Consider the following 64,523-nt stretch of genomic DNA (forward strand, 5'->3'; position numbering starts at 1 on the left):
TTAAACGGCTAGCACGCTAATGCTATCGACGATCTAAGAGACGAGCAGACATTTATAAAACACATATTTTATATATAGGTTGTATAAAAACTAATAGTCTTTACAGAAGGACATCTGCTAATTAGACAGATTAGATTTCTTATATTTAGGTATATTACATACATATAATCACACCTGCATCCCATAAAGGGGTAAACAAAGCACATCAATTACTAGAGTTTCAATGCCACTCTTGGCAAAAAGGGGTTGATATAAATCGAAATTGTGCCATTGCAGTAACAGGTTGCCAGGCTCTCGAATACGCTACAATTTAACCCATATCCCACAGTCAACTTCTACGACACCCACGGGAAGAAAGGGGGTGGTGAAATTCTTAACCCGTCACCACACGGCAGATATATTACGGGACAAATATCTTGAAATACTTCAAAGTTACTCATAACATTAGGGCAAAGATTAAAATATAAGAAGATTATACTATCCCATATTGAATTGCGACCGCATAAAGACGTGCAAAAAGTAGATGGCGCCACTAAAAACGCCTAGTTGCCATCGATTACATAAATCTATGTCGAAAGTGACACTTACGCCATCTACAAGTATAATCGATGGCAACAAGGCATTTTAGTGGCGCCATCTACTTTTTGCACGTCTTTAAGAGGACGCATTTAAATGTATGGGGTGGTATAATCTTCTAACTAATATGAGTATGTGCATACCTAATAGGATAGTTTCCTAATAATATGCAGTGCATGAAATAAAGCACCACATAATTAGAAGAAATATATGAACAGTAGTTATATTTAAACATAATTTCTATTTAATAAGTCAAAGAGAAAGATATAAAGTAAATGAATTGACCGTGACGTTCTCCTCAGTATTTCATAGTAATTCCATATTAGCAAATCGTTTTGACAGTTCTTAAAAAGAAACTGATTTGACTAGTCGGGAACTAGCCTATTTAATTCTTCACGATATCCGTACTATTGACGACAATTTTTATAATTTAGTCTTGGTCTGGGATCGGTTACATAATAAATGAAACAAGTATCAAGTCACTATAAATTTTCAGTACAAAGTCAATATTCACTGAAATATTTCCATCGCAGAACTGTCTAAGTACTTAAAATTAACTAAGTAATACACTAATACACCTTATCGCAATAACATACGATCTAAACCATCGCCATTCGTTCCAACTATATTGGCGTTTACTATAATCAAAGACGATCGAGTATTATAGAGAATGACTGTCAAAGTAAAATGTGTAATCACAAATATCACAATGCATAGACTGCCATTTCTCGACACAAGCTTAAAACTTTTGAACCTCAGTTTTGTCAATTTGGCCCATATCCTTAGCTTGATATGTTTTAAAATGTCAAATATTAATATTAGCGCCATCTAGCCGAGCGTACCCCAGAGGTGTATCGCCATCTAGCTCACCGTACCTTTTTCTGTATGGTTTTGGGGTACGTTTTTTTCTTAGACTTTATCGGTCTTTACGAAGTTATATAGGTCTTTGCTATAATCGATAATGATATGTCGCTGTAATTACACTGACGCTGACGGCGAGTTCCGTGCCGGAACATACCTCGTGTAGACGTAGGCTGTTAAGGAAGTTGATTTATACTCGTAGCTATTAAACTAGACAATAGTGGGTATTAATAGAACATTACGATACACGTGTGGAAAAGAGGAAGTTCGGCACGATTGGAGATAAAACCTCCGCCACACATAAAGCGGTTTCATAGCGGAGCGGAATTAGGGCTCCCGGTCGCGTCCGTGTTTCGTGTACCCGTTGCCGGGTATCCGTTCCCGTGTTACACGAATCCGGATTTCTGGCCCGTTTGGAACGGGTAATTAGGGACCGTGTAATTAAGGTCCGGGTACCCGTGTAGTCCGTGCGTCCGGATCGACGGACTCTAAAAACCCGCGGGTCCGATCCGTTCTCGACGTATAGTGATGCTTGATGATCGTTCGCGTTCTTGGTTCAAGCGAATATGAAAATCAGTTTAAAGAACCAAAAATGATAAAACCTTAATAACTAAAACGAGAAAGGGACAGCGGAGCAATTGTGAATGGGGGACAAATTTTAATTACTCGATTTTTTTCCATGTTTTACATTTTAGGTATTATTATATAGGGCACGCGTTTTCAGTGGCCTAAATTATTATGATGTCAGAAAGCATGAAACGTGGTGTGCACATAGCTTTGACGTTCATAAGAATAAATAGAAGTAGAAACACGCCGAGGAGTCAATCTCTTCCCTCCACTATTATATCCCATTTTTAGCGTTTTAAAATTTTCACGAAAACTATTAAAGGTTTTGATAAGTAAGTATTACGAGTAGGTACCAGAAATATGTCTAGGAGAAGTACCATGAAATTCTCTACAATATTTCCATTTTAAGTATATTACTAACAGTCGGTAGTGCTACCCCTACTCATCCCACTAGTAGTTAAACACAATTATTATGCGGGGGACTTAAGCATAATTTAAAAATGATGAGTTAAAGCTATATACCTTAAAAGACAGTATTGTAGAAATTTTTTATGGAGAATATACTTTTCCTAAATATCGTGATTATAGCTTTCACGGTTTTCATGACAATATAAAAAAAACTGAAGATAATGATATAATGAGGGAAAAGAGGGGAAACATTGACATTTCGGCGTCTGCGTACTTTTGTTTTTTTCTGTTAAGTGTTTGTAAGTTATCTATATACATGTCAAATCTCATGCTTTTTGTCACACCCTATCCGACTAGCTCAAGTTAAGAACCAGGACTATGGATACATATTCACTTCAAAGTGGTTCCCTCCAAAATAACAAAAAAAATACCATTCTTATCTAGGTATTTGTAAAACAGCGCGGCTACATCTAGAACTTTTCAAACAAAAGGTTTGTCCATGTCAAAGGGAAGCCGAGTGTGAGGTTTGAGTGTCATTATTATCAGTAAAAATCACCACGGGTATTGGTTATTGTGCCGCCCACAAGTCATTATTATTATACCTTTGTCTTCTCATGCGACGTTAATTCTACTAACTTCTTAGATAAAAACTAATAACTCGACAGTTCAAATACATTTCCTTAATTTGAAAGATATTTATGAAATAAAACTGTGGAAACTGAGTGTCACCCGTTGACCACGGACGCTGTAAAGTGTTCGAAACGTCGGGATGAATAGTAAATTCAGGATACGCAATTTAATCCGTTTCCATAGTTATGTATTTATCTATTTAAGTATGTATATCGTCGCTTAGCACCCATAGTACAAGCTTTGCTTAGTTTGGGGCTAAGTCGATCTGTGTAATGTCCCCAATATTTATTTATTTATTTTACAACTATGAGACATAGATATAACTAGGTGGTATGGTCCCTATAGTAAGGCACCATGAACATTATAAAACAATCAAGTAATAGAACTAATATAGTATTTTTCACACAAACCAATACCCTGTTTAGACTTTTATTAGTTAACCTAGAGACAAATAAAGTCCATTAAACTCTACTTTTCGCAATTGTCTTAAGCAACTTTATTGAAAAAAAAAACCAGTAGACTAGTGTGCCTGGCGAATAATGGACCTATAGGAATAGGAATACGTTAGTAATATTTGTATTGAATATCACTCCATATTATCTAATCTGTACGAGTAGCCTACAACGTAACGGGAACAAGTACAAAAAATATAGTTAAGTAACACGTTATTGATCAAAATAAAACGAGTATGTATAAAACCAATTCGTATTCGTTCGCTAAATTAATATAAATTTTAAATTTCACCTAAGTATTTTTTTAAATACAAACCGGCACGGCAATAAGTCGATCGGTCCGCCGGCCGCCTCGTGTGTTCAATACCCGAACGGTGCCGAAGTCCGTGCGTCCGGCCGTCCGGCCCCGAACGCCGATTCGGCACTACACGCGCGAACGGCACTACACGGGAACGGACTTCGGCGGGTTCGGGTAGTTCGGACGCTTAGCACCGCCGGGGCTAAGGGGCCGGGCGCACGGATCGGCGGGTAGTAACGAATATCCAGAGCCCTAAGCGGAATGCGCGCTCGCAATCCGCGCTCGTTAGTTCCCGTCAGCGGCCGTCCGGCGCACCGCTATCATTGCGCTCCGCTAACGCTCCGCCTACGCTCTCAAAACGCGCATGTGTGGCCGAGCTTTAAATTAAAACACGACCGAAGGCAGTCTGCTCATTTGCTGACTGCCACATAAAGAAAAGTTATTCAGTACCTACAGATGGTGCGTTTTGCCCGCACCAGTGCGCAGTGGTTAATTTCTTGTCAGGACGAAACTTCGAGGGTCATCTGTAGTGAAAAACGTCGTACGATACACGCGCGAAAATGAAATTCTTAACTCGTGTCGATTTATAAGTTTTTTTCAATTCGGTCATGTTTTATATTATCGCGACTCGTATGTATATAGTATATACCTACCAAATATATTTACCTTACTTATGACAACACATGGTAATCATGGCACCACATATGCCATTTAGGTTATACTTACTGTCTCCAGGGTGCGTAGCCGAATGGCACAAACGCTCACGAAACGAAGCGCTAGTAGATATCTATCTCTATTGCTCTTGCGTATTGGCGCGACAGAGCCAGGCCCCGTAGCCGAATGGCATTTCTCCGACGCCAAACGAAAACGAAACGTAGTCCGGCTCTGTCGCGCCAATACGCAAGAGCGATAGGGATAGATATCTACTAGCGTTTCGTTTCGTGAGCGTTTGTGCCATTCGGCTACGCACCCAGATTAGGTACCTATCGCGGCGTTTCGTTTTCGTTTCGCGTCGGAGAAATGCCATTCGGCTGCGGGGCCTGCGTGCGTAGCCGAACGGCATTTCTCCGACGCCAAACGAAAACGAAACGCCGCGCCAGTTAGTCCGGCTTTGTCGCGCCAATACGCACGAGCGATAGAGATAGATATCTACTAGCGTTTCGTTTCGTGAGCGTTTCGTGAGCGTTAGTGCCATTCGGCTACGCACCCTGGCATGTTGTCAACTAACCTTCAAAGGGTCATTGACTCGTAAATCGTAAAGGGAAGAGAGTCATTAGCGATGTCATCCCGCTGCTGCAAGGAATGCTGAATCACGGTATAACCTCATTTTTGACGAGGATTTCATGTACTTAGCCATATCTGTGTGTGTAATTCATAAGAATTATAACTTATTTTGCGAATTTTCAATGAGAAATTATTTAAAATAACTTTACGTTTAGGTAAGTAGGGTGCATTGGGGTAATTTTGAAAGTCACATAAAAATCACCATTATTTCCATCATATCAAGATTGCCCTTTTGAAATTACCCGAGCATTTCTGTGATCCGAAATAACCCCCATGCACCTTACATTATTTTGATACCTCGGAACTTATTATTCTTTTTAATATATTTTATTTTATTCTACGTGAATTAATGATTATTTTACTGACATTTATTTTAGTTCTATTTGATTTAATTTCGCTTCCATGGTTTTCAATTAATTTATTTATACTAATTTTGTAATTACATTATTAGTAAATTTAGATTTGTAGAATACTAACTATGGTTAGTAGATTTAAGTTGTTTATTATTATGTAATTGCGTACTAACAAGAATGATCTCAGTTGGTCCTTTAAATAATAGTTATTTGTTATACAAGGGGGCAAAGTTGTATTTTAACGCCGAGTGTGGAATTGAAAAACGAGCAAGTGAAAGGATTCTATAGTTGAACCACGAGCGAAGCGAGTGTTTCGAGAATAGAATCCTGAACTTGCGAGTTTTTTAACACACGAGAAGTAAAATACATTTGCACCCGAGTGCAACACAAAACTTTTCCCCTCACTATAGCGAGGAAACTACAACGAAAAAAATGCGTTTATCACTGCTTCCAGTAGTTCCACAGGTGGTAAATCATCTTTATTACTAGATTCACCTACTTTTATCAATTTTAAAGCAGTTAATTTGACTTTATTCAAGGTCAAATTACTTTACCCACTAGTGGATAAAATGCGTTTTTACCCGCTGGTATTAAATGACAAAACACGTGTTTCCGAGCTAGTGAGGGGAAAATGAATTGAATTATTATTACCTACTGTAGGTACGGACGGAGTAATACTCGTAGTTATAACATTTCACAGTGACAGCAAATGTAAAGTGGCGCCGCCTAGCGTGATCAAATATCGAATATCAGTTTGCTTCCTTATTGTTACATGTCAAAATCAAACGTGAAATCTTACCGGCATTCAACAATAGTGAATATCAAGTTTCAGCGTCAAGCGAACATATGTCACGTTCTTAACCAAAGGTACCTACCAAATTCTCGCATACCATTAACAAGAACGGTTTAATACGGGACTGGCAAAGTCCATACAAAAAAGCGTACCCCTGAAATGTGCCTTTTAGGCTTAAAACTAGGTGGCGCTGTTTCGCAGCATGGAAGTGGCCAAAATCATATTTTCCCCAAATATTTTCACTCGTTTTTATGAGAACAAATGACATATTTCTTTATTTTAAAATCATGACATCAATTTCAATACACATTTAAAAAAATTTAGGTAGGCATCATCAGTGTAGTTATGATAGTATTTAATAGGTGGCGCTAAAAATGAAGATTGTAAATCCTATATAAATAATCCTTGACATTAAGACGAAATCTTATCGTATGTATACGAATAATCGGTAAGTGTCCTTATGCTTAGGCGACAATGTTGTACCTTTTTCTTGAAAAAGTCACAAATTCTTGACAACGCTGACATCGACATTCTTAAATTACGAGAGGAACTCGGTTTCATATCGAAAGATTCGAAAGTGAAAGTCTGTATTAACCCTCTTACTTGTTCCGGGTTGACGCAAATACTGGCTGATTCATTAATTAAACGTATTGACTTACAAAGCTGATTCAGGTAAGCTAGGCTGGTACCTAATGGAATGAACGAAACATTTTTGTAGGAGGTAGGGCACAGCGAATGATAGGTATTCCGCTTTGTGTGGTAGGGCACAGCGCAGCGGATATCGTCGTAATCAATCAAAAACGAATGTTTCCGGATAAGACGAAGGAAAGAGTGCCCGCCTGAATATTAGTAAAAAAAAACTCAACAAATTAATTTCATCACTAAACAATTTCTCAAAGAAAAAAATTCAATACTCGAATACTACAAAAAATCAGCTACGTCCCTACGTCATATGGGTGAATCAATTTTTTCTTGCCTATTATTGCCATGGTTATTACGGTCCCCTGAGTCACGTTCGTTTTATGCAAAATTATGCTACTGAAATTATGCAAGCATGCATGTAGTCCATGTTTGTAGATGGCAAATTAAGGAAAGGGCTTGTTAACACCAGAAAAATGCATGTTTGCATAGTTTAAGTAGCATAATTGTGTCGCTTAACTTCAAACTTCAAATCCATTCTGCTTTAAGGTTGAATATATAAAAAACATAATATGATCTGAAAGATAATCAACCTTATAGCAAAATGGATTTACCCAGTTTTGAAGTTAAGGGACACAATTTTGCATAAATCCAGCGTGACTCAGGAGGCCGTAACCATGGCAATAACTGGCAAGAAAAAGTTGATTCACCCATTATACATGGGACATGGGGTGTATTCTGATAGCCCATGACACAGTACGAGTATATCCATGATGTGAGGAATCTTAAAAGAATGCCCCTTACATATTTCCACAATTAAATACACTATACAAATATTAATGTACCTACCTGAAATTGTATCGTATCGTATAATCATTTTAGGCAACATGGTTAAATAGATAACATAATTATTATAGGTATTATCAAAGACTTATATAACTCCGTATAGACAGATAAAATCTAAGAAAAAAACGTACCTCTACCATACAGAAAAAGGTACAGCGGCCTAGATGGCATTACACCTATGGGGTACGCTCAGCTAGATGACGCTAATATTAATATTTGACATTTTAACACATATCAAGCTAAGAATATGAACCAAATTGTCAAAACTGAGGTTCTAAAGTTCTAAGCCTGTGTCAAGAGATGGCAGTCTGTGCGCTGTGATACACATTTTACTTCGACAGTAACTCTCTATCTATATATCTGTTATTATTCATATTATGTTACACTTAACAACCTTTGCGTAAATATAATATTATTATGCAACCATTACGCTATAACAATATAGTTTTATTATTGTCATGCTACTGCAATGCGATATTGCGTTGAGTAGGCAGATTCTATGGGCCTAGGGTCCGATTCTATATTAACAACTTGTTACGTTGTTAATCGGGTTTTGATATGACATTGAGATAAGTTTTTCTGATTGGTTGATGCGTGATAAAGGGAAAACTAAAGATGTGTGTTACGCGCTAGTCTCCGATTTTATTTTATTTTATTGATTTGGGAAACATACAGCATTAATAATACATGTCTTACAAATTAAAGGTCGTTCACAAGCCTAAGTTTCCACTTTAAGGTTAAACATGAGAAAGCTCTGAAATATACATGCATGAGATAAGTTCTTAAAAACAGAAACAACAGGTAATTACTACAAATATGCAAACAAGACAACTAAGTCAACTAAGTTTATCTGTGATGGAAGCGAAGTGAAAATTATGATAATTTGGATAGAGTGAGCTCGCCCAGAAGATGCCTGTTCATTCTTTATTTGATGGTTACACAATATACTATGTTGCTTCTTCTACGATTGGTCGTATCGTATCAAAACCATATCAAGTAGTGAGATCGGAATCTGTCTCAATATAGTTTTAATATTTTTGTCCTCGCAATAGCTATGCGATATTGCAATGAGTAGGCAGATCCTATGGGCCTAGTGGTAGACGTTATGTGCTAGATATTTAGTATTTATTGCTACGTTTCGATTTTAATAACTGAGCTACTGTATTTGCTAGTTCGACGATGACGAGATATTATTATACATACAGTGAGCTCCAAAAGAGCATGGCGAATTTATCAATGAATTCAATCATAATTTTTCAATGCGATTTCGCAGCTCACTGCGAAAGCACTTTCACAGCTCACAAATCCAAGAACTGGTAATATTTTACACAGCACTTTATCTATAACTACAGAATACAATCACATATTATAAATTATAACATATTTGACATAGTTGTCATAATAATTTCCGCTTTTTAATTGTTTTCCATTTATCTCAGTACTTTCACATAGTTATATAACTAGGTATTAATTAGTCTTTTACTGCGAGTAGACTAGAATGCAGAATGCAGGTAATTTATAAGGCCATTTTATTTTATAGTGTGTTATGATACAATAGGCTAGTTTCCTATATTTAAAATATTGTATGCAGTGCACGACATGAGGCACCATGTGGTGTATTATGTAATAAGAAGAAAAATATGGACAGTATTTATTTTTAAACATAATTTCTTTTTACATACATACCTACATACAATCACGCCTGTGTCCCATGAAGGGATAGGCAGAGCACATGAAACTACTCAGGTTTCAGTGCCACTCTTGGCAAATAAGGGGTTGAAAGAAAACGAAACTGTGACATTGCAGTGACAGGTGGCCAGCCTCTCGCCTACGCCACAATTTAACCCATATCCCACAGTCACCTTCTACGACACCCACGGGAAGAAAGGGGGTGGTGAAATTCTTAACCCGTCACCACACGGGCACGGGTAATTTCTTTTTAATAAATCAAAGAGAAAGATATAAAGTAAATGAATTGACGTGACTATTTCATAGTAATTCCATATTAGCAAATCGTTCTGACAGTTCGTAAAGACTGATGACAGTTGTGCCTATTACTGGTTGATAAGTAACATTGTTACTCAGCGTCAATGTTTCCTTGTTGAACAGCCAATGAACGGCGAAGTGACACTATCAGGCGACAATTCGTCACTACTTTTAAAAAATCTCGTATCTCACGCTGCTTCTCAAAGTTAAAACGCAGTAAGTCTATATGCATTCCATACATACTTACTAAGAAAATTGTCTTTTCATTGACAGACGAAGATACAAGTTTTTTTCAAAGTAGTGACGAATTGTAACTATTATTAAATAGGCCACTGGTGTTTCCTGTCGAACATCTTTACCTTCCTACCTTGAATAAGTTTATACAACAATGTTGCTTTTAAAAGACATCAACGAGTTTTTACTCCCAAATCTATTAGGAAATATTTTTTAGCTGGAGGGTACATAATTATATACGTAGCCAAATACACAAAAGCTTAGGTATCTAAGATCTACGATTAGATCTACGATAATATCGTTATTGTAGGTATTTCTATCGCTCTTCCGTATTTGCGCTACAGAGTCGTCAAGGACTGTCATTTCGGCTAGGCCGCAAGTCTCGGAACCGGTTTATTTTTTACCGATTAAAACCGGTTTATTTCGATTTTACTCCGAACTTTGTAAAGAACGCGAACGTTATGAGAACTTTATTTTAACCGAAATAAACCGGTTTATTCGACGAGCGGCGAGACGCAGAGGCGCTACATAATACGTACGTTCACGCTGCGACTTTTTTGTTTGGTTAGAACAGTATATTACCCATCATGCTGCGGAATAAACCAGTTTATTTCGTTCTATACCGGTTAATCAAACGAAACCTTTATGAAAGCGTTCCCTTAAAAACCGGTTTTAAAATAACGGTTTTTCGAGCGAAAACGAAATTTAAAGGTTTTGCCGCAAGTAGGTACATGATAAGGGTTTGAAAATTTAACCGGTATCCGAGCCCTGCTAGGCCGGCTGATGATAGTGATGATATTAATTGAACGAATAATAAAAAAAAATCAAAACAGTTTTTTAGGGTTCCGTAGTCAACTAGGAACCCTTATAGTTTCGCCATGTCTGTCTGTCCGTCCGTCCGTCCGCGGATAATCTCAGTAACCGTTAGCACTAGAAATTGAGCTGAGCTGAAATTTGGTACCAATGTGTATATCAATCACGCCAACAAAGTGCAAAAATAAAAAATGGAAAAAAATGTTTTATTAGGGTACTCCCCCTACATGTAAAGTGGGGGCTGATTTTTTTTTTCATTCCAACCCCAACGTGTGATATATTGTTGGATAGGTATTAAAAATGAATAAGGGTTTACTATGACCGTTTTTTGATAATATTAATATTTTCGGATATAATCGCTCCTAAAGGAAAAAAAAGTGCGTCCCCCCCCTCTAACTTTTGAACCATATGTTTAAAAAATATGAAAAAAATCACAAAAGTAGATCTTTATAAAGACTTTCTAGGAAAATTGTTTTGAACTTGATAAGTTCAGTAGTTTTTGAGAAAAATACGGAAAACTATGGAACCCTACAGTGAGCGTGGCCCGACACGCTCTTAGCCGGTTTTTTTTTTGGCATAGATGACTACATATTTTTTTTATTTTTTTGTGTGTGACTTTAAATATATATTTTTTTTGCCTAAGAAATGCGTGGTTAAATTTGTCGGATTACTCAGGGCCACGGTGTATATTCAGGGAGGAAAATGGACTTCGTTTATACGCAAATGCCATATTTCGCACGATTTCCTCATAACTAGCAGATAAGGTGACAACACTGTTGCAATGGTCGCGTAGGCGTCCTCTTTATCGGAAATCAGAGACTTGCTATCTTAACGAGTGCTCTTTATAAGGAGGTATTTAGTTATATTTACATATAAATAGGTACTTCAAACTATGCTGGTCACCTTGTTCTGAAATACAGGATGTTTTTTCAAAAGTGTGTTGTATAGTATAGTACTTGTTTAAGAAGCAATTGAAAACTTATTTAATAAGTAAAATATATTATTCGATTAACGACTTTTTAGTAACATATAAATAAATTGTTAATCGTATTATTTTAAGTATTTTAATTGATCTGAATTGTATCTTGTTTCTTGAATTATTGTTATATCTTCTGTTATTTCTTCTCTCTTATTTAGTGTCGTGACTTCATCTGTTTATATTTGTAAAGAATTTAATATGTACCTTATCTAGTTATAAGTTAGCTTAGGATATTCATATTTTGTACGCCCATAGGCAGAACACAGAGGCTCTCTATGCATGTACTTATATTAAGACCGTTTTAACACCTGTGTTATACAAATAAATATTATTCTATTCTATTCTATTCTGTTCTGTTCTGTTCTGTTCTGTTCTGTTCTGTTCTGTTCTGTTCTGTTCTGTTCTGTTCTGTTCTGTTCTGTTCTGTTCTGTTCTATTCTGTTCTATTCTATTCTATTCTATTCTATTCTATTCTATTCTATTCTGTTCTATTCTATTCTATTCTATTCTATTCTATTCTATAGGTATATTATCTGCTTAAAGTCAGGGTACGTAGCTGAATGGCACAAACGCTCAAAAACGGAACTCTCGTAGATATCTGTCTCTATCGCTCGTACGTATTGGCACGACAGAGCCAGACTACCTTTCGTTTCACGTCGCGGAAATGCCATTCGGCTACGGCACCACCAGAGATATATCATTATTGTCAAGAGGGCGCTGTTATTATGATGTATGGAGTGACAATTCAGTTCGTATAGTATGAAGAATAACCTAACCACAAAATTAAAATTTTGAAAAACCCCCGACCGCGACATAGTAGACCGATTTTCATAAAACATGGCTAAGAACACTCCCGACTAACTCAGCTTTCAAACAAAAAAAACTAAATCGAAATCGGTTCATCCGTTCGGGAGCTACGATGCCACAGATAGACACACACACAGACAGACAGACAAACAGACAGACAGACAGACAGACAGTCAGTTAAAAATAGTTCTAATGAAATACCGCAACATGGCCGTAGCCATATATTTTCAGTCAGGGGCCCATTTCTCGTAAGTTAATATGTCTGATATTAGTGTGCTGCCATGGCAGACCATTATCTACGATGTGACAGATCGTGGACTAATAATATTAGCCTAATATACCAGAAATACTGGTAACCTAGCGGTAAGTGCGTGTGACTTTCGTTCCGGAGGTCGCGGGTTCGAATCCAGGCTCACACCAATGAGTTTTTCGGAACTTACGTGCGAAATGTCGTTTGATATTTGCAAGTCGCTTTTCGGTGAAGGAAAAGATCGTGAGGAAACTGGACTCATTCCAATAAGGTCTAGTTACCCTTTGGGCGGAGGCGGGTCCATGTGCAAGTGATAATTTGCGACCGGTCGCTTCTTGCGGTGGGTCTGTCTCTATGTCAGCTACCTGTCCGGTAGCTGGCATGGTGGATGGTCTCGGGAGTAGCACAGGTTGCAGAGATCCCCGAGGCAAAACTGGTTGTGCTCCTTCCCGAGGTTACTGCCTGTTAACTGCCTGGTTCTACCGTAGAAACAGGTAAGAACGGAAACAACCAGTTGAACCATCGTAGGGCGAGTTTTGCAAGGGAGCGGACACAAGGACCGGAAGTAGGTGTTGTCATCCGGATGACTGCATCTCCAACTGGGCCAAGTGAGTGAACCATTGTAAAACACCCTTAGTGTAATCCCAACCTATCCATATCCCTCAGATGGGTCGCAATGTTTGCCAGCATGGCGACATCGCTATAGGCTTGACTTCTTCATGAGGACGAGTCTGTAGGGGTGGGGTGATGATGGCAAACAACGATCCATATCCCGTATAATCAGCCGTAGGCGATGACGTGGCATGTCGCAGCGGGCTTCCCATCCACAAAGAAGGATGGGAGGCGGTAGAATGCCACCCGCGTGTTTGTGCCGTGCGCGGGGACCCGTACGGGTGGAGAAGGAGATCCTGGGAGTCTAGGCGAAGCAGGGGTCTGCGGTCGTTATCCCTGTTAGGCGAAGCTCCTTTGGCTCCATATTCATCTCACACGGGCGGTCTTAGTCTAGCCAGCTAGGATCAATCGGCTGCCGTGTCCAGTCAGATGGCCACAAGGTTAGTTCTCTGGGGTGTAGGGGTCTGTAATCGGCGGAGCACGATTCACTGCGTCGGCTGAGGAGCTGACCAGGGTTTTGGCACCGTGCGGATTCACAGACAACGCATCCTGGATTACTATAGCAGACTTGGTAGCCCTAATGCTTCAATGCATTCCAAATGTGTGGCTCCGTGGTGGGTGGGGAGCCAGTTTGCTGAAATTTTTCAATGTTTGTATGGATACTAATGTACCTATAACGACGGGGGGAGGGGACGCCGTACCCGTACGGGATGAGGCGAAGGCGCATAGCGCAAAGGTTGCTGCACCAGCGAATAGTGGGGCTGTCTGTGACAGATCCACGAGCGTTGGCAGCGGCAACACGTGGACGTCCGCAAGGACGGGGGCGAAGCGTAGGGGCCACGGCGGAGCTGGCCATCCCAACAGCACCAACCCGTCTCTTCCCTTAGGGTTGAAGAGTGGGGGCGCAAAGCAAGCACCCCTCGGGGAGCCGACTAGCGCTGGTGCTGGGGGGATTGGCCGCGGAGCAACGGCCAACTGCGGGAGGGACGCACCGCTTCCAAATTCTGGTGGGGCGGCTCCGGGCGCCATAGACGACGCTACTGCACCCCAGGGTGCGGATGCGCAGTCGGGTGGAGGAGTAGCCCCAACCAGGAGGCAGAAGAGGCGTGCGAAGGCGCGGGAGAATAGGGACGCGCAAGTGGGGGCCGGACCCTCCACTAGTGGGGCGGGGAGGCAGCCTAACAAGAGGTCACTGGGGGCCAGTGGCGACTCTTCTCTGCTCGCTGGCGACCACAAGCGAACGAGGGTGGGGGGGACGTTTGCTGAGGTAGCGGCGAGCGAGAAGATGGCTATCGTCCCAGTGGCCTTTCCTGGGGAAAAGGTGATGTTGGAGCATAGGTCGGCCATAGTGAGCGTCCTGCTCGTAGCTTTGGACGAGGCGGCCGATCCTATGCCCGACATCACACTAGGTGCTGTCACGGGGGTGCGCTTCACATCACCTGCGGAGGAAGCGACGCAGTGGGATGGCTCCGCTCGGTGATCGGAAGAGGAGAGATCGGCGGGCGGCGCCTGAAAGTCGTGGCTGCTAAAGATCTGCCGAAGCCGGTCAAGATGGCCTGGCGTACGGCGATCGATGGCAGCCAGGACGTGTCGCTGGCTCTGCGGGTGATGCAGAGGCGCAACCCTAAACTCCGCACCGACGAGTGGAAGGTGGTCGACACCGTGATGTCGGAGCTGAACACCAGGCGCATCGTTCTGATGGACCAGGTGTCAGCTGACGTCATCAGGGAGGCCGGCTACGTTCTTCACTCGGGGCTCGACACCAGCCACTTCAAGCTCCTGGAGACGGGGAAGGAGCGTGAGCATGAAGAGGCTGGGGTGGAGCCCGGCGCGGACGGGGGGAGGGGGACTCGGTGGCCGATGAGGCTGCGGGCGCCGCGGGGGCGGCGACGGGGAGGCCCCGGAGCGGGACGCGCCGCCTGGCGCTCCTGCGGAGGTGGCTCGGGACCGGTCAGAGGCGGGGAAGTGGTGCTAGTCGGGGAGAGTTTCGCCGGGCTGCGCTGGACCCGAGAGTCGTCACCGATCCTATCGGTGGCGGGCTCGGAGGACCTGCGCGGTCTGGAGGAACTCTACCTGGAGGGCACCACTTCGCCCATGTCCTGCGACAACACGGTCCAGGAGGCGGCCGCTGATCTCAGCACCGCCAAACACTAACCGCCGTAATGGAGGGGCTAAGGTGTGTACAAATAAACTTACAACACAATAAGGCCGCCACTGCCCTTCTGGCTAGGCAGCTAAAAAGCGACAAGTTCGACATTGCTCTTATTCAAGAACCATACATTTACAAGGGAGAGATAAGAGGCTTAAATGGTACTGGCGGGACGATACTGTATATCTGCCCCGAGAGTAATATGAGGACATGTATTTATGTTAAAACCGGCATTGATGCTATGCTTCTAAATGCTTTCTGTTCCAGGGATCTGACCACGGTCAAGATCCTGAATAAAGGGGGGGGTAAGGCACTAGTCATCTCATCAGCCTACCTTCCCTACGAGGCGGCGGATCCCATCACCACACAACTGCGGGATCTTGCTGACTACGGCAGCCGGGCGAACACTGAACTGATCATCGGCTGCGATGCGAACGCACACCACGTCATCTGGGGAAGCTCGGATGTCAACAGAAGAGGAGAGAAGGTACTGGAATTCCTGGTAAGCTCTTCACTACAACTCTTAAATAAAGGCAATGAGCCGACATTCGTCAATGCTAGGCGAGGTGAGGTCATTGATATAACGCTAGCGTCCAACAACGCAAGTAATAAAGTTAGTTCATGGCATGTCTCTGGGGAGATTTCTTTATCGGACCATAGATATATATGCTTTAGGTATACCACTAAAATCAAAGTAGAAGTTATACTAAAACGGAATCCCAGGAATACCAACTGGTTATCGTTCAAGGATGACCTTAAGGCGGACCTGGGAAACCCCAATGGTAAGCTAAACTCTATTATTGACATAGAACTTGAAGCTGACAAAATAGGGCAAGCCGTCCATACGGCTTGGACAAATAACTGCCCGGAAAAGAAAATCCTGGCGAAGAAGGTACCCTGGTGGAATCCGGAGATAGCAAAACTCAGGAAAGAAACTAGGGCTGTCTTCAACGATGCCAAAAGAAGTAATGATTTTGAGCTCTACGCGCGAAAACTCACAGAATATAGCAAGGCAGTGAGGAAAGCGAAAAGGAAAGCGTGGAAAAACCACTGCGATCAAATCGGTTCCATTCCGGAAGGCATGAGACTCACGAAGGCACTAGCCACAACGAAGTCAGTCCCACTCACCTCTATTAGAAGGAGTGATGGTGGAATGACTGAAACGGGGCTAGAGACCCTCAAGGTGATGTGTGCCACACATTTTCCAGGCTCGATAATAAATCAGAGTGTACCAGACGATGAACCAATTAGTGTTACGGAACAGTGCACTCGCACGGCCAGGCATAATTGGGACACGTCGAAAAAGGTAGTAGACCACAACAAAATACAATGGGCATTATCGACATTTCAGCCATATAAAGCCCCGGGGCCAGATGGAATCTACCCCATACTACTACGAGAAGGCGCTAACGTACTTATACCCCACTTGAGTAGACTGTACAAAGCGTGTATTGCCTTCGGACATGTACCACGTGCATGGAGGTTAGTAAAGGTAACATACTTGCCCAAACCAGGCAAAGAGGATTACACAGAAGCCAAATCATATAGGCCCATAAGTCTATCATCATTTCTCCTTAAAACTTTGGAGAAACTGGTGGACAGACACATCAGGGATGGTCCGCTCAAGAGACATCCACTACACCGCTTGCAATGTGCATACCAGCCGGGCAAGTCCACGGAGACAGCACTACACCTGGTGACAACTAGAGCGGAGCAGGCCATAGAAAACAAAGAACTATGTCTTGCTGCATTTCTGGATGTCGAAGGTGCCTTTGATCGCACCACATATGGTGCAATCAATAATGCTGCACTCAAACATGGCATAGAACCTACCATCTGCCGCTGGATAGGTAATATGTTGAACAGCCGGCTAATTAAGTCCTCCCTCATGGGGGAAGAATTACTAGCCACAGCAACAAAAGGTTGTCCACAAGGTGGGGTTCTCTCTCCGACTCTATGGAGCCTGGTAGTGAACTCACTTTTGGAAGAACTAAATAAGGGCCCAGTATATACAGTGGGTTATGCAGATGATTTAGTGATACTCATAAACGGGAAATTCCCGGGAACGGTGTCAGAAATCATGAATACAGCACTGAGGCAAGTGGTGGTGTAACCACCAACAACTCTCCATCAATCCAGGCAAAACAGTGGTAGTACCGTTTACCAGGAAAAGGGCCCTTACTGGCATGGAGCAACTAAGGCTCTATGGAAGGGTACTTGAACTTTCCAATGAAGTGAAATATCTAGGGGTAACACTAGACAAAGAACTGAACTGGAAAAGACACGTCGAACTGACCACAGCCAAGGCACTTAGAGTGTTTGGAATGTGTAGGTCAGCTTACGGCAAAACATGGGGTTTAAACCCAAAGGTACTAAGGTGGATCTACACCATGATGGTGAGACCTATAATCCTGTACGGAAGCCTGGCCTGGTGGCCAAGGACATTACTGAGCACATGCAAGGATGTCCTCATGAAGGTACAAAGGACAGCATGCATGGCTATAACGGGTGCGTTCAGAACGACGCCAACAGCAGCATTGGAGGTACTATTGGATCTCCCGCCGCTACATCTAGTGATACAGTCTGAGGCACTGAAATCGCTACACCGGCTGGCTTTAACAGGCCTCTGGAGCGATAGCATGCCGAAGACTAAACACACAAGCATGGAATACAACAATTCTATGGGAAGGCTGATGAGTATGGGCTGCGACAAAATGCAACCGAAATTCATCTTCCACAAAAACTTCAAAACCAAAGTCCATACTAGAGCCGAATGGAAGGAGGGTCTGGAGACACCCACCCCTGATGACAACACCATCATCTGGTATACAGACGGGTCCAAGATGGCATCTGGTACGGGCGCAGGCATTTATGCAAATGACTACAGTGGTAGTATCAGCATGGGCAATTATGCCACGGTCTTCCAAGCCGAGACATATGCAATAATTGCCTGTGTACATGAGAATATAGTTAGACAAATCCAAGGTAAGACTATCTATATACTCAGCGACAGTCAAGCGGCACTCAAAGCCTTCACATCGCCCAGAGTTACCTCTAGACTGGTATTAAACGGCATCCAAGCTCTTAACAAGCTTGGAAGGCAAAACAAGGTGCAACTGGTATGGATACCGGGGCACGAAGGCTTCATTGGCAATGAAAACGCTGATGAACTTGCCAAGGCCGGATCTGAAGACAACTTCATAGGTCCGGAACCTTATGTGGGCCTTTCACAAGGAACCATCAGAATGGCTATGAAAGACCAAACAAAGGCTAGTCACCAAAAAGAGTGGGATGCCCTGGTTGGTCTGAAGCATTCAAAGCTCTTTATGCAGAGGGTAGACTCTGGATGGAGCAAAAAGCTAGGGAAGCTAGGCAAAAGACAACTCCAAATTATAACGGGGGTGTTCACAGGCCATTACGGGGTCAAAGGAATTTTGGCCAAGATGGGACACGCCGACAACACTGATTGTCGCATGTGTGGCGAAGAGGAAGAGACCGTCAGACATTTAATGTGTGAATGTCACGCCCTCGCCAGACAAAGAATGAAGAACTTTGGAGCAGGCTACCTGGCACCGAAGGACTTCAGAGAGCTACCCATGAGCCTCATCATCCGATACGTGGAGATGGTCGAGAAGCTCCTGAATAGCTGAAGGATCTTAGGATCGTAGGGGGTAATTGCACAAAAGATCCCGATGGGTCGAAGTGTATCCGTAAGGGCCCCCGCAGATTTAAGATAAGATAAGATAAGATACCCTTCGGGTTGGAAGGTCAGATGGCAGTCGCTTTCGTAAAAACTAGTGCCTACGCCAAATCTTGGGATTAGTTGTCAAAGCGGACCCCAGGCTCCCATAAGCCGTGGCAAATGCCGGGATAACGCAAGGAGGATGATGATACCAGAAATGGTGGGACCCAGGCTTTGCCTGTGCTATAAAAGTACCTAGCTTATTTTATTAAGAATTGATAACATAAATATTTAATACTACCTACGTAAAAACTAAAACAATGCAATTCTATAAAATATTACCAATTGTTTAATGTATCCAGTGGTGTCTGTTATGCAGTAATTTTCTCTTTCATGTTTTTTTTAGACGCGCCTAAATCAAGTTTTCTCCCGGTAAATAAATATTAATTACTTATTCAATAAACTACAAGTATGCTAATAGACGAACAATTTGTCATACCACTTTTTATATTGGTATTTACATTTTATACGTCATGTCGTAAAATCAAGAACTATCATTAACACAACTGTATATTTCAAGTCAATACAAAATCAAGTTTATTTGAATCGAACATAGTTCAAAATGGATTGTTGCTCTTTAGTGTTGTACAGTCAGTATTAAATATAGGTACAAAGTGCCAAAAATATGTATCCCCAACCTTAAAGTGTAAGCAAGTGTAAGCAATAAAAACATTTTTGAAAAAACCCCCGACTGCGACATAGTAGACCGATTTTCATGAAACATGGCTAAGAACACTCCAGACTAACTCAGCTTTCAGACAAAAAAACTAAACCTAAATCGGTTCATCCGTTCGGGAGCTACGATGCCACAGACAGACATACAGACAGACAAACAGACAGACAGAGATACGTCAAACTTATAACACCCCTTCGTTTTTGCGTCGGGAGTTAATAAAGTCGTATATAAACATTTTTGATACTTTGTCGTCATACAGGATGAAATAAAAAAGACCGTTCAAACTTTGCATAGTAACTTTTGGGGACATAATGAACAACTTTTATTATGGGAGCAATGCTGAAATCGCGAAAAAAAAATTGGCTGTCCCATAGAAATGAGCGGCATTATGGCAGTCGAAATGTAGGTATCCGGAATAGCAAATTTTTTTTGTGAGTTCAGCATTGGTCCCATAATAAATCTTGTTCATTATGACCTCAAAAGTCAGAAGCGCTGGTAGCCGTGTGGTAAGTACGTGCGATTTTCGTTCCGGAGGTCGCGGGTTCGAACCCCGGCTCGCACCAATGAGTTTTTCATTGTGAAATGTCATTAGATATTTGCCAGTCGCCTTTTCGATGAAGGACAACATCGTGAGGAAACCGGACTAATTCCAATAAGGTTTAGTTACTTCTTCGGGTGGAAGGTCAGATGGCAGTCGCTCTCGTAAAACTAGTGCCTACGCCAAATCTTGGGATTAGTTGTCAAAGCGGACCCCAGGCCCTAGCCGTGGCAAATGCCGGGATAACGCAAGGAGGATGATGATGACCTCAAAAGTCAGAATGCAAAGTTTTAACGGTCCTTTTTCATTTCAGCCTGTATTGCCTTGACTGTACAGTCAAGTTAAAAAAAAAATCTGTACATTTCTTGACCTTAACTCGTAGCAATAAGGTGAAAAAATGTACGCATATGAACTCAACTGTACTGCTAGTAGTACTCGATATATACACGTGAAAATCAATTAGAACCAACAATGCGATCACTTTAGTCACATTATTTTTAAGCGTGACAAATCCTTGCCAACCAATATACAATCTTAAATTTTTAACTTTAAGGTTGTTAACTCGGGTGATAATGGCCAGACGAAACGGACCATTGACATGGTTTTTGTGCTAAAATTTACCGTTACTGCCTACTCATTCTGTAGTACGTATTAAAATGGTATTAGTTATACAGTGTGTAAATCTTTAACGGGCGATAAATTAAACCAGACGTAGAATTAATTTGTGTTAACTTAAATTAAAAGGTGTTTTCAGTTAATCTTAATTTTCACCTCATAATTAATTTTTAGAATTAGCCTCGCCGTAAGTACGTGCGACTTTCATTCCGGAGGTCGCGGGTTCGAACCCCGGCTTGCACCAATGAGTTTATCGGAATTTATGTGCGAAATGTCAATGTCATTCTTTTCGGTGAAGGAAAACATCGTGAGGAAACCGGAATAATTCCAATAAGATCTAGTTTACCCTTTGGGTTGGAAGGTCAGATGGCAGTCGCTTTCGTAAAAACTAGTGCCTAAGCCAAATCTTGGGATTAGTTGTCAAAGCGGACCCCAGGCTCCCATGAGCCGTGGAAAATGCCGGAATAACGCAAGTAGGATGATGAATTATTTTTTTGAATGTTTTTTTAACTAGCAATGTACCTTTCTACTGTCAACATAGTTGCAATGACAATTGATGACATTAAATTAAATAGGTACGTGATATGAGCTTTCAAAAGTAACTGTCAATGATTGTTTGCATCACATTACGGGCCAAATTATTTTGTATGGTTAAAATTTTATTTTTAATTCTTAACTTAAAGTTATCTAATAAATTGCATAAAAAGTAGATGTCTCAATACAATACAATTATATTTCCTTATAAAAACCAATCATAAGTAATATTTACCTGCTACTTAAAATATTTAAACTTAAACTAAAATCTATGTACAAAACTCGTCCTGCTGGGCCCTTCCAGATACAAAGATTATCTTTTAGTACATATTTTATATCCTATACTGACCACCGTTTAGAGATTCGCCCGTATTCGATTTCCACTCTGTATAGAAACATTATATGTAGGTACTTAAAAATATACCTAAAAAGTTCCTCTATAAAGTGTATATTTGATGGTAGAGTTGAGATAGGTACTTATTTTGGAAGAAAATCTCGTTAGTTGGACCTGGTTTAGATTTGATAGTAATTTTGTTATGGTGGATCGAAGTGAGAATGCAAAATGGTTTTGTATTACTTACCTATACCTACTGTACATACCTAAGATAGGTACTAGGTACTGTTATCTTATAGCAAGAATAACTGTAGTGTAAGGTTAGATGGGCAAAAAACATCTAGGCAAAAAGAACATTAGCAAGGAATGCCTATAAGGTTGGCACTGTAAACTATATTTCTCTTGACCCTACAATTTCTTGATCATCATCATTAGTAGTAGGACAATCATAAGTATCATCATCATAAGTAGGATCATTAGTCATATTACACTCGTCATCACATATAAATAAATAAATATTATAGGACGTTCTTACACAGATTGACCGAGTCCCACGGTACGCTCAAGAAGGTTTGTGTTGTGGGTTCTCAGACAACGATATATATAATATACATATACTTATATAGAGGTACATAGAAAACATCCATGACTCAGGATCAACTGTGCTCATCACACAAATAAATGCCCTTACCGGGATTCGAACCCGGGACCGCGGCTTAGCAGGCAGGGTCACTACACGCTAGGCCAGTCCGGTCGTCATATATGTGCGTTTTCACATTATCCGATCCGATATCGGATATACGAAGGATTTTAAAGGCAAAAATCAAAGTTGTAGCTTAGCTATAAATATGGGATATCGATCTTACATCCAATATCGGATCGGATAATGTAAAAACGCGCTATCAGAGTAAAAATATCTGAACAACCTCTATTGGCATGTTTAATTTTCATGTTTATTGTGTGTGTGTTCAGAAATTTTGAGCAGCTTGGTCGCTCCGATATATTTGATGGACTGACTGATCGATATATTTGACTGTGCTTAGTACTTACCTTAGATTTAAGAGAGACTAGCGTTTGCCGGCGGCTTCGTTCGCGTTAGAAAGAGACAAAAATTAGCCTCTGTCACTCGCCATCCCTTCAACTAAAATCACGTCAATTCGTCGCTCCGTTTTGCCGTGAAAGACGGACAAACAAACAGACACACACTTTCCTATTTATAATATTAAATAGTAGACTATGTTGTATTTCTATGATTGGCTGTTTTGGACTATCGACCATCTCCACCAGTTAACATAGTCGGCAATTCTGCGTCCACTCTTCGAGTGGCAAGGGGATTTTCGCGAAAAAAGATTCAAAAACTTTTTTTTTTCTAATCATCATCCTCCTTGCGTTATCCCGGCATTTGCCACTGCTCATGGGAGCCTGGGGTCCGCTTTGACAACTAATCCCAAGATTTGGCGTAGGCACTAGTTTTACGAAAGCGACTGCCGTCTGACCTTCCAACCCGAAGGGTAACTAGGCCTTATTGGGATTAGTCCGGTTTCCTCACGATGTTTCCCTTCACCGAAAAGCGACTGGCAAATATCAAATGACATTTCGCACATAAGTCCTGAAAAACTCATTGGTACGAGCCGGGGATCGAACCCGCGACCTCCGGATTGAAAGTCGCACGCTCTTACCGCTAGGCCACCAGCGCTTTTTTTTTCTAATATAGTTTTTAATGTTTTTCCTACTCAGAATCACGAGCCCTTTCCATCCTACAGGCGGAAAAAAGCGTCCTAAATTTGATTTTTCCACTTTGTTACTATTTTTAACCGTCGCCTCATATCTCAAGAAGGACGGTTATCAAGTCGTCTGTATGTTTTTTTTATTATTTTTTTTTTTTTTTTTTATGTTTGTTCCTCGATATCTCCGTCGTTACTGGACCGATTTTGAAATTTTTTTTTGATTGAATGTATATGCATACAGATTGGTCCCATTTTTCTCAGAACCCAGTTCTGATGATGGGATCCTGGAGAAATCGAGGGAACTCCTCAAATCTGAAAGGCATACATATGGTTATTTTTGTGTTTTTAAAGGAACAGCATGCATTTAGGTACGGAACAGTGACATTTGGTGCAGTGGAACTGCTGATGATGGCCAGAACGGAACTCTTCAAATCTGAACGGCACGCTTATAGTGACTTTGGTATTTTTATACGAACAGCATGCACTTTCGTCCAGAACAGTGACATTTGGTGCAGTGGAATTTCTGATGATGGTCAGAACCGAACTCCTCAAATCTGAACGGCACGCTTATAGTGACTTTGGTATTTTTATAAGAACAGCATGCACTTTCATCCAGAACAGTGACATTTGGTGCAGTGGAACTGCTGATGATGGCCAGAACCAAACTCCTCAAATCTGAACGGCACGCTTATAGTGACTTTGCCATTTTTATAAGAACAGCATGCACTTTCGTCCAGAACAGTGACATTTGGTGCAGTGGAATTTCTGATGATGGTCAGAACCGAACTCCTCAAATCTGAACGGCACGCTTATAGTGACTGTGGTATTTTTATAAGAACAGCATGCACTTTCGTCCAGAACAGTGACATTTGGTGCAGTGGAACTGCTGATGATGGCCAGAACCAAACTCCTCAAACCTGAACGGCACACTCATAGTGACTTTGGTATTTTTGTAAGAAAAGCATGCATTTAAGTTCAGAACAGTGACATTTATTTAGTTATGTTTGTTAAGCATAAGTTTTGAAGTCAAAGTTTGTCAAGCTTCGATTTCTTATAATATAATAGGATTCATGAGGAATTGAGGAAACTCCTCAAACCTTAACGTTATACTTATATTCATTTGTGTTGCCATCTAATAATTAAAGCATTAAAAGCAGTTTAAAAAAATACTTACACATTTCTACATAATCCAACATTCGCAAGTAGCTTTCACCAGAACCCGAAAGGCGACGGTTTTTTTTTCTTAAAAATTATTTCAAACAGTTTGGCCATTCTGGCCAAAGGAGGCAAAATAATTGAACATTTTGGGACCATTTTTTTGTATCTTGTTTTTTGTCCTAGATCGAAAGGGCTCGTGATTCTGAGCAGGAAATACATAAAATTTACCTACCTTAAAACATTTTTGGTGATTCCTCTCGCGAAAATGCCCGCAAACGAATTTTCGAGTATTATGAAATTGATTTTATATTTGGACATTTGATATGCTACTGCAACAGTAAGTAACGCTGTTATTAATGCCTCTGGGCTGGGAGAAGGTTGCAGAACAACGCACGGAGTGGCGCCATTGCGTTGTGGAGGGTCGCAAAATTTACGATGAGTTGGTTTGCTGCACTCGCTGATAAGAGACAGAAGCGACGCCAAGTTGTTTCAGCGCTGATTTCCGCAAACTTCTCTTGTCAGTCCTGCGGTAGACTATGTCGGTCTCGCATCGGTCTAATAAGTCATCAGAAAAGGTGCTCCTCGAATATTACACCATAAATCGTCTGCAACAGACGCTAAGGCCAAAGTGCAAAAGATGCTTAATCAAGAGTGACCTTCAAATCAAGAGTGAACAGGCATCTTCTGGGCGAGCTCACTCCATCGTAGGCCACGTCTTTGTCTTTGGCTAGTCTGTGGTCAAGAGTAAGCCCATTTATAATAATAATAAAAAAAAACATTTAATTGATTAAATCAATGATTACTTTTGAAGGTGTGCGCATGTATAACAATCTACCCTCAAATATTAAGCATCTCGACTCGTTTAACTCGTTTAAAAAGCGTCTTCACACACATGTAATTGTGAAGACATACCTATACACCGTGTTTTATTTGTTTTCCGTTAAATTCGACACGCAGTTAGGTTCATCATCAGGAACCATCCTGTATATCGCTTTTTGTTCAATTCTAAAGAAATATTTTTTTCGTTTCCATATATGTAAATTGGTTAATTAGTGTGAGAGGACCTTAATCATAACATTAAAGTCTTTGTCAAGTGTTTAACGGCACACGTCAAAACAATTGACATTAGGAAGTGATAAGGGATGCCACACACGTGTTCAGTGTTTTTTTTTAATAATTCGATAACCGTAAGGGTTAAGAGGCTAGTTTCTTAGAGAAATTGATTATATTTGAACTAAAGAATCTTCCCTTAAAGTTAACGGAATTCAATAAAAACAGGGTGTATTATAAAGATGCAAAACTAGTTGAACGTTTAGTCGAGATGATTAACCTAACAAGTACTTATCTAAATATCTTGTTACCTCTATTTTGTTGCGACGATGAAATTAGTTACCAATCGCCTTAATGCCCTCCTTCTTCTATGTCTTCCTATGTTCTCCTTCAATTGGTCCGTAACTAAAATCAACTTCAACTAATGTAGACCTACGCAGGAATGTGACCCTTTAACAACCTGTGACACAGTTCACAAAAACAATGCGTTTCAATGTCAAGTTTAAACTGTACCCGTTGGGTATTCGGTACAGTTCACTGCAATAGTCCGTGAAATCTGTAAAGAGTGGAACCAATCGATAGGCCATGGTTGTTTCGGTTATTCTGTATTTTTAGAGGATAACTGCAAACAAACTGTAACTTGGCGAAGTGCGAATGTGTTTGCATGAGCACTGTTTTTATTCAATGAAGGATTTTTTTAATATTAAGCAATTACTTTTATGACAATAAATAAATAAATATTACAGGACATTCTTATACAGATTGACCGAGTCCCACGGTAAGCTCAAGAAAGTTCAATGATTATTCAAATTACCTACTTGACATACTATTACCTAAATTACTTATTTATGTTTACCTTAGATAATTTTATAGCATTTTATTTCTAATTTTAATTTTGTCGTGTAAATATGCTGTAAATAGTTTTGTAAATATGAATGTTTTAATTTAGGTAGGTATATTTATGGTTTGCATGCCATATGGGTCAATGCACTGATACTATGTGTACGCGCATTTTAGCAAATAAAAGTTTGAACTTTTGAATTTTTTAAGATGACGGGCAATAGAGGGGTATGGAAGTATAAGACATTTTTTTTTTATTTAAATTATTTATTATAAATGGGCTTACTCTTGGCCACAGACTAGCCAAAGGCAAAGACGTGGCCTACGATGGAGGGAGCTTGCCCAGAACACCCAGAAGAAAAAAAAAGATGCCGCTTGTTCACTCTTAATTTGAAAATTTAATATGCATATATGCTGCGCCGACCCAGAATAAATTGGATAAGGGCAAGCGAATGATGATTTAAGCCATGAAGATTAGAAATGTCATTATTTTCTCAGTGAAAACTGTGTAGTCAAAAAAGGTGTCCTGTTTTGTGACGGACTGTACTCACACCATGAACGCCCATTGTTCCACTAGACAGGTCGAAAGTACCGACGGAAGCTATTACGTACATTTCATTCACGCATATCATTACTAGGCGTTTTTATACCCAGTACAGTATACACATTCTCTTAACTAGGTACAAGAATCCGACACTGGCTGCTGTAAATGTTATACACGGTGTAACATTCCTCATCATATTAGAAGAGTAAATTTTCATATAAACTTTTCCGAATTTCGCCTACTTTCAGAGTTATAAGCATTTAAAAAAATAACAATTACTTATTATTTGTCAGAACAAAACGCTATTTTAATGGCGATGCCGTTATAGGACATAATTGATAAAATAAAATAACTAGAAACTCGTAACTAGTATTTTTTTTAGAAATAATTGGAAATTTTTATTTTAGTGCCAATTTTACAAATAACATTTACTATTTATGTGAAAATACATTAAAAAAAACTAAAAAACATTACAAAAAAAATTTTTTTTCGTGAAATTGGCTTGACGTCATATAACATTTTATCTAAATTTTGCCCTCTGAAATGCGTAGTTAAAATCTTTCGGTTCCCTTATGTTACACCGTGTCTAACTTTAGAGGTTCACTGGGACTGTTGTCTTAACTTTATTTATGTCTGAATAAATGCTTTAAAAATGTACAAATTGAACGACATGCACGTTACTAGCATGCTATTAAAATTATATATCAGTTCCTATTTTAAATTTTATTGTAAATGTGATGAAACATTCAAGAATCGAGTCATACTAAGTTGACATCCCAGCCATCGCAAGGGCAGCCAGTGTGTATTTATTTATTTATTTAAACCTCATTGTACAAAACCAAAAAATGTACAAATTGCGGACTTCATGCCCATTAGCATTATCAACCACCGGGCCAAACAGAGACATGAAAAATGCAAGGAGAATTAGAAATAATTGAAAACAACAAAATCATAGTTTTTATGAATAAATAAAAATAAATTAATGGGTAATTATTAATTAATATAATATCGTATATCTACCTTATTTTTAAATGACTGATTTGTGATAAGTTGGTAAAAGTACCTCAACATTTTTATGGTAAGTAATATGAAAATATTATTATTTACATAAATACCTACTGAGGTTATAAAATCTTTATTGTGCATTATACGACCAGACATAACGGCAGGTCGGATTGGCAATTATTGCAATTATTGTTTAACACTTCAATAACGTTATATGAAATCCTTGGACAGAAGACAATGGTCGATTATGACATTCTCCTGGTTATAGAGCTGTTGTAACTTATAAATGGGGATAATTACAGAGATTGAACTAAGCAAAGTAATGCAAAAGCGTATTTTAGCAGTTCTCATTAAGTTTGTACATTAAAATTTTGAAAAAACCCCCGACCGTGACATAGTAGACCGATTTTCATGAAACATGGCTAAGAACACTCCCGACTAACTCAGCTTTCAGACAAAAAAAAGTAAATCCAAATCGGTTCATCCGTTCGGGAGCTACGATGCCACAGACAGACACACACACAAACAGACAGACAAACAGACAGACAGGCAGACACACACACAGACAAACATGTCAAACTTATAACACCCCATCGTTTTTGCGTCGGGGGTTAAAAAATTAAGGAAAAAATTAAATTTGTTTTTACTATTCTTATTTTGTTATCAAGATTTTTTTGATGAATTGAGATTTTAGTAAGTTTTATTTCGTCATTAAGGTTCTCTAGTATCTATATTTTCTTAATTATAGCAATTATTCTGTATATATTTTACGGAAGGACTTATATTACTAAATGTTGGTAACAAAATAGGATCAATTAAAATTTGCTGACGTGGCTATGTACAAACTTTTTGAAAACTGCTGATTTTTAAACTACCTAATTAAGTTTTTTTCACCACACCAACTGATAAAGATCAATTTTGCTATTAGAAAACGGAAAACAAAATTGCATTTTATCCACAAGAGCAAAGTAATTTCATACAAAGTTTAACTTGATGCCTTGAGCTGGCTGGTAGAATTTACCTACAAATCATTCTTTTGAATCATAAATATTGAATAGTTTGCTGGATTTGATTTAGTTTGATGTTTTATAGTCAGTATTTTGTTCGTGTTTGTATGGTAAAAAATGTTGTGTTTCACTCGGTGGCAAAGTTTGTTTAACCTTCGTGCCTTGAAACCCTCGCAACGCTCAAGATTCCACTTTTTGAACCACTTTCTACGCTCCACATAGGGGTATTTCACTAAAAAAGCTGGCCATTACTCGATACAAATAAGAAAATATAAAAATAAATTAAAATAGTATATTTGGATTGACACAATGGAACTACTCATAAAAATGTATTAAATAATTTTGGTCAGATTTTTTAGTCAAATACCCCTATGTGCGCTCGCGGTTCAATATTGGAATCTTTCGCTTGCTCGGGTATCAATATCAATGCACGTTTGGTTAAACAACAACTTTGCCCTGTAAAACAAATAACTATTACGATGAGCATGAAAGCTACGTGAAAACACAATTTTTCATCATGTTTATTAAAACTTGATTTCTTTTCTTGCTTATTTCTTTCATGTCATTCTAGTTACATGTTTTTTGGAGTCACAAAAAAAAAATTCCTGAACTTCAATTTATGAACTCCGATGTTCACAGTAATCCTTCTGAAAGCGACGTGCAAAGTTTTGTGAAACCATAGATTAAATATTTAAGAAGATCATACCATCCCATACATTAAAATGCGACCGCCGTCTAAGAACGCGATACACTACGCCACACATAGATGGCGCCACAACAAATGTCTTGTAGCTTTCGATTACTTATACTTGTAGATGGCGTTAAGTGTTACTTTTGACATCGATTTATGACTTGAAGTGGACACTTAACGCCAATCTACAAATAATCGATGGCAACAAGGCATTTTTTTTGTGGCGCCATCTATGTGTGGTGTAGTATATGCGCATGCGCGTTCTTAGGCGGTCGCATTTGGTATGATATTCTTTTATTAAATCTATGGTGAAACCAGTAAAAAACGCTTAAAGGTTTAAAAAGACATAATTTTCAAATGATATTCGCACATGCTTGATAATAACATGAGCATGGCGAGCATTAGATCACCTTGCGAAAACAATCGAGGTTAAGGGTCGGGAACAATGGCGACGGTCACATTGCAAGTTACTTTTAAGGGCGTCAGAATATGAGCAGAATTATTAAAAGGCTTGATGTTTTAAAACATAATAATACGCCATTTTGACTACCTACTGTACGGCGACCTTAAAAATACAAACTGATAATTTTAGAACTAAACGGGACTTAATCGCGTAAACACTTACTTACATTTATATGTATTTGGCCCGACGTTTCGAACATCACATTATGTTCGTGGTCCCGGGTCCCGGAGATTAGATAAGTCCCGTTTAGTTTTAAAATTATGAGTCCAAATCGTGTTACTTTACATCAATATAAACACAAGCTGCTCTTAAAACAATTCATAAAACCACAGTTTAGGTATACACGGACGTCGGAGAGTCTTCGTATTATACCTACTTACACCTAAAAAAAAGGTTTTGTGAACGCTTCTAAAAACTCAAGTGGTACTTACCTAATCGCTAATCCCTTTGCGGTTGCAAATAATGCGGCTGAATAAAATATCGAAATATCCTGGACTTGGGGAAAAAGTAATGTGTAGTAATCCTAGACCCTACCCTAGCCATAGCTTGTATTCACAATTATTAGAGCGTTCACAATAGTTCCAAAGTCTGTCAAAAAATAAAAATCAATATAAAAGAAAATAGGTCGATCCTAATAAGTAATAAAACAGTCAGCGCTTTTCACAATGTATTTATTTCAAAAACTTAAATATTTATAAATTAACAATTAAACTACTATGCACAATATAAATAAGTAGTTCATTTCATTTGTAAACGGTCGGAACGGTATTTTACAAAACGGTATATAATATAAAGTTAACAATATTAAGGCAATTTATTATCACATTTTTTCGGAACGTTAAGGAATCCATTGTGGACCTATTTGTAATACAATTCAAGATATTCAAATAGTATAAATAAATGCAAAGAACAGATAAAACTACACGTTTAAAACACTACGTGATACCGGCAAAAATGTAACCTTCCAATGATTTTTGCCGTCAAAGGCAGAGAAGGGAAAATTTCCTAACGAAGCACCACGCCCGAAAATACTACTTCACGCATTTCTGGTATGTATATGTATATACATAGACTACTGGGCCATTGCACCGACGAAAAAGAAGAGTTAACCCCAGAGTTAACCCACCATTTTAAATGGAATTTGACAGATGTCAGCCCACTAACCCTGAGTTAAGAGGTTGCCGTGGTTGGTGCAAGTGGGCCTTTAGGGTCACTTGCACCACCGAAAATGGAGGGTTAACCCGCGAGGTTAACCCACTTAGAATTGAGTGCACGGATTTCCATACAATTTCGCAACTGTCCACATAGTCTTATTTTTTAAGATTATGATTTTTTTCAGATTGATCTGACAGATTGCAAATAATCTGAATTTTAAGAATGTGTGTGGCAAGGCACTCGATCTGATTTCATAAGATACATTTCATAAAAATTTGCCGGTTGCCGGCCATAAGCGGGCGGCGCAAGTGGCCATAAGTTAATAGTTTTCAGCGGAACTATAAACGTCATTGTCATAATGTCAGAACAGAAAACAAATGACTCGCTTCGCGAAGAATAAAGTCAAGAGGAACAATAAATGTCTATCACCATTTTTTCCGGCCCCTGGCGTAGTGTTCTAAACTGTACAAGATCTAAAACTTTTGTGTTTTCAGTTATTTATCCGATAAACATTCAGGATGGCTTTTAAAAGCTGTCGCAAATATCTCGACAGACATTTTGTATCAATTACAATAAATATTTCAACAAGATCTTGGCAACATCGCGCCTTATTGCAACAATTAATACTATCAATCTCAATTATTATTATTTTGCTCTATTAACTAATACAATTAAATTAATTTGACTAATTTATTATTATGCTAAAATAGTCCAGCAGAATACGTTTAAAACTTTGAGGAAGCAGTAGTCAAAACGCCACCATACTACCAAAATTGTCACATAACAACTTAGTAGTAGAATTCTGGCTAGCAAAATGTAACAGTCATTGCTGACAAAATACATTTTTCTTGCGCATGACATTTTCACTTGAATTTAAAATAGAGTTAAGTCAATATTTATTCCGACATAGTATTGCGTAATATTTTAGCTAGCTAAATTCTTAATAGACAATCATGGTAATACGATATCGTGTGACAACTCTTTCACCAATGAAGAATATTAATAACAAACAATTTCAAAAGATAGCGAGTAACTTGATGCCTTTTAAAGTAATCTGCCAACAATTCGGGAAATGTCATACCTCGATTTCAAATTTATGGTACCAATAAAGACAAAATGTACCCCAAATTCAAATCCCATTTATAAAAAAACATAATGTATAGGTAGAATGCAGACATTGCAGACATAGAACCCGAAATATATTTTTTCTGTTGTACGTGCGGAAAACATAACGGTACTAAACGAAGTTGCCGCTTTCCAGCAACATCGAACAGAAAAATAGTTTACATACTTCCACCAGTAAATAGGACAGACTCATCATGTTTGTCAATCTCACCTTTGCTTCGGTCGACAATTACTATGTGATCCGAGACACTTCTTACTTTACTGCCCTTGGTATGTAAAATCTTATGCACGCTGTCATTCAATGACATAATAACCCGTGTTATGACACTGCCCCATTATACACACACGTTTTATGGCTACATCCAAGGCTAGTGACATGGTTGTTTTGCCTATGCACTAGAATATAAAAATACGCAACAAAATTGCATAAGAAATTAAAAAGAAACATCAAGAAACTACAGTCAAGGTTTATGCCTTTCGGCCTTCATAACGCACCTAATAATCATAATAATTAATCAGTTACTGCCTCAAATTAACATTATTGTTTGCACTGTTTCCTTAAAGTACATCGTTAGAATGGAATGTAAAAAAAGATTAGATTAAGATAAAATATAAAATTGAAATTAAAATATAGAATTGTTCCCCTTCCTTCCCGTGGGTGTCGTAGAAGGCGACTGTGGGATATGGGTTAAATTGTGGCGTAGGCGAGAGGCTGGCAACCTGTCACTGCAATGTCACAGTTTCGATTTCTTTCAACCCCTTTTTGCCAAGAGTGGCACTGAAACTTGAGTAGTTTCATGTGCTCTGCTTACCCCTTCATGGGATACAGGCGTGATAGTATGTATGTATGTATGTATAAAATTGAAAAGAATAAAGAGCAATCTCTGTGCACTAGAACTACGTAGATAGTAAATAAGGCACGCTATTTGACACTACTGACTTTCAAAGGCACTCGTTAAAGTGAAGAGTTAAGTACATTAATACTAGAAATTGAAAGGAACACTAGTGACCTAATTGACGGGCCGACCGAATGCTCATTAGAGTTATGAATGATAGTGAAATATGAACACGAATGGAAATGCTCGGCCCATCAAAACATTCGGAGGCCAGCTCCGGACGAACTCTCATTTGTTGCCCATCCATAAATCTCCTACTGTGTGGAAGTAGAAAGTTCCCTAATCTTTCGACCGATGAATAACGATTATTGGCGTACGCAATGACCACACGTATGTACAGTGACACGCGGGAAACAGAAAACAATCAGCGTCATGCTGAATAGCGTTATTAATCGCTTTATTGTGGCACTGGGAGCGAATTCCCGGCTAATCATCGGTTTTTACGATCATATAAGTTTTCTCACAGCGCCAAGAAAGCCGGCACAATGGCGCCGACGCGTCCCGCGGACTGGGAAAGCGACGCAAAACACCCAGGTTTTTCAGTATTTAGCTACCAAACAATAGGAAGAAACTTACTCACACTTCGAGGAGTTCGGATCATGTATCGGCCGCTTTCCAACAGCGCATGCACGAGATAATTGCTGTTACGGATAACCATCATTTGCATTGTTCGCGATCGGGAGAAAATTAATTGCGCGCCGCGACTGATCGATGAAAGAAATCGATCAGCTGAAGACTGCGACAAAAACCGCTGTAATTTCTTCACCAGGCGTTCACTCGCACTCGCGACCTGCTCATTAGACTGTCCGCTGTACCGTATCGTGTTTCGCACTAGATAAAGTTACCAAAACCCACACACATTTCGGCGCCGCGTCCGAGCGACGATCACATTGAACTTATCATACGATATCTCGTGACATCGGTTAGGCCGCACCGGTTTCATGTTTCTGCTGTATGATGGACTCCCACTGCGCGATGAGTCTTGTCGAACTGGGCGCAAGGAATTCCTGTCCCGGTCCCAGTTCACACAGCTCGGCTAATGATTTTGCCGGCTTCAAACTTCCTATAGACTCATGGCCTGAGCTGTTCCTCGGTGACGGCGACCGTAGCTCATCATTTAAAGCCTCGTACAATTCTCCTATAGATTTAGTCGCCTTTAATTTCCCTGGCATCGGGATTTCTTCGTCTTCAGACTCGGAGCTGGTCTCGTTGTCGCTCAGTTCTAAATCGAACGGCCTCTGCTTCTTCCTCATGCGTTTCAGTTCGTGTTCTCTATCCTTCATCTCTTGAAGTTCTTTCTGGATTTTCTCCTCAACAGGTACGTATCCTTTTCGCACGGGTTTTCCTTCGGGCGTGCGTGTGATGATAGGCGTCGCAGGGCTGATAGGGGCGACTACAGGGGAAGGTGTGAAGATTAGAGGAGGCGCGAACGCGACAGGCGATGTGGGCGTCATGGGTGAGTTGGCAGGGAGTTTCCCTTTGTTGGCTATGAACCTCTGCATGATGCCTTTGGTTCCGTTCTGAGGTGTGAAGCGTCTCGTGTAGCCGTTTGTGTTGAGTAAGGATGGCGGCGTGGGCGGGGAGGGGGCGATGGGCCCGAGGAGCTGCGACGTGGACACGGCGCGGTTCAGCGTGCGCGGCGTTTTCTCCACGTCGCCATTCATGTGACCATTCTGGTGGTTCACCTCGATCGTTGACTCCGACAGCAATCTGTTCACCCTGAAGTGCCCTTCCTTGAATTCTCTTTCTCTTTCTGTGACCTCAATTATCTCCCTCTGGATCCTGGACAGAGGATCCTCCTTCAGCAGCGACTGGAAAAAAGAAAACATAAAATTAGTGAAGGTATAGCTACTGTTTTAACCAAAAATAGTTTCGCTACTTTCATCAGATATAAATCTTGTTTATGTGCATGCTTGATTTTTTTAATTACAAAGTACAAGACCGATGCTTTAATTGCAGGTAGTCATTTGTTTTACAAAAGAAAACGACTTGATATAAATAATAGCTGGTCTCTCCGGTGGCGTCTAGGTCGCATGACCTTAAAAGATACGTGTTATCGATCGAGAAAACGAGTTATTGATACAATTCAGCTCAAGCTAATCGTGTTGCCTAGTTCGGTGGAACCAGATACTAGTAAATAAAGGTGCGGCAGATCTGGCGAATGCGAGTGAGAGCCCGTGAATATTTGTTGTACATTGCGCGTTTAATAACGAGGCTTGCATGAGTTGCACTAATAAGGAGTGCAATAGTAAGCAAACACGCAACTTATAGACGCAACGCATTAGCTACCCATAAAAAGACTCAACTACAGATTCTTAATATAAGTACCTAAGTTAAGTTCCATTTGCCATTTCAACACACTCAAGTATTTCAGTAGTCTAGAAGTAATGTAAGAATTTGAAAAAGACAGAATATTGACAAATTATGCCACAATAGTAAAAAAAGCGACTTATCATCATCATTCCTTGCCTTTATCGTCATAATAATTTAAAATTGATTTATCAACCCGTTATTGCCCACTGCTGATGTGCCGTTCCCGGCAAAATTCACACAGTACAGCATATTCCCTATGGAGAAAATTTTTCAATGAGAATATTCTCCACTCAGGGATTTTTCTGGAAACGGTGCATGATATTCCCTATCATCTAAACATCTATTAGTAGTCCGACAATGCTTGTGCGATGTGGTGGCGGTATCAAGAATAGCACCCCATTTCGTCATTTTCGTCCCATGGGTGTCGTATAAGGCGACTAAGGGAAAACGGGAAAACGACAGATATGAACATGAGAATGGCTCATCAGTATCCTTAGCGGGGTTCTTGCTTACGAGACCTGTACCCGCAGCCACCAGAAAAAACAACTCTTTTTAACAAACAAGAGTAGGAACGTGACTAATATCGAGTGTGTCCGTCATGTCGATACGTTATCGGCGATTACTAAAATTGCTGTTTAATATCGTAATCCGATGCGGGTGATAAAGCGTTTCCGTTTCTAAATTGATTTCGAAGACATTTTGTTTCGAGAAACATCAATTGTATCTTTTTCCCAAGAAAATTAAGACAATTGAAAAAGTCTATGTCCATGTTGTCGCTCTTGCATTGATATATAAAGTGCGGCAAAAGTAACAGTTTATTTTACTCGGAACAAGAGTCACAGTATACTTAAGGAAAACTAGACTACTAGTGTTTGTCTTAATAGTCTTATCCTCATCCCAATGTTTAAAAGCCGGGCTTCCCAACACAGGTAACTCCTTGATTACCCGGCGGCTTCCTCTAAAATATGGCCATGTGCTTAGAGAAATAAATAATTTTTGTATTTTGTATTTGTATGTTTAACTTGTCCTATCTAATCCTATTTGAGTAATAAAAGGATGCGCGATAATCTAATCTGGATTCGTAAGTTTATAATTTTTTTTTTTAATAATAGCCCCCACTCAACTCCTTTGAGTTGATTCTGTGAAGATTGTATTAATACTAGCATCGTTTGTCAAACGTTTCTGCTTGACTTGGCACAAAATTAACACAAAAAAATTTAGAAGGCAAATTATTCGTGTTATACTGTAACTATTACATTACAGACTTTTTCCGAATGTACATCTCTTGACTATTTCAATCAGAAGTTATTTACAAACATGAACGCACATTTCCACTCAAGCTTAAATATAATAAAACTCGTATGCGAGTTCTCGTATCGTCTAAATGGGCCCTTATGGACTATATCTCTCAAGGATTACTCAAAAACACCTGTGTGTAATCGTTCCTCTATATTTAGCGTTTATTTACGTAATTAGAGTCAGAACGGGGCGAGATGAAACATCAGGAAGTGAGGAATTGGGGCAACTTTCACTGATGTATGCGCACGCGGCGAAGCACAGGACGGTATCTTATCTTGTGTGTTTGTATATGTGTGTGTGTGTGTGATACAGGACAGTGAAAGTAAAGCTTCAGATCGGAATTTTGGCTGGTTTCTTATCTTATGTAGGTGAGAAATTAAAACCGGAGTACCGAAAATGAAAAATCATGATTTGATTCGGTTATATAAATATGTAATACAATAACTACTTTTTCTACTCCCGTACTGTTATTCGTGAGTTACAAGGTCGTGCATAGAACTTTAAAACCCTACATAAAAGATGTCAGGACAAGTCTATCTAGTCTATACCCTGAAAACATTTAGTAGCAGTCGCACGATATAGCTGTTTTACAGTTCAGTAAATACATTGCTACCAACTTAACAAACCAATTCGCAGAGTCGAGACTCCTTCGTTTTCTGCTGCGTTCATTGGCGACGCGTCGAATCGCATTCAAATGTATAGAACTCGATTCAACTCGGCTCGATTCGTCTTAGTGGCCAGGCTTCAAAGAACCATACCATAGACAGTTTTATTTTCATGTTTGCACTCAAACTGCATATTCAAAATGGTAGGCGGTCCACCTAGATAACTAAGATGACTGAAAGTAGGTATTTGTTGAATTTATAATTTTCTTTCAAAATAAGTGCTTGGTCGTAGAAAAAGTATTGTATGCAACGGTGTTTAACTGAGTCAAAAAATGCTCGTGGCGTCTTTATTAACAATTTTCGGCTTCGCCTCAAATTGTTACCCACGCCACTCACCTTTTTTGACCTCTTTTAACCACCAGTTGCATAAAATACTATATTAGAATATCAATTAATAATTTAAAAAAAGAACGAATATTAGGGGCTTGTAATATTTGAAATGAAAAGCAAAAACGACGATTATTTTTACCGTAGGCACAGAATGTATAATAGTACAACTACAATCTAACTTATTAGCAATATCTACCATCATAATTATCTTACATCGATATTAAGATATGCATCGTATCAAAGATGGGCAAAAAGATGTAGATATCACATGGAATTGTTTGGTAATAGCCATCATTAGCTATTCTATTCCATTCGAGTGCTCTTCGTATGTCCAATAGCACAGAGTAATAACACAGAGTGTATCATTGTCCTATTACACAGAGTGTATCGTGTTTCCAGTTCTTTATTATTAGACAGGTTTGACTCTGTGGTGGAGCCCGATAGTAGAAGCTATCCACAACCTGAAGAGTAGCACCATCGAGAACGATACTCGGCATCACGTCTACGCCCTGAACCATAACAACGGTCTTCTTGGTGTTAACACTAATTGAGAATAGGTCACACGGTCCAGGTGTCGGGCTGCCATCGGACTACTAAGACGATATACCGGCACCACACAATAAAATCACTGCAACCACGGAATAAAAAAAACAGTGGAAATGGCATAAGCCTCGACTACTATCAGAACCGGTGTCGTCAACACGCACACTGTCGTAACGTTAACTACATAGACATACCGCACGTGATTGGTCGTAATATTTCATTATAATTTTAATAAGAACCAATGCCAGTTAGTACACTTTGAACCTTATGTGTACAACGTACTGTTTAGATTTGATTACATCAATTGTCAGTTATGATGTATTAAAACGAAAAATGATAATCGCATAGATAGTTCTGCCATCTAGCGTCGAGTAACCAAAGTAAAAAGCTCCGATAACAGAAAGTAGTTCGGCCACTCGACACTAGGTTGTAGCACTGTCTATGCGCGATTAGCGTAGAAAATAGTGATGTGTGTCGCGTGCAGAGCGGGTTATCGATAAAAAGGTAGATGATGAAGCAGCGTAGGGCAAATAAAATTAATTTTGATGGAATAGAATAGAATACAATAGAATATATTTATTTGTAATAATTGTACATGGCGGATAATTACTTTATAATACGTTATTTTATGCATCATAAATGAATAATAAATATTAGGGTACCTAGGCTGCGTCAGGGACGCAGCCGCGATTGTTAACGTGAAAAGTTTGTGTTGTGGACCACCGCTATTAAGAAGGGGACAGTAACTATATTGCGAAGGCCGAAGGCCGAACTCCGCGTAGGGCCGAAGGTCCGGAGCGTCTCTGAGAGGTTCGCAAGTACCGGAGCGGCAGGCCGGAGGCCCGACGAGGAGCTTTGTAACCCAGCGAAGGCCGGAGGCCGAGCTCCGCAAATGGCCGAAGGCCCGGAGCGTCCCTGAGAGGCGCGCCGACGAACCGAGAAATTGGAGCTTAACTTAAACACGAATCAATAGTAAAAGTGGCTTAGAGAAGCGAAACGGCGGGCCGGAGGTCGCAGGCTGGTTACCCTATAACCCCCACAGTAACTATGCGTAGGGCCGAAGGCCCGGAGCAAGACTGAGAGGCTCCCAAGTAAGCGAGGCCGCAGGCCGAGCAGCGGACCGACACTGCCACTCAGAACATAAAAATGTTTTCGAAACCCAGCGAAGGCCGAAGACCGAGCTCCGCGTAGGCCGAGCTCCGCGTAGGGCCGAAGGCCCGGAGCGTCCCTGAAAGGCGCACTGGCGGACTAGGAAGTTGGAGGCCGGGGAGGGCCGAAGGTCCACAGCGTCTTTCGCTTCTCTAAGCCACTTTTACTATTAGTTAGTGTTTAAGCTTCCATACATACAACCCCTTCGCTAGTTAGCAATAAATACAATCTTGAATGAACAATGAACATTTGAAAACGACAAGATTCTCAAGCAGCCGCTGCAGGATCCAATGACCCGATGATAATAGGTATCATGGACTCAGATTGACTGAGTCCCACGGTAAGCTCAAGAAGGCTGTGGGTACTTAGACAACGATATATAATAATATACAAATACTTATATACATAGAAAACTTCCATAGCTCAGGAACAAATACCTGTGCGCATCACACAAATGCCTGCCTGTACCAGGATTCGAACCCAGGACCGCGGCTTAGCAGGCAGGGTCACTACCCGCAAGGCCACACACACACACACAAACCCGTTAATTATTAGTGGGATAGATAAATCAAATAGGGACTAATTCCAATAAGGCCTAGTTACCCTTCGGGTTGAAAGGTCAGATGGCAGTCGCTTTCGTAAAAACTAGTGTCTACGCCAAATCTTGGGATTAGTTGTCAAAGCGGACACCAGGCTCCCATGAGCCGTGGCAAATGCCGGGATAACGCAAGAAGGATGAGATAAATCAAATAGGAAATTCATGATTTACATCTTTATTTTGTGTAACGTGATTTAATGGAAACAGATAATAAATAGGTAGGTACTCATAGTATCTATTCTTTACTTTAGCTTTAATTATTAATGATATACATGCAACAAATACACTTACACAGAACAGACCTACAACACGATAAAATAGTTTGATAAATATGACTTTTACTGTCCCTGAAATAAAACGTATTTGTTTAGCAATTGTCTTTTCGATATTTTTAATTTTAACTTCAGTAAATGATGTATCCGTACATTGAGATAGCGCGAGGTAACAGCTTTTATCAAATCTGTTACATGGTTAGAGGAGGGGAACTCCCCCAACTGATGCATTGATATATCATCAAAAATGTTTGAACCGATAAATTGCCTGAGTATCTGAATCGTTAACTTTTCTTTGTTTATATTACCACCGTCTAAATTTTTGAGAAACTTTTCAGTCACTTGACATATTTTTATGACATCTTCGGACGGATACTGCAGTCCTCCTTTATCTTTGGCTATGATTAACTTATGAAGGTTTGGATCCTTTGATGTTATAAGTGCATTGGCACATATGTTGCAATTTATCGATTTAATCATTTTATTGACAATATATCCAGCTATATGCACGATAGCATGACGACTGAAGTCTGTAAATTGAAAATCGGGTTCATCATCAGAATGGTCAGGCCTTTCATTTTGGGTATCTTCTATGTTTAGCCCCGATGTTTTATTTATGCGTTCTTCAGCAGAAGAACAGTTCAAAATTGACAACTGTTCTAATGCTGTACAGTTCCCTGTATTCGTGTCCTTTAATTCAACATGGACCAACATCTTTTTATAGGCAGATATAAATTGCCTAGCTGTTGGATTATTATTGGATCCTCCATGGGATCTTATATTACAAAAGAGAAGTTCCAGGTGATCCTGGCTTAACTTGTAGAAGGGCAAGTAAATGAGAATATCTCTTTCAATCAAACTTGAGTATAAGTACTTCATAGCTTCAATGCAGTTCAGGAATCCAAGAAATCCAGTCTTTCGTAAGCTTTTGATGGCAAGAGTTCCGTCTGCAAGCTTTAAAGAAGATATGTATTGGAACGCCATGCTCAAAAACTCGAATACACTGCGTGCGTTTTTTTTGTTTAGTGCTTTTTTAAAGCCATGTTGGTGGAGATTTTTCGAGTTAAATATGTCAAATAAATTATTAAACACAACTAAAAACTTCTCTGTTGCCTGGCTGAAAGCAAAACTTTCTAGCTGTAGATCTTCTCTGCAAAATTGTATCGCTTTCGCAACGCTTAGACTAAAAAGTTGCGTAGCCAACTTCACTTTCATCCTTTCATTTTTGAAATTGATATGACGATCCTTTAACTTATTGGCCAAGTGAAATGTTTCACTATATTGAAGATTATTAAGTTGCTCTAAATATTTCCACTCTATTTTATTTCCTTCTGCGTCGAAGAAGGTTCGATAATTTTCGAAAGAGTTCCTTATCAACTTGATCATGTGGCACGGATCTAACACAACAACAACTTGATCATGGGTTACCGGATGATCAAATTTGATTTTATAATCTTGAATGCAGCAAGCAAGATGTCCGGCCATTGAGACGTTTGCTGCGCAGCCGTCAAAGGTTAATGCCACAATTTTGATACCAGCAGCGTCTGCAAGTTGTAAACACTGTTTAACGAGTTCAGCACGCTGCATTCCGGTAACACCATCGACAAGGAAAAATCCCACAGGTACTTTGAAGTTACTATTAATCGCTGTTATTAAAAATACCAACGCCTCCTTTGCCTCTGCTAAATGATCACCCTCCAAACCTGTGCCCATGTCGACGTAACCGTGTAATTTTTGACCATCCCATTCAATGCGGCGTCGAATGCTCATTTCATCTATCACTAATGTAGCAACAAGTGGCGATTTTGATGACTCAGCTTTGCATTTTAAGGCAGCAAAAGCTTCTTTCGTAAATCCAGGGTCTCCGCCTATTTTGGAGTACCATTTTTTTAAGGTTCTTGGATGGGGCAAACTTGTGTCAAATATTCTTCGCACATATTCATACGCTTTTGGAGAATAGTAGTTTAGAGTAAGCGCAAAACTACGTAGAGCTGGGGAGTATCTTGTTTTAGACACGGTGTTGGCTGTGACATTGGCAATTTGTCGTCCGATTAAATCTTTGACCTGAATCATAAAAGTTAATAATAGTGTTATAATTATTTACTTCGGTTTACTTAGTTTAAGACTAATAACAGTTATAACATGTACTAGTTACTTATACTACTTTACTTATACTACTTTACTCATACTACTTTACTCATACCTTTTATATAATATACACTAACTCTACAAACTACAGATTTATTTTTTGGTGCATAATGAGAGGCATTAAAACATGAGTGTTGTTTTATGACAATTAGGAGCCGCTAGGCGAGTTATATAATAAGATAACACGAATGTCTTAATGCCTAATAACAGGTGCATACATAACTTTATCTACATCCATATAATAACCTCCTAAGGCCCAGCCATACAATTAAAGAAAAGAATAACTGCCACTGACATTTTAATTTGTGGTGCAGAGAATAGAGTTTCTTTTATTATTTTGAAAATGGAATGCGACAAAACAAATGCAACTCTGTTCCAATTTAATCTGATTTGAATTTAATCGAAATTAATAAGTGCTACAGGCCTTAATAATTAATAGGTGCCTTGAGCATTAGGAGGATTTTTCAACACTATGTACATTTATATAAAGCCTATATTCACAAAAGAGGATCAACTACTGATTGAAAGTCACTTCACTTTTAAAACGATCGATATTTGAAACGAAACACAATCGCAAATATGATTTTTTGTACTGAGCAGAACGTTCTAAATTTTAATGTCATTAAAGTATCGGTTGCCGATATCTTAATGTTTACATTATGATGCACTAGCGGATACCGATTTTTTTTATATCGCCCCTAAGCATATAATATAGAAATTATGATATGAATCATACTAAATTACAGCTCTATCAGAGTTAAGAACTACTAGTATTTAATAACCACATTTAATCAACAATCTAAAATACACAAAAATACATTAAAAACATGCAAATGATCACATTAACAAACCTGCACATTAAGGTTTTGTAAAGTTGATATGTTCTCATTTGACATAGCAAACTTCTCTTTTAATTCTTTTAGAATATCTTCCATTTTATTTATTTTTCTTTTTAATCTGCGACTTTGGGTTTGCAACCTTTTAATTTTTAGTTTTTGTGTTTTCACCTTATTTTCAGCCCAACGCAACTTAGCACAAAGTTTTATTTTTCTCGGAGTAGAGTAAGTAAATTCCGGTAGTTGATCTGGATCTATTTTTGATCTTTTTGGACTTGTTTGACAGTCAGGGTTAAAATTACCAACTCGTTTTTTAGCATGACCTCGTATATCTTCTTCCATGCGCATTTTTTTATTAGTGACTGGATTACTCTCCATAAGTACATTAGGGTGTATGGGTGTAGTTAGCAGTAGTACCTTTACAGGACTGTCGGTCGACCTGCTTGCAGGTGGCGGTTGCTGCCTGGTCTGCAACTCTCCTTAATATCTCCACTAGTGGCTCCAAGTAGCTGTTGTGTGTGCAGCGGCCACACCCTGGTAAACCACGTCGACCCGTGGGCTAAACCTAGTGGAGGGTGCTATGAACGCTTTATGTGGGCATAGTTCTAGTCGGGTGATCCCCCGCAACAACACATGAAGACCTCGTCGGTGTAGAAGGCGAGCAACGTCGATAGGCAAACGCAACCGGCAAATGCAGCGGCGGGGCAAGGCGCTTGTGATGCGTCTCAAGAGGGCGTGCGCCGGGATACTTGTAGAGGCGTGCGGTCAATCACTGCACCTTTCTTCCCCTGTCAGTCGTCTCGGTTATCCGATCCACTGGCAATCGGGGACCTAAGGCGAGAGAGTGGATCTGCACCTGCGCAACTGCTTATCCACTTAAATATATTCACGCGTAGATGACTCCAGCAACATTCAAGGACTACGATCATACAAGACCTGCGGCGATGGGGTACTGATGGTGAGGTGAGGGCCTGGTGTGCCCGAGCCTTAGTTGGTGCTCTGCACGTTAGGCGGCCGGCTGGTGATGGTCGCTCCGGGACTCGACAGAGACGAGAGGACTGGTTCGGCAGCACAGCTGGCGACAAAGCAGCCCTTTTTAGGATCGCTCTGCTTTCCCCAATCAGGGGAGGGGCCTAGAAAAGGTGGCCTAAAAATAGTTCGTCTCATATTTTCGCATGTGGCTAACCGCGGTCACTTGTTCACCACTTAATGCGGTCGAAAGAAGAAGAATGTAAATAAATCACAACAACACCTTGTTTTAGGCACCTGGAACGTGCGAACTCTCTTAGACAGCGAACGCAATATATGCCCTGAGAGGAAGACTGCGCTAATAGCTAGGGAACTGGCTAAATATAACATCGATATCGCCGCCATCAGTGAGACCCATCTCGGCGACTCAGGTTTTTTGCGTGAGGACCTGGGTGGATACACCTATTATTGGAGCGGGAAACCACAGAGTGAAAAAGCAGCAAGTGGAGTGGGATTTGCTATACGTAACAAGATAGCAGGGTCTCTACTAGATCTTCCAAAGGGCATTAGTGACAGAATAATGACGTTGCGACTTCCATTAACCACAAATAAATTTATTCATCTGGTCAGTGTTTACGCACCCACCCTGCCATCCCCTGATGATGAGAAGGTCAAGTTTTATCAAGAACTTCGAAGCGTCCTCGGAAAGATCCCACCTGCCGACAAAATAGCTTTGCTTGGTGATTTCAATGCTCGCGTTGGCACTGAACATAGTTCGTGGGAGGGAGTCCTCGGGCGTCATGGAGTTGGGAAATGTAATACTAGCGGATTGGATCTTCTCACTCTCTGTGCTGAATTTGGACTTTGCCTAACAAACACGTGCTTTCGGCTGCCAGACAAGTTTAAAACCACATGGATGCACCCACGATCCCGGCACTGGCACCTCTTAGATTATGTCATAGTACGCCAGAGGATATGGCTGAAGTTCTCATCACTCGAGTGATGAGGGTGCTCAGGGCTGGACGGATCACAGACTTATTAGATCCAAACTGCGTATTGAACTTAGGATTCCACGTCGAGCTCCACACAAGATTCCAGCAAGGTTATCGTGTGTTAGGTTGATCAACGATCAAGATCTTAGTCGGCAACTAGATGATGCGTTTGGTACAGCTGCGGGAGATATACCAGAATATGTATCAGTTGATGACCATTGGCAAACGTATGCTACTTGCCTACATAACTGTGCGTCACAAGTAATTGGCAAACCGCAAAAGAAAAACCAAGACTGGTTCGACGCTTCAGACGCGGATATCCGGAAACTTGTTGACGATTTCAGACGCTCACTGCGTACTTGTAACGTCGCTGAAAGAAATGCGGCACAACAACGACTGAAACTGAAGGTTCGTCTCCTGAAGGATAAATGGTGGACAGACAAAGCAACCGAAATGCAGCTATATGCAGACACAAATCAAACCGGTAGATTCTTTGAATGTCTCCAGGGTATATTTGGTCCAAAACCGCAGAAAATAGCGCCTATATACAGCAAAGATAAGAGCTCCCGACTGACAGAGCAGTGCGATATTCTTAGCCGATGGGCAGAGCATTTTAGTGAGGTTCTAAACCCTCCAACCCAAACCACTGACTTACAATACATTGAGGCTATCGAAAGCTTGCCCACACAAGATGACCTTGCTAATCCTCCATCATTCGTCGAACTCAATGCAGCAATAAATAAACTGAAAAACTCCAAGACCCCAGGGTCAGATAGCTTACCGTCAGAATTATACAAATATGGCGGACCTAACATTAGAAGCAGACTATTTGATCTTGTCAACAAAATATGGGAACGTGGAACGGTGCCGCAAGACTGGAAAGATGCCTCCATTTGCAAGCTATATAAGGGCAAGGGCGATATTTCTGACTGCAGCTCATACAGAGGCATCTCACTCCTGTCGACTGCCGGCAAGGTTCTTGCTCATGTAATAAATAAAAGATTGACCCTTCTTGCTGAAACACTGCTCCCAGAAACCCAATGTGGTTTCCGCCCAGGCAGAGGTACGGTAGATGCTGTCTTTGTTGTTAAACAAATCCAAGAGAAAAGTCTAGAGCAGCACCGTCCTCTGTTTATGTGCTTTGTCGATCTAGAAAAAGCGTTTGATCGTGTACCACGGGAGGCCCTTTGGGTTGTGCTAGGAAAAGTTGGCTGCCCTGCGAAGCTTGTTAACCTAATACGCCAATTCCATGATAACATGATGGCTACAGTTCGGCACGAAGAAAGCTTCTCAGACCCTTTCCTAGTCTCTTGCGGTGTGAAGCAAGGATGTGTCTTGGCGCCTACTTTGTTTGCGTTATACTTTGCTGCTGTGTTGACAGACGCAAGAAAAACTTGCAGTGGTCTTATGCAGATTAAATCCAGGACAGATAAATCCATTTTTGATCTCTCACGATTCAGGGCCAAACGGCGAGTAAGAGAACTTTCCATAATGGAAATGTTATACGCGGATGACGTTTGCCTTATGGCGGATTCGGCGGAGGCCCTTCAGTCATACGTGGATTCTCTTAACATATCGTGCCGACAGTTTGGCTTGGTTATAAGTGTGACGAAAACACAGGTGCTAGTGCAGCCACCTAGGGGCTGTCACTCAGAACACTCATGCATCAGACTGGATAACGAAGAGCTAAAAGAAGTGTCACACTTTAGGTACCTGGGAAGCAAGCTCCGGAACGACAATAGCCTAATGTCCGAAATACCGTCTAGGATATCCAGTGCAGCTGCAGCGTTTGGGAAACTGAATAACCGTGTTTGGCGATCACATGACATTAAGCTAACAACCAAAATGTTGGTCTATAAGGCCATAGTCATACCGACGCTTCTTTATGCCGCAGAAACCTGGTGCTGCTACAAAGCAGACATAAAAAAGCTGGACTCCTTCCATCTACGCTGTCTTCGCTCAATTCTGCGCATAAAGTGGCAGGACAAAATACCGAACACGGAGGTCCTCCGTCGCGCCAAGATGCCGGGTATCCAGGCACTCGTCATTAAGCACCAGTTGAGGTGGGGTGGCCACGTCGTACGCATGGACGATAGTAGATTACCCAAAGCGGTTTTCTATTCCGAACTCGCTGTCGGAAAGAGGAAACAGGGGGTCAGTACCTACGCCACAAGGACGTCCTCAAGCGTCACCTAACCACTTGCGGCATACCGAGTGACTCCTGGGAGGAGATGGCGTTGCGTAGAACTGAATGGCGCGCAACTGTGCATAAAAAAGTTGAACAATACGAGCGGCAACGTTTGGAAGACCTGGATGCTAAACGCCATCTCCGTAAGACACGACCGAAGCCCTCGTATAGCTATACCTACAACCCTGCCGGCCAGCTTCATTGCGCAACCTGTGATCGCACTTTCAAAACCAAGTTTGGCTTCGCAAGCCACATCAGAGCGTTCCATGCTTCGGATCAATAACCGTTGGAGGAGTCGCCGTCGCCGGACACGGCGAGGAGGACTATATATAAGTACATATGAACCACGTTTAAAAGAAATTCGTACGTCATCGTCTTTTCGCGTTTTTTTTATTACTCCGGGACTGTCCTCCTCAAGTACAGACGTACCCCGTTTAATTCCTGTTACCTGGATACTACTGCTACGACTTTTCTTCCGTGGTGTAAAGTCTAGGCTTTCTTCTGCCACCCGCTTTGTTAAAGCTGTGGATTTGGTCATAACAGTTGTACTATGTGTCATTTCATTTATTTGTGTTTCTTTTTTCACATTTATATTACTTAACTCGTATATGTCTTGTTTTCTAGAAGGACCAGGCATATTATAAGGGATATCGAAACTTGCGTCTTCACTCGGTTCATAAGATTTTTTTGTACAGGGTCCAGAGTTGGAATCACAGTCATTACTGAAATCCGCCTTTCTTTTTTTAGATAGGTTTAGACTTGTTTCACCGCCGGTGCTTATATGCTAGAAATCAATTAAAATACGTATAGGTTGGATTTTAATAACAAACTTGCATAAAAATCAAAACTGTACCTACTAATACGCCTAATACATTGTTCAAATAAGACTGATCAATAAATGCGTTATATCCTCAAGTCATTTGCTTACTTAATTATTGCAGACATCACTAACACAGAGTAATTAATACAGTAAAAGTAAAAAAATATATACTTACATCATGGAATGTAACTATTTTCTTAATCGGGATTGCACTCTTAGCTAAATATCTGTAGCCTTTTGCCGTAATAAGAAAATCATTCTCGCTGAAATGAATCGAACATATGGTACTTGAATTCACTGGCATCCAATTCTGTCTCCCGGTAGCATCGATCCATTTTTCCTTTTGAAAAGGATCTTTAGGAAACCTAAAATAAGTGAAAAAGGATAAATATGATATCACCAAGTATTCTTTACTTATAGTTAACCGACGAACGGTTATATGTACAATAAACCACATTATTACATAAATTTAATTTGTATAAACTTGAAAACCACATAATTCAACTTACATTAAAATCAAACACTGCACAAAAACAATGTCGATAACTTTATCGACATTATCGACAACACCCCGTATCTATTTCTACGGGTCAACGGACGATCGAGTAGCGAATGTTCTAGTCTTTTGGCGATCTAGCTTTGCTTTTCGCTTAATGCGAATAGCGACTTTACTACATGATGATAGAGTTTATTTTTGTGAGGCTCATTAATAAAAAAGTGTCTCGCGTAAAATAAGTCACAAATCTATTAAAATAAAATTAAATAATGCTTACCGATGGTACGAAACGCCACCATGGGAGATATTTTTGGTGCTGCTTTTATTTTTGCACTCCAAAACAGAGCAAGTGGGCATGTTCACTAGCTTTTTCCTTTTTTTTCTTTAAGTGCACAGACAAACGTCACTCGCGAGTCACTCCGTCGAACTACGGCCGAGTGGCGCGGAGTTATGCCCGACTGGGCTTAACTGTGGCACACGCGCCACGCCCCCTTTACACTTCTACTGTTTTTTCTGTTCTGTGACTGCAACAATCATCTGCTAAGATGTCGTGGCCAATGATGATGATGATCGTGTATCATTTCTTCTATAATTCTTCTAAAATTAGAGTGTATTATGGAGGTGTGTTCATGTTACGTAAATACGTAAAAAAAGTAATGATCAAATCTAAAAGGTCAGTGTTTAAATATAATGATAATAACAATTGTTTTTTTTAGTAGCCTGGTTATGTGTCCCCACAGACCAACCCCTATAGACATCCATTACAAGACGACTCGCGGTCGCCAGCCTTCCTAGTATTTGCACTGATATAAGCGCGGGCGCTCGCCGTGCCCGATCAGTAGCGACCAAGTAACAGACCCGAAAGCAGCGCGTGTTTTTCGCAGTAAAAAAATTGAAAAAGGGTATTTTGATGTCTTAAAGATGTCCACCTGTAGTGTGAAATGGTGTGGAAAGGTAACAAGAAGCTCAAATTTAAAAACAGACGTCATTACATTCCACATAAAAGTCATATTTATAATTTATTCAGAGCCGGCATAGGTCAACTTACATTGGCCACTTACGCGTCAGTAAAGGGACAGTCCCTTTCATCTGGCGCGACTGCCCGCCGTCCTTGAAACGGCCAATCACAGCGCGCTTAACACATTCCCCGCCCGCTCCTCGCACCCCTGGCACTGGTGACTCGTATCGCGAACAAAATATACAAGACTGCTACTCTATAGGAGGTTCTCTGTGTGTGTCCCACTGCTGGGCAAAGGCCTCTCCTCGTGATTTCCACAGCTCTCGTTGATGGTGTGTCTTTTATAAAAATCTTAATTGCTAAATATATAGTTGTCGAGTCCTCCTAGTGGGTAAGAAGTAACTGTATCACAAGACCTCGCTCTTGCAGATTACAGATTTAAATCTATACTATAGGAATTATACAATGTTAATTTAGATATAATAAATTCAGCTTCAACTTTATTATTTTGAGCCGAAAAGGTTTGTATAGTTTTTGTTAATTGGGTACTTAACAATAGGTTAATTGTAATCTGTAGCCTTGTAAAGCACTTGTAAAATTTAGCTGGTAAGTACCTACATACCTACATAAACAGGTAACAAGTGAAAAAAAAAACAAATATTTTATCCTCTTGTATGTAAATCACAAAGATTCTGACCGAATAGGTATTTAGTGAACTTTTTGCATTATTTTCGAGAATGTTTTTTCCTGGTCTTCGCTGTCCACCATACCAAGGTTTGAAGACTCGTTGTCGTCCAAAAAACCACATTAAGTATATGTAAGGATATTTCAAGATGATTAATGAAAGTCATATTAAAACAATAAAATCAGGGCGACCGAGCTTCGCTCGGTTCTATTTTAATATATCACGTCTTTAGATAAAAAAAACTCTTATAAATACAAAAACAAAAAAAAAGACAAAAAACAAAAACTTAATTTCTGGCCGGGATTCGAAACCCTGACACCTACGATCTATCTGCGTACATTAGACCGACCTCGTACGACTGAGCTAAGCGGAATCGATGCGCGCGCGGCGAAATTAACGACCATATTTTACGTTTACTAACGCGAAAGAAAAACTCATGAAAACTCGAAAATTCGCGATTTCCGGGATCTAAGGCTACGCTAGATCGATTTTTCACCCCCGAAAACCCCCACATAACAAATTTCAGCGAAATCGTTAGAGCGGTTTCCGAGATCGTCGGTATAAATAAATAAATAAATAAATATACAAGAATTGCTCGTTTAAAAGTATAAGAACAAGAATTGCTCGTTTAAAAATATAAGATTTACAAATTTTGCTGTGTCTGTGCAAAGTCAGACATAATTCCACAATCCACATGTCGTCACTAGGTAGGTACTTTAAAAAAAAAACTTGTATCTTCGTTTGTCAATGAAAAGAAAATCGTAGTAAGTACGTATGGAATGCATATAGACTTACTGCGTTTTAACTTTGAGGAACAGCGTGAGATACGAGATTTAATATCATACAAACATTAGATTCATACTTAATATCATACAAACATTAGCTCTAGATACGATTTGAATCGGATATGAGAGACAAACGGTTTTTGAAGAAAGAAGGAGAAAAGTTTTGTGATACTGATAGATAGGTGGATACTGATAGGTATCATATCATGTAGCAGTGACATCCTTGTCTCACATTATTATCAATAATGTGGTAAAAAATGTATACTGCATCGCGACTCAGTACATCGCAATAGTTAGCTACCAGAGACAAGATCGCGGCTGAATCATAGTTTTTGCGACTGCGTTCCAATAACAAAATACTGGCAAAGGTAGGTAGTCAGTTACATTTTAAGGCATATAAAGATATAGCATATTGACTGGTTATGCGTTTACTTTATAAGTTTTGCTCCAATTCTCCAGACATGGTCAAACGCTGCCATACACGTAAAGTAGCCATAAAGTTAAGTAAGTATAACTGAGTATATAAGTAATAAATATCATCCATATTTATAGACTTGCATAATGAGATCTCTGTTTAGTCAGTCAACAGCTGCTCTTTTAAATTAAGTAAATGGCTCATTTTATTGGCTGTAAAACTTGTAAAGTTGGTGTGTTTATTGAAAAATGAACTATTTTATTTATGAAGTATTTTCAGATAAAATGAAAATACTTATTAGGCCTCACATACTGTCTACAACCATCCCATACTGTGTCCCCATCTCATAGGCCGACAACGCACCCTTCTGGTGTTTTGGGTGTCCATGGACGGCAGTGATCGATTACCATCAGGCGACCTATTTACTCGTTTGCCTCCTATCACATAAAAAAGATTTACATGTACTTTATAGACACTACACTCGCAGACCACTCGGCCACAAAATCCACGGCGATATGGCTCGAATTTTGCAAACACAGATCAATACAACAAGATGGCCCTTACAGGGCGACTCGCGGTCACCAAGCATACGACAAATCAGGTTTATAAAAGTTTGAACGCGTGCGACACCGATCAGTAGCGCCCAAGTATACGACCCGCTAACAGTGTCAGGAAGAAATCTTAAATAATCAATTTTGGTTGCAAACAATGGTCTCTTACAGCATAAAGTGGTGTGGCAAGTCTTCTAACACTTCTACATGTAAAAAAGATGGAACAACATTCCACAGTTAAGTCAAATTAATTATTTTGTTGAATATTGTTTATTGTCCGCGGAGTTCATTTATACTGGTCAATATGGTTGTGCTGAGCGGCGCCGAGGCGCGTCCATCCCTCTTTACCGAGTTAACAATGTGATATGCTATCCCTTTCACGTAAACGACTAGGCATGGGGCCATGTTAGTTTATGTCTGTTGCGGGAACTTCGTACTGCCGTTCGTACCATGTGCTACCATTTTATGAAATATAAAAGAAAGCAGATTTGTAATAGTGAATAATTATCTAGAATCTGTAGAGTCTGTAGTGGTATTTAGTTCATTGATTAGTTTAGAATATTTAGTTGGTTATTTAACTTAGTAAACGTAAGTAAAAATGCACAGTTTAGTTATTAGTTACTAGAATGATTTTTATTGAGATGCTATCACAATTATCATCCTCCTTGCGTTATCCCGGCATCGGCATTCGCCACGGCTCATGGGAGCCTGGGGTCCGCTTTGGAAACTACTACCAAGATTTGGCGTAGGCACTAGTTTTATGAAAGCGACTGCCATCTGACCTTCCAACCCGAAGGGTAACTAGGCCTTATTATAATTTAATTATAATATTATAATTTGTTGCAAAACAAATTCACCACAGTACTGGTACCGGTACCATTGTCTATAATAGACATGTCCCATTCCCATCCCTACTGCTAATCATAAAGGCGCGCCATTATTTGAAACGACCAATGGCAGCACCGTGCGCGCCCGCCTCACCCCGCAAGGATTGGTGATTTGCGTCTCGAACAATATCGCTTGCATTTGGTTTCTAGTGGGGTGTTCTGTGTTTGCAAATCTTGCTGCATGATACAAGTCTGGCCCCGTAGCCGAATGGCATTTCTCCGACGCCAAACGAAAGCGATACGCCGCTGGCTCTGTCGCGCCAATACGCAAGCGCGATAGAGATAGATATCTACTAGCGCTTCGTTTCGTGAGCGTTTCGTGAGCGATTGTGCCATTCGGCTAGCCACCCTGTTCTGCAAGTCAGGAAACCATAAGCAGTGCGATTATGAAGACAAGCGTTAGCCATTGCGCTCATAGACAGGAAGACACAAAAACAAACATGAAGTCAGAATTTTAGTGTCCTTGAATCTTTGAGGTCGATGTTCCGATGACAAATTGTACTAAATATCACGATCTGATACAATTCATACAATTATTCGGCCACTCATACAAAGAGTACACGTTTGTATGTTATTTTACGCTGATAATCGCACGTGAATGGCGTTCCCAAGGTTTTTGCCCGGCGCATGTCGCGCGGGCGCCCATGCATGGCGCGCTTTAATTGATTTAGCATAGTCCTAGTTAGCTAGTTGGGGTTTATTGCGATATTAAAACGTGTGAATGTTTAGAATGGTCTTTAGATTATGACTGGATAAGATGACGTATCATCATCCCCCTAGCGTTATGCCGGCATTCGCCGCGGTTCATGATAGTCTAGGGCCCGCTTTGACAACTAAATCCCAAGATTTGCCGTTTTTACGAAAGCGGCTGCCCTGACCTTCCAACACGAAGGGTAACTAGGCCTTATTGGTATTAGTCCATTTCCTCACGATGTTTTCCTTCACCGAAAAGCGACTGGCAAATATCAAAAGACATTTCGTACATAAGTTCCGAAAAACTTATTGGTGCAATAGGTACAAGTCGGGGTTCAAACCCGCGACCTACGGATTGAAAGTCGCATGCTCTTACCGCCAGGCCACCGGCGCTTCTATTGGATGACGTAGTTTATAGGTTTTCGATATGCTGTGAATGCCATCCATTTAGAAATTATAGTAGTTTAAGTATCAGATGGTATTAGTATGAATCTCGTTTTCGAAATATCCTAACCTAACGTACGATCAGCTCATAGCTCAACGTGACGCTGACGACCCCAATCGCCTGCTGAATTTTACCAGTGCAAACAATTGAGTCAACGCAGGGTAGCTGTTTGAGGCGAGATGATGGGGACCCCACGTACTTTACCACGTACTGTACTTCGTACCAAAATGTTCGACAATTAATGGACTGTATGGGGGCGAAAAGGGGAAAACGATAGAGTGGAATTTAGGGCCGAGTCAGCAAGGAAGTTGGTATGGAGTGAAGATGATAAATGTGATGTTAGACGACTAGTGTGAAATAAGTGTAAGCGAAGTTTACCTTACAGTCCGGGAATGTGAGGACTGAGTCGTTGGTCGTGCTGTAGGCCCGCTGGCGGTGATTTCAGCTCCTTGTCGCAAGCTAGAGGAAGCGTAAAACCGTTACCTTCGAGCTTTCAACTTAGACCTTCGACGTTCTCTCCACGGATGATCCTGGCGCTCTCCGATACACAACACTTATTGAAATGATGTTAAACTACGGGTGATGGTGCTTTTAATAATTTACTGCGAGAAATAGCGAGACTGGCTAAGGTGATGGTGGCTGTTCGCGAATCTGTTGCGCACGACAGGATTCTTTGCCGCTGGCTTGCCTGGGCTGGCAGTCTAGAGTGAAGTCGCGAGAGCTGTGTGATCCAAGGTAGATGTGTCATTTCGCTAAAGCTTCAAAAGAGTCGGCTCCGCACACGCGCCCGAAGTTCTGAAAGATTATTTTTCTATGGTAGGATTGTTGGGAAAGCCTCCAGTAACAAAACTAATCAAATTTCAATTTCCAATGATCACGAATCTGATACAAGTTTGATAAAAAGATCCAACAGGAATACTTAGGCAAGAACGTCTGTCGTCTATACTCGAACTTAACCGTAAAATTGTAAATCCCCCGTGTAGTGACGAGTTACGAATTTCACCACCCGCTGTCCTCCTGTGGTTGTCGTAGAATTCGCCTTTGGGATATGGGTTAAATTGTGAGCGCTAGCTAGCAACCTGTCACAGTATTATCACAATTTAGTCTTCTTTCAACCCCTTAACTGCTAAGAGTTGAACTGAAACTTGAGCAATGTCATGGTCTGCATTCCCCTTTTGAGAACACATCCATACTAATATTATAAATGGAAAAGTGTGTGTGTCTGTTTGTTTGTCCGTCTTTCACGGCAAAACCGAGTGACAAATTGACGTGATTTTTTAAGTGGAGATAGTTGAAGGGATGGAGAGTGACATAGGCTACTTTTTGTCTCTTTCTAACGCGAGCGAAGCCGCGGGTAAAAGCTAGTACATTATATGTGCATTAAATCTCCACAGTAGCTCAATGTAGGTTGGTCTTATGACCTTTTGACCGTTACGTTCCGCTGCACGCAAGCCCTTTGATGGCAGGAAGGACACAATACCTATCCTATTACTGAAGTGGACGATGCTGGAGCACTGACCTCAAGGCATCCGGGTTTTTAAAGGGCTACCGAAGACACGCAATGCATTTTAGAGGGACAAACAATATTTATATATTACTAGCTTTTGTCCGCGGCTTCGCTCGCGTTAGAAAGGGACAAAAAGTAGCCTATGTCACTCTCCATCCCTTCAACTATCTCCACTTAAAAATCACGTCAATTCGTCTCTCCGTTTGGCCGTGAAAGACGGACAAACAAACAGACACACACTTTCCCATTTATAATATTTTAGTACGGATTTGGTCATTGTAGATTGAATAAATAAGAACGATGGCAGATAGCGATTTTAACTTTTGCGCAGAGCCGCAGATCTGAATGTCTTGTCAATAAGTGAATGAGAGGATGGGTGATAGAAAACATGATGGTCCGACCCTTTGTGATTCCAACCAGTCGGAGGAATAAAATGGGAATTTGAATGATGATGATAGTTCTGAATTATGTTATGTGGCAAAACTGGAAGAGTATTTTTTCTACTGTCAGGTAAGTGTGGGTGCATGATAAGTGTGACTGGCCTTCACATTGGGGCCAGTTCACACATTGTTTAGCGTTTATTACGAATTCGTTTCGTACATTTTGCACCAAATCAGTAGCCATCTGATATATCGAAGCGGCCGAAGTGCTCATAAATATCGGAACGCGCATTTTAACGCTTTGATAATAGAGGCGTGTTTTGATATTTTTGATCACTTTAGCCGCTCCGATATATTAATGATCCTGAACTGCTGAGCTGAGTAACAATTTTCAAACAAATAATTCAATCAATTCTTAACTGCCGACAGATTTGAAGTTCGTCTTGTTCGATTTGAAAACGTCTATACTTAGGTATTTATTGTATGAGGTTGTTTTCTCAGTAACAGCTGCACTATTTACGCGTCTGTCTGTTTATCTAGGTGTTCTTATATCAAAATTCTCAGGTAGTTTTATATTACCCCGAGTCTGTGATAACATCTCGCACGACTGAACCAGTTTCTTACTGGAATCCATATTGAAACAAAACAGTTGGTTCCTTGTTACTTGTAACTTAATAGGTATTGCTTAATCAAGCGAAACAATACCCACTCATAAACGAGTCGATTACTTATAACAATCGATATTAACGGTAATTCTCGGAATGATAAGACAATAGCAATAAATAAAATGGAACAATCACTTGATAAAATGTTATCGGAGATCAACTTCGATTCGACAAGGTTCACAAAGTCTACGCCAACTGGCATAATCAATTACCCTCGTTTAAAAAAACTACGGTAAAACCATAGACGAGCGTTCAATTCGCACTTTTTAAAACTTTTTTTTCTTAGCCAGTATGTGGCCACGAAAATCTTCCCGAGCTTTATCACTGTCACCGTTCACAAAAGCTTTCTACAGCACACTTCTTGCTAATTAATCGGAACGCGAGCGCTGACCCGTAGTTTTATAGTTTTAAGATTACAATCGAAATAACGGTACTTACTTCACCCATAGTGAACGAGAGTTATCCAGGCACAGGCACAGAAACAGTTTAGTTTAACACATGGGACGGGCGCGGGGCATTGTCGCGCTACGCGTGTGCGGCGGCCGGCGGTCGGCGGGCTAACGTCCTCGCGAGTGCCGCGTATCGCCTCGCCGGTGTGGTAGGCTGCGAAACCAGCGGGGGAGGGAGCGGAGCGGAGGCGGGAGCGATTTTGTAGTAAAGAAAGTAGTCTCTTGAGACTGAACACTTACAGAGTAAACTTTAACTCAGTAGCTACATAGATGATTGTATGAAAAAGTGCTTAGCTAAAAGAATTGCTGACTGTACTCTGATGACTGTTTAACTTATTTTTACTGTTTCTAGGTATTTTTCTTCGATGCTTTAATTGAGGAGTAGCCTATTCAAATATTTATACTTACTCTTAATTGCATATTATAATTATTGATTAGTCAAAATAAATAAAGAATAAATATTCATTAGGAAGGAAGCAACTATTTACCGTATGGATAAATGGGAAACTGCTATAAGGTACAGAGGGGCAAATCCCGACTAGGGGGGCAATTGTAACTGATCCATTTTTTCCATTATTTATTACACTATGAGTTGCACATGTATTGTATCCACTGAACACGCGTGCTATACATAACCAGTGGGCACTCTAATTAATAATGCAAACATTGTAAAACATGGAAAAAAATTAATCAGTTGCATTTGGTCCCCCAGACGAAATTGTCCCGCTGTACCCCTTAGGCCCTTTTCTATACCGTGAAATAGACAAGTCAAATCTAAAGCGCGATTTAAAATAGGAATGTTTACAACTTACAAAAATGAAAAGTCCTCCCGCGCTTCTCCTGGCCACACCCAACCGCGAGAGTGAGAGGGCCCGATAACGTTACCTGTAGAAAAGAGAAAGGGGCATAACACCTCACCGCACCTGCTTTACCGACGCGCTGCTTTACCGACGGAGGTTCCCGCCATTTTGAATTATTTTTTTTAGGATTTACGCTCTGGTGGCAAGGGTCGTTTCCCTCTCGCCTAGACAGGATGGAGGGAATTGGGGGTATTCGTTGTCGGGTCAGTTGGTTTAATTAAATTTGATGTGGCGGGAAACCTTGCAAGTGTATTGGGTGGCTTCGCCAAATGTTCTAAGGGCCCATTCACATACTGCGTCACACAAAATTTAAGTAACTTTGGGTAATTGTTAAGCAAGATTGTCTTTTGTATAGTTCGGGAAATATAATTTGAACGTTTACTATACGTGTACGTGTATAGTAAACGTTCAAATTTTATTTCCCGAACTATACAATCAATTTTAATTCTTAATACAAGAGGAATCCATACTAATATTATAAATGGGAAAGTGTGTGTCTGTTTGTCCGTCTTTCACGGCAAAACGGAGCGACGACTTGACGTGATTTTTTATATGGAGATAGTTAAGGGGATGGAGAGGACATAGGCTACCTTTTGTCTCTTTCTAACGCAAGCGAAGCCGCGGGCAAAAGCTAGTAGTTTATATTAATGAAAACACGCCACCCAAAAGTAAGATAGAAAAGCAATTCAGAAGTTATCAGATAAAGAATCTATCAATCACTATCTATAGATAACTAAGGTGATTTCAAATAAAATTGTAATTTGGCAGAAAGTAGGTATAATTATCTAGTCACAATAATTACATACAACTACTTCTATAAATGGAAAATACAATTGCTACTTAAACTAAATGGTAATAAAGTTTTCGTAAATGCAGTAATTAAATTACAGTTATAGTCTTTAATGCACAATTACTACTAATTGTTTTAGTTTTTAGTAATTCTATGACTAGAATACTTAATATATCAGTCGGGGCATAGATTAAGAAATGTATTTAGTAACTATCAACTAAGGACCACCTAGGGTAAGGAGGGTTTTATCTTCTTTCAGTTGCATTTCAATATGACTGACCCGGAGGTGCCGAGACAGGTCACTCATCCGGAAGAACCCTCGGGAACAATGCTGGCACACATATGGAGTGTGGTTCGTATGCTGCTTTAGCAAATGGAACTCTAACATAGGAGCAGTAGGAAACGTTTTAGTACACTCCCCAATCGAACACTTGAACTTAGTTGCATTCTCATGTCTGAAGGCTAGGTGATGTGTCAAACTTCGCTTCGTAGCAAACTTCTGTTGGCACACATGACATATGAACGGCTTTTCACCAGTATGCTTCCGCATGTGGACTTCCAAGTCTGAAAAAGTCTTTGAGCAAATATTACACTGTCCTGACTTCTCTGAATGCTTCCGTCTTATATGAGTCTTAAGGTTTCCTTTCATTGAAAATGCCATGTCACAGTAGTTGCAAACATTTTGCTTTTTATTCACATGCAGATTCATGTGGACTTTCAGAGCACTGCTACTCTTCATAGACTTGTGGCAAAGATGGCAGCTGTAGTGTTTCTCATCGCTGTGAACTAACAGATGTTTCCGGGCCACAGTTTTGTCGGCAAATTTTTTATTACAAATGGAACAAGCAAACGGTTTCTCCCCAGTGTGAATTCTCTTGTGACGGATGAGTGAAGCTATTTGCCGGAACTTTCTGGAACAAAACGGGCAGGCATATGGTCGCTCATCCGTGTGGACTCTGATATGTGTTATTATTTCGTTTTTTCGGAAGAAGCTGCTGCCACAATGCTCACAAGTATATTTCCTCTCTCGTTCACAGTGGAAGGTCTCGCAATGTCGTTTCAAAGCTCCTTTAGTAGCAAATTTGGCATCACACGAAGAATCAGTGCAAGAATATGGTTTCTCACCAGTGTGTGTTCTCATGTGGATCTCCATGGCAGAGGGGCTGGTGGTCAGCTGCCCGCAGGTGACGCACTGCATCGGCTCCGTCTTTCCTTTCTTCCTTTTCTTAACATATTTACCTTTCTTTTCTTTTACTTTCTTTTCTGGCTCTTCCCAGTTAACATCGAAGTCATCGTCTAGGAAGCTAAAATTAAGATACGGTTCATCTGGATCGTCTTTTATGTCTTCTTTCTTGATATTGAATGCCGGTTCTCTTTCACTGTCCAGTTTAAAGGATTTCAAAGCTAAGTCTGAAGCTTCACATTTTTGCACGAAGTCGTAGGATACAGAGAGCTCGGCGATGCAGCTGAGGCATATCGAGCTTGGTAATCCGTCGTTTTCCGTGATGGTAACCTTTACGAACCCCATTATTTTCTCGCTGTAAGCCAAACCATCGTGTTTCTCAAATAGTGATGTATCGCCCGGTTTACTGAGACAAACTCTACAAATTCTTAAATCCATTATGACTTCTTACTGGAATTCGGATTCTAATAAGATTGCACTATCAATATTTTCATAGTATTTGATTTTATGGCACGAAATCGGAGTAAAAACACAAACAAGCATTATTTTATTTTTTATTCTACCCAAAACAAATGTCAAACTACCTTGAGAAAGGATTCCGTAAAATGGAACTGTGTAATATTCAAAATTCCGTAAAATACAACTAAAGTTAAATTCTTTATTTCAAAAGAAGAAATTTGGTAATTTTTAATAAAGAACATTGACACAACTACCTAATTTAATATTACAAATGCTATTAATTAAATAAATTTTCTTTTGAAACCTGCGTAAAACAAATCTCAAGAGTGTGAAATTAGAACGCCGGGATTATTTAAGCCACATAATAAATCGCAAATTAAATATGGAAATCCAAAAATTTATTTAACTAATAAATAAACTTATCTTATCTTAGCTTTCGCGGATTTATTTTGTATAAATCGTTATTTTATGTTAACACATACTAACATCTACTCCCCGTATTGCAAACGATATTGATGAAATAGTTGTATGACCGGTTTTAAATGTTTCTTTATTTTACTTCGTGCGTGGAAATAGCTTCCATAAATGTCAATGTCAAATTGTGCTGCCGATGCCAATGTTGTTTAATTCGCCCATCTTTACTTTCGATCGATTTATTTGAAATTAAAAACATCATCTCAACTCAACCCCAATGTTAACAGAAAATGGATCGAAAAATTTGTCGACTATGTTGCACAAATGAAGGAACTTCTTATATATTTAGTGACGATATCAGCGAGTCAATTTCCGCTAAAATATCATACTGTTGCGTGAACATAAAAGTTTCTGAAGGCGACGGGCTGCCTGCGAGCATTTGTGGCTCCTGTGAGGAGGAGCTGACCGCCTCGTACAAGTTCGTGCTAAAATGTGAAGCCTCAGACCAGATATTACGCTGCAAAGCTTCAGAAATCGATACTAACGATGATTGCAAACTAAAAGTCGAAGTAAAACAAGAAGATGAGGCGCTGGGAGCCTACGAGGATGAGACGGATTATCCTTATATCGATTATGACGAGTTTAAGAAGGAGAAGAAGCCGAAACCGGCGTACAAGAAGAGAACGAGACTGAAAGGAAAAAACTCTTGCACATGTAAGGTATGTGGACGAACGTGCGCGAGCCAGTCGGCATTGCTTATACATACCAGAGTACACTCCGGAGAAAGGCCGTATCAATGCCCCTCATGTGACAAAAAGTATTCTGATAGAGGAGGCTTAAAACGGCATATAGAACGAAATCATTACGGAAAAATGAGGGAGCGAAAATTCATGTGTGAGAACTGTGGTAAAGCATTTTATACGAAAACTGACGTCGCTGTGCATATGCGGACTCACACTGGGGAAACACCGTATGCTTGTACTATTTGCCCTTCAAAGTTCACACAGAGCAGTGCAATGTTACGTCACATGAAAACACATTCTTCTGAGAAGTCTCACGGCTGTGAATCTTGCGGCAAAATGTTTGGTACGAAAGAAAAACTGAAACGCCACTTGATGTCACATTCCAATGAGAAACGGTATAGCTGTACACTTTGTAATTCCCCATTTAAGTATAAGAACAATCTGAAGAAACATCTGCGTTTGCATTCTGAGCCAAACCGCTTTGTTTGTAATTATTGTGGCAGGACTTTCAATGTAAAAGGTAACTTGAAACTGCATATAAAGACACAGCATTCTGAGAAATCAGGTTTCTGCACTATCTGCTGTAAAAATGTGCCAAACATAGACACCCACACTTGGAGACATACTGGGGAGCGTCCTCTGAAATGCGAGCTCTGTACCAGCAGTTTCTACGAACTAAAGGCTTTGACTCACCACATGAGCTTTAGACACAAGAATACGGACAAATACAAATGTCCCGTAGAAGGGTGTGGGATGACATTCCCATCCCGACCAATGCTTGCGTTCCACAATGCCAAACTCCACGACACTCGGATCCCGTTCCCCTGTGACCGGTGTTCCCGAGGTTTCTACAGGAAGAATGATCTTGCCAGACATAAAATAGGTACCCATAAGGAAAGACTGACATGAAATGCCATTGTAATTTATTTATATTTTATTCAATTTAATTGTAAGGTAATTTTATACTTGTAACTGTAATTTTAAATTATGAGTGCTAGTCTGTTCTGAATTCTAATAATTTTAGATTCGAAATCAATTAAATTTTTAACACTAAATGTTTTTATCATTGATTCCTTCACAAGTACAATTGATAATATCAAAACCCAAAAGCTAGCAAGACAAACCACACCACACTGGAAAGGTTTTGCTTTATATTATTTCATTGCATATATAGGTAAGTACAGGGGAACCTTTCGTACGAATGGCACTAACGCTCAAGAAACGAAACGCTCGTAGATATCTATCTCTATCACTATTGCGTATTGGCGCGACAGAGCCAGACTACCTTCCGTGGCGTTTCGTTTTCGTTTCGCGTCGCAGAAATGCCAATCGGCTACGGCATCTGGTGCCCACGGCGCCAAGCGTAATTGCGACGCCTTGGCGTTGAAGGAGTTGACGATTTTTCGCATAAAGGAAAGGTATTAGGTAAATAAAAAATCCAGAAACTGTCACATTATGCTATATTCACTTAGTGCCGATAAACATGATTAAAACAAACCACATATCACAGTCCGCTAAACAATAAACTCCGAAATCAACTAAAGAAGCAATAGTACAGCCTTGGAATATATTCGCTACTATATAGAATCTTTGTCTATTAAAAAACTATATTCTGGTGGCCTAAGACAGACTGCAATCGGCTTAACCTAAATCTGGTCAACGGATACTTCATTTGTACAAAACAATAACATATTTACAATTAATCTTAATATACGCAAAATTGCACACGTTCCATCAAACTTTTGATCCAGTCAAAATAAATATTGCTGATAAATTAATAAAAAATGTCTAAAAAAATTGTTTTGCAAATTACATAAATTATGCATTCAGTCAACGATTAGTTCTAACTATAGGCGGTTTACACTTTCAACCCGTTCGCCGCTGGGGTGTGCGAGTGGGCCGTATATGGTGCCGTCTCGCTCGCACGCCGGAGCGGGGTGCGGGCTGTGTGCTAACCGCGTGGTGTACACGGCTTACGCGATATAACATTTAACAAAGTCAACAATCGACACGACACAAGCGACAACACGAAACCGTCGACAAATTAAACCATCATTTTGTGTAGTTTTTCAGACATTTAATAGTTTGCATTTTTTGCATTATGGTTTTCATAGTTTATGATGGGAGATAAAACTTACGACACATAACGACAAGTTAACTTAAATGCGACTAAGATTTAACTAACAATTTATCGTTACCATCACGAGAAAACGACAAAATCGTAAGTCATTACTATGTCACCTTCGCCTGAAAACCCAAAATCATAAATATTGTACATTTAATTTGCCGACACACATTCACATCTCCAGCAATCCACGTTACCTCTGAACGTTAGACTTTTCTCAAATAACTAATTTACACGCGTTTTATATTCGGAAACTACCATCCCACACACTAAT

At 40.2% G+C, this 64,523-nt stretch overlaps 3 protein-coding genes across 3 annotated transcripts; 1 reads left to right on the plus strand and 2 right to left on the minus strand.

Moving 5' to 3' along the window:
* Positions 1-15,422: 15,422 nt before the first annotated feature.
* LOC125235143 lies at positions 15,423-21,288 on the plus strand. Its single transcript, XM_048141592.1, has 3 exons — positions 15,423-15,564; positions 15,805-16,843; positions 21,283-21,288. The coding sequence occupies exons 1-3, from the start codon at positions 15,551-15,553 to the stop codon at positions 21,286-21,288; spliced, it is 1,059 nt and encodes a 352-aa protein (XP_047997549.1). The 5' UTR covers positions 15,423-15,550.
* A 12,577-nt stretch (positions 21,289-33,865) lies between these two features.
* Positions 33,866-57,807, minus strand: LOC125235204. Its single transcript, XM_048141680.1, has 2 exons — positions 57,665-57,807; positions 33,866-35,448 (listed from the first exon to the last, which is right to left on the minus strand). The coding sequence occupies exons 1-2, from the start codon at positions 57,671-57,673 to the stop codon at positions 34,561-34,563; spliced, it is 897 nt and encodes a 298-aa protein (XP_047997637.1). The 5' UTR covers positions 57,674-57,807; the 3' UTR covers positions 33,866-34,560.
* A 1,488-nt stretch (positions 57,808-59,295) lies between these two features.
* On the minus strand, positions 59,296-61,042 carry LOC125235203 (gastrula zinc finger protein XlCGF57.1-like). Its single transcript, XM_048141679.1, has one exon. The coding sequence runs from the start codon at positions 60,944-60,946 to the stop codon at positions 59,543-59,545; it is 1,404 nt and encodes a 467-aa protein (XP_047997636.1). The 5' UTR covers positions 60,947-61,042; the 3' UTR covers positions 59,296-59,542.
* Between the last annotated feature and the right edge of the window lie 3,481 nt (positions 61,043-64,523).

This window comes from Leguminivora glycinivorella, chromosome 17 (genome assembly GCF_023078275.1).
Source record: "Leguminivora glycinivorella isolate SPB_JAAS2020 chromosome 17, LegGlyc_1.1, whole genome shotgun sequence".
NCBI lineage: Eukaryota > Metazoa > Arthropoda > Insecta > Lepidoptera > Tortricidae > Leguminivora > Leguminivora glycinivorella.

What these genes read in the sequence shown, in the direction of transcription:
- LOC125235203 (XM_048141679.1), bottom strand. Translation starts at nt 60,946, where the DNA reads ATGGATTTAAGAATTTGTAGAGTTTGTCTCAGTAAACCGGGCGATACA.